This window comes from Gossypium raimondii, chromosome 6 (assembly GCF_025698545.1).
Source record: "Gossypium raimondii isolate GPD5lz chromosome 6, ASM2569854v1, whole genome shotgun sequence".
In the NCBI taxonomy this organism is placed as follows: Eukaryota; Viridiplantae; Streptophyta; class Magnoliopsida; order Malvales; family Malvaceae; genus Gossypium; species Gossypium raimondii.
The window spans coordinates 51,776,516-51,848,604 of NC_068570.1; the positions used below are offsets into that span (position 1 = coordinate 51,776,516).

The window sequence follows — 72,089 nt, forward strand, 5'->3', positions numbered from 1 at the left end:
ATTATTGGAAAGGAAAGGTTACGGTTATATGGAAAGGCACACTATGTGTGTGAGTATTCCCGAGTATCTGATGCAATTCTAGATGGTTCAATGCGTAAGAAAAGGAAATGAAATGGTAAGTATACATATGAAACGGTTCATGATCATATGAAAAAGTTGATGAATTAAATGATGTACAGGTGAAACTTACTTACTATATGATTGAATACATTTGTATCATGGATAAGCAGACTAACTTGTGAGTTTGATGGTGCTTGTATAGGCTTATGCTAAGCTTATAGTCTTGGTTACGATATTGTGCTTATTCTATAAATTGTGCTAATGACATGGTAAGTTTTGTTTGAGTTTATACGAGCTTACTAAGCGCTAGTTACTTACGTAGTTACTTTCCTTTGTTTTATAGATTATCAGAAGCTCGATTGGTATCTAGAAACCATTTCGGGAGTTTTTGTGTATTTTGTCTAAGGTTATAAATGGCATGTATAGGACCTTTTGTAATGGTAGTTCACGAGTGTGTAAATAGTTGATTTAGTATGTTTATTCCTTTGAAGTTTATGTTTGGTTTAATAGACTTGTAATGTTTTGTTAAGTTAGGTCATTTTGACCACTTTTAGTTGATTGAAATGCAAAGTCTTTTGGTATTTTTGTGATGGCTTTGAAATGGTCATTTGTGATATGATTTGGTAGATAATTGAACTAGGTTATATGCTTGAAAAGTAGCTATGTTGCTTTGGTTTGATCCATGATGTTTTGATACAATTGTGGTGTCTTTGAATGAAATATTGGTTAGATGAATTAGGTAAATCAATGTATATATAGAAACATCAAATTTTAAAAAAATGATTTACCTTGAATCATTGCCTTTTTACAGTTGTACTGCACTAGTGACCGAAAGAAATATGCCAATAGAGTGGATTTTAACATGATGTTAAAGTAATGAATCTGTTAGATCAATATGTTATTAATATATAGATGTGTAAAAGTGTTCATTGAAAATACGAAATTACAAACTTTCTATTGATCTAATGTTATTGCCATTAACAAATTTGATATTATTCTGATATAGATTAGTTGACTTGTTACGAAATGATAGAAATATAAACAAAAGTGGATTACATTGTGATATCAAAAGTGTAAATCGATTAATGATTGAGATAATAGATCTGAATGTTTCACCAATAGCATATTGGTGTTATCTACTCAAAACTAATTAGAGAAGGCTTTGCATTCTAGATATAAGAATATAGAGATTAAAGATGAAATAAGTTCCGACAATTAATAAGTACTCTAACATGTTCTCAGAAGATTTGTCAGGGTGGTCGCATGGAAGAAAAATTGAATTTGTTATTGAATTAGTACTTAGATCTACTCCAATATCTATTTCACCGTATGGAGTAGCACTGACAACATTGAAAGGATTGAAGACTAGTTGCAAGAATTATTAAATCGAGAGTTCATTTGATTGAGTGTAAAAAGATGAAACTTTGAGATTCAAGATTATTTCGGAAAGTTGAACAAAGTCATTATAAAAAGATGGACATTTGTTGCCCCGCACTGCCGACATTTTGATTTACTTGAAAAATGAAACTGATCATGCTCAGCATCTAGGAATGGTGTTTCAAACTTTACGAGAAGATCATGGTATGCAAAAATATTCTTCAAGTGTGAAATTTGACTTCTAGAGGTAATATCCTTGAAACATAAAATGTCGATTAAAGGTATTCGGGTTAATCCAAACAAAAAGTCATCAGATGTGATTTGGAAACCTCCAAAGAATGTACAAAAGAGCATAATTTTTTAAACTGGGTAAGTGTTACAAATGGTTAATTAAGACTTCGTGGTGGTCGTATTACCCTTAATGAAACTATTACAGAAAACTGCTAGTTTTATTAGGTTAGGAAATGGTTGACAAAGCTTATTGTGAATACTCATTTTACTCTAAATTATCACGATTCTTTTTTTTTCAATAGACTCGAAAGCAAAACTGATATTTACTCAGAGAATTTTAGAACTATAGATACAAAATCCAAAATTACTGGTTAAACGAGGATTTGTTAAAGGAATAACGAGATTTTTGAGTTTAGTATAGATAATAACAAAAAGCTAGGTTTTTGAAATTTGACTTCTAGAAGTAATATCCTTGAAACATAAAATGTCGATTAAAGGTATTCGGGTTAATCCAAACAAAAAGTCATCAGATGTGATTTGGAAACCTCCAAAGAATGTACAAAAGAGCATAATTTTTTAAACTGGGTAAGTGTTACAAATGGTTAAGTAAGACTTCGTGGTGGTCGTATTACCCTTAATGAAACTATTACAGAAAACTGCTAGTTTTATCAGGTTAGGAAATGGTTGACAAAGCTTATTGTGAATACTCATTTTACTCTAAATTATCACGATTCTTTTTTTTCAATAGACTCAAAGCAAACCGATATTTACTCGAGAATTTTAGAACTATAGATACAAAATCCAAAATTACTGGTTAAACGAGGATTTGTTAAAGGAATAACGAGATTGTTGAGTTTAGTATAGATAATAACAAAAAGCTACGTTTTTGAAATTATTTACGTTTACCAAAAGATCCATACCTAAAACAAGATAAATTGTGTGAAGCTCACATCTGTATCTTTTGTTCATTCGAAAGTAATAAAATATGTTGTAATATGAAAATAGTTGTATTTATGGCCGAGTTTGAAAGAGAGATTTCAGAATAAATAACAAATGTCTGATATATCAGCAATATAAAGTCGAGCATCAGATTCCAACAAGTTAGTTTTAATTTGTGATGATTTAGGAACGAAATAAGAGCGAGTTATTGAAGATTCATAATGGATGTATTGTTGTCACCGGAAAGAAAGACACAATCTAAGTTATAAGTTGACAATTAGATAAAATTAGCACACTTTTATTTACGTCTGAGTTGAATATTCACTCAAAAAGGTTACTAAACATTGGTGTGGCATTTCATTATCCTACTAATGAACAAACAGAACATATGAATTGTATATTAAAAAGTATATTACAACAATTGATCGCCTTCGGACGTACCAATGTCTAGAGTAGAAATCCTACACAAAAGATGCGAAAAACGGTATCCGTAAGATAAATTAATTCTAAGTTTATCTAATTAATACTTTAACCAGATTATAGTATGAAGAATTAAAAGAAGAGTTTTTGGTTTATAATAATAAAATAAATAAAGGAAAATTAAATGAATGAAAAGAAAGAAATCAATTAAAGATATATATATATATATATATATATATCAAATTTGGGCATGGATGATTAGCTCACTTCATCAATCTTAATCAACTGTCATCTCGGACTCTCTTGTTTAATCAACTAGTTAATACCCTAGCAGGATCTTCCGATACGTCCACTGAAATACTGAGTCAGCAAGAGCTACTTATCTTCTGACCTCACAATCCAAATCAATTCAGGGTTAAGGTGTTCATGGATAGGCCATACCAATTTTGGGTTAATTCCCACCTTGATGACTTCCTAGAGTTGTCAGGCCTAGGGTTTAGGTTCTTCCTATCCTAAACAGTTGATGGATTCGTTCTTTATGTTCATTCTTTTATTCAAGTTCATATTTTATTAGATCAATGAGGAACTAATCATCCTGTAGGGGATTAGTGAGTGGAGATAAAGGCTAAAGCCTAAAGAAAAAGAAAAACTAAAATCCAAAACTAAAGAGAAAATTATACAAAGGAAAATGTGTCCATAACATGTGTTATCTAAGCCTATTTATAGACTTAGGATGGTCGTCATCTTTAACCCTAGGTCAGGTGATGTTCCTGAGCTTAAAGTTGGATTGTGCGGACCAAAATGCCCCTAACTCATTTAATTTCTGTGTAGAGGCGATGTCGTGACACACTAAGTCTTGTGTTGCAACATTTAGAGCAGTATGTTCAGCTTTAAGGTATCTTCAGGGGTATGTCGCGACATCCTCAGACTGTGTCGCGACATCGAAAGTAGTCTTGGACTTCTTCAGTTCTGCTCCCTATGTTGTGACATCAAATGCTTCGTGTTGCAACCTAGCAACCAATATTGAGTTATTATGCCTTCTAATGGTCTCTTTGACACTCAAAAAGTGCATTATCTCACCTTTAAGCCTCATTCGGCTCCTAAGGTCAATAAAAGACTTGGATAACACATTTTATTACACTTAACTAAACTTTGATGAAAAGTAATTAAAACATAACTAAAATACTTATGTTCAAGCCCCTAAAGTGCAAAAACTAGTTTAATCTGCTACATCGAATTACGGTAGATCAACAATATTGATCTGGCCCTTCTCATGTGATATTTCCTAACGGTAGGAAGTTACAGCCTGATTTGATATACAATAAAGAATTAATTAGAATTCTGACTCGAGAAGTTAAAGAATTTCGAAGTAAACGGGTATAGTTAGTAACAATATTATGATATTGGCATGGTATTAGTGTTGAAGAAAATGGAAGAATCAATGAGATCATAGTATTCAAACATATTATTATCAAGTAAAAATTTCGAGGACAAAATTTCTTAAGGGAGAGAGTTGTAACAACCCGATTTTTTATGGTACCAAAAATGGTGGTTTCAAAACCCTGTTATCCAATGATCGAGTCAATAAATATTATTATTTAATATTTACTAGTCTGTTATTGTGTTATTGAATTTTGGATAGATAATTTTTTGGAATTAGTGATTAACTTATATACAATGACTAAATAATAAAAACTGGAAAATTTAATCGCTATAGATTTTTATTAGCTAAAATGCTTATATGATAATCGTTCAAGGGCCTAAGTAGCAATTGACCACTATTTAATCTATAATGGACGGTTAATGTCTTAAAATTTGCAAATTATATGTTATTTTAATGTTAAAATTACGAAAACAATCATAAAACATAAAAACAAAAGTAAAGGTGGACATTATCATCTTTTCTTCTTCCTATTTTCACTGTTTCTCCATTAAAGAGAAAGCCAAAGCTTTCAGCTAACTTGTTCTTCAAAATTGGTAAGTCGTTTTTAATCTGTTTCTTGTAATTTTTATGTTTTTGGAATGTCGAAAGTTTGATTTAGCTAACCCGGAGGTTCGATCATAAAACTGTTGAAGTTTTGAAATGTTTCCATTGATAGTTTTTGATGTTTTTGTTATTAAATGGCTTGGTTGTAAGCTTATAATTGATTAAGAACTAATTTGTAAAGTGATTTTTTTTAGTTTTTAGCTTATGGACTAAAATGAAAATATGTTGGAACCGACATGAAATTTATATAAGTACTGATTTTAAAGGGTTATAGAAGGATGGAACTGAAATTAGATTGAAAAAGAAGCTTAAAATTGAAAGATATAACTATTTTGGTTTTAAGGACTGAATTGAATAAAATGTGAAACTTTAGGAAAATTTTGTAAAATCAAAATTGAATTGATATCTTGTCAAAATAAACTGTTAAATGATGTTTAGAATTGATAAATTAAAATGAATTATTATAGATCGGGATTTGGATTAATCGAATAATAATCGGAAATAGGAAAAATTAGAGAAATAGGAGAAAAGCGATGTTTTTGACAGTAAGTTTGTATGGGACTTACTCTAGTAATTCTAAATTTGTTTGTATTATACTAATTTATTTTTAATTAATAATGATAAGTATAAAATGTTTTGGCATCAATTAGACTAAATTGTAAAATAAGAAATATAAATGATAATAGTGAATAGATGTGTAGTATTGGTGATTGATGTTGTGATATGGTCGTATGATTTATTCATGATGAAAACTCACTATGAATGTATTTAAACTTTTATAAAAAAATACAGAAAGTGAGTATACAATTAAAGAGATTAAAAATAGAACGAATATGAAATTGAGGTCCGTGTGAACGTAGTGAAGATTAGGATACAAATGACATGTCATTAGGGTCTAAAAAGCAACAGTTACTCTATACTGGTGTCTAAAAAGTATCAGGTACCTCGTACTGGTGTTGGATACTACTGATGGCTGAGATCCTGCATATGTTGTAGATTCTCCATAGCTCATGTGAGCAGCATCGAGTAAAGGTTAATGTCCCAATTTATAGCTCGTGGGAGCAAGTATATTTCACGGTTCGTGTGAGAAATTTTTATCCTGAGTAACCGAGGTTAATTTTCTATAGTTCTCTGAGCAAAAATAGTAATCAAATGAATATGAATGAATAGGAAGATTAAATGTGATATGAATAAGAACTTAAGTATATACGTTTATAAATCGAGTACGAATTGGATATATTGAATTGTTGTACATGTATATATGAATTGCTTTATAAAGGCTTGATGCATGAGAAAACTAACAATTTGATTATTTCATGGAATGTATATCAAAGTAACAAGATTCCAAAAGATGTCTATACCTAGCTACATTATGTTTTCATTGTTTAAATGTTGATTTATTAGTGTAAGTTAAGTGAATTTTCATTTGGACTTACTAAGCATTCAAAATGCTTATCTTGTTCTTTTCTATCTTTGTATAGGTTATTTCATGGAATGCATCGGTTAGATAAACCTGGTGCTTACACTATCCAGCCTCTGATTCAATAGTCTTTTCATTGCTCCAGAATTAGTTATGTGGCATGTATATAGGGTTGGGTTTGTATTTATGTTGTCTTGAATTATTATAAGTTTGGTCTAGTGATGATACTAATTTTGGATGATTTGGTAAGTTGCACAAATGTGTCTAAATTTGGCATTATTGCAAGCCATGCTTGAGACAAGTGAATGGCTAAGTTCTAATGTTCCATACGTTGATATAACATATTTGGATTTGAGTGTGATTTGGTAGTATAAGTTTGGTAAGTGGAAATGATATTAAAATGGTGTCAAATGGGTAAGTTTAGGTATATAGATTGAATGGTATAGTAATGAACCATTTTGGAATGTTTGCATGGCTTATGTTGATCAAGGTTATCTTGATTTGTGTTGGTGCCTATATGGCATATTGGTTAGAGATTTAAGTGAATAAAATATAGTATGTTTGGATTTGATATTTGGGATGTTTAGGCTTGTTGGATTGGTTGAAAGTTCATAGTGTATAATGTTTTGTTTAAGTACAAAGTTCATGTAGAATGGATGATTCGGTTAAGAGCATGAATGAATGACCTTATTATGCATGTTTTGGATTGTTGTAATTATAGGTTTTATAATTCAATTATGCAAATTTGTGTTTTAAGTGATGTTATTTTGAAAATGTTTCAAAATAGCTAAAATTGGTGCCACAAGGGCGGCCATACGGCCGTATGAGATACACAGGCTAGAGGTACGATCGTGTTCTTATTTGTTTTAAGTGATGTTATTTTGAAAATGTTTCAAAATAGCCAAAATTGATGCCACAAGGGTGGCCATACGGCCGTGTGAGATACACAGGCCAGAGGCACGATCGTGTTCTTATTTGTAAATTTTTTACTTTTTGGTTCACACAATTCCTAATAAAAGGCTTGGCACAGGTTCGTTTGCCCCTTATTTTTCATGAATACCCTTATCTTTTGAAGTTTCTTCATTTTGATCCTTATTTGTGATCAAGTCAACTTGCGAGTTTTCGTAAGATCTATTAAGACTCGAATTTAATTGTATATCGTAATATTTGAATGTTTATGACATGATTGATTATTTGAAGGATTTATTTATCATATAATTGATTTGTAATTTTGGAAATGTTGCAAAATAGTTGTAGTTAAATTATTGGTTGATACTAGAGCATACGTATGCTCGTATAAGGCCCGAGTAAAATTATATTTGGTGATTATGCATTTAATTTATTATGATTGTATGATTCATGTTTAATTTGATTGTTAATTATATATATTTGTGAATTGATTCCATGTTTATTTGAAATAATCGATTTGAATTGAATGTGTTTTGTTCTAGTTTTGACTATAGCACTCCATAGCTTGGGTTCGACGACCAGATTGGGTAAGGGGTCTTACAGTATATATAGGAAAATTGTCTTGAATTGTAATTTCGAGGCTTTAAGTTATATATGTAATGGTTTAATTAGGTGAGCCAAGGGTGATTCTATCCAGGAGAGGAATATTTGGGAGTATGAGAATGGTATGTACGATCAAGTTATTAACAAGCACATCAACAAGGTCATTCTTGAGCACTTGAATCTCCCTAGCTGGACTTAAGACGATCTTGCCTCTTTAATATACCATCTGTGTGGATCCTTGCACAATGTTGGCAAGGGATCAGGTTGTGGTAGTGTCCCTTTATCATCGTTTTTAACTTCGGTGGTGGAAATGACAATCAAGAATTTGGATTTTATGTAGTTCTTTAATCAAATAATTCGGAGCACACCTCAACCCCTACATCTCTTACATCATTTATCTTTAACAAGTGACCGCTCTACCTGGCGTGCGTGCATCGGGAATCAACAGTACAACAGTCTATAATATAGGGGTATCTGCAAGTGTGACAGGTCAGTTGTAATATTTATAGTGTTACAATGGAACACTAGAGCATTCCAATGATTGAACCCAAAGAAGTCAGCGATTTAATGATTCCTACTTGACAAACATGCAATGAAGGAGTCTAACTAGCTACTCACTACTTTCTATATTATGACAATGCATAATTTGAGGTTCAATTAAACTAATTAGTTACCTAAAATAGAAAATGACTAAATTGTAAAATAAATAAAATTAAACAAACAACAATTAAATAACAAGCAACATTCTAATGACTTCCATGTTGTTAATTAATCTTTGGATTAGGAATTTAAACCAGTTAAACTCCTAAATTGGTTCCATTTAACCTCTCGACCTTAACTTTACCAACTTAGACAAATTAGTCTGATTTATCTCCTAATCTCAACAACTAATCTGATACTAACTAATTGGAGTCCGATAAGATCTCCTATTGCTCTCACTTACCTAAATTTTCCCTTTGGGGCATAATTCCTAAGTTTTTAAGTCTATTTGGTGTAGTCCAATTTTTACAATTTAGTCTCTATACCAAAAACTAATTAAACAACACTTCCATCAACCAACCACCTAAGGTTTAACTACTCATTCTCATTTCTATGCCAACAACAAGCAATAGTTCAAGCATAAAAGCATTAGCTTAAACTTAAAAATAAGTGAATAAAAACTTAAGCTTTCTTGCAAAGGCTTGGATAGCACAATGATGGAATCAAGATAGATGAATAAAAATACTAAAGCTATGATTTTTAACAAGTAGAAAGAAAGAAAAGTTGACTGATATTAAAGGAGGAATAAAATGTTATTACAAAAGAGTTTAAGGTGCTAAACATATAAATGAACCAAAGTTACAGTAAAAACTAACTATTTTAACTAAGAATATGCAACGAAAATAAAGAAGATTGCAGGAAAACTAAATCCTATAGTTATGGAGAAGAAAACTACCTGAAAGCTAAACTAAAATATGAAAGAAAACCCTAATTTAAAAAGATCTCTCTAGACTACACACTTGTTCTCAGCCAAAAATGGCTTTTAATATTTGATTACAACCCAAAATTTTGGACCAATCTACCCCTGGAAGTCTAATGTTGGTTAGGGAACATGTTGGAAAACTATTGCCCTTGTAGTTATCTTTTGTCTGCCTCGTCAAGGATCTTGCGATACCCAATGGCCGGTATCACGATAACACAATTGGTGGTCTCCATTATCTTCATTCCAACATTGTCAAGGGTGTTGCAACTTCGGATCTCCATATCATGATATCACCTTGCGAGTTCACCTTGGACTACCACCTTGCGACCTCACATCACGCTACCTCCTTGATCTCACCTCGTGCTACTACTTCGCAGTACCACCTCGTGTTCCCCTGCAAGGCCTAGGCATTCCTCAATTGTGATTTTCATTTACATGTCCTACCAGAGGTAAATCTTATATCATATCATAATCTCCATACATTTCTCCCATTACATCTCTACAATTTCTAGCATTTCCCATGGTTTCTAATGTCGTGTCTTACTCTAGAAATAAGTACTTCATTACCCTTCTTAGCAACCAATCATACAGCTTTGGCATGGAAATCAATAACCATGTTATGTCTAGCCAACCAATCTAGGCCTAGGATGGTATCGAACTCATGGAAGTTCAAAAATAACAAATTCGCTGAAAAGATGTGCCCGCCGAATTTCAGAGGACAATCCTAAATTACTCTAATAATAACAGTACTATAACCCAGGAGGTTGGTGAGGACTACTTTGAAACTCTTGTTATCTACAAACTTAGTGCAAATATACGAATGGGTTGACCTCAGGTCTGTCAATACATGAATGCTAATGCCAAATAAAGTAAAATTACTAGTTATCACATCTGAAGCTTCTGCATCTTCTTTGGCTTACATTACGTAGGATCTAGCTGAAACCTTTGAACTTGGATTCACTGCAGTCCTTCTGAACTCCTTGAGTGGTACCCAATTTCGCAGTTACTCCTTATCTCTTTTCAAGCTAGGCTTTACAGACTATTTTCACTGACTGCTTAGTATTTCCTCCGTTTTTGTTTGGGAAATACTTCACAAAATGATTGGGTAGTTCACATCCATAACATGCGTCTGCCGCTTTCCAGCAAGTTTAAACATGAATTTTCCTACAAGTGTTGAAAGTAAGAGCCTTTGCCTTCTTGGAGCCACTAGAGCTCGCCATGGAAGTGGCTTGTTTAACACTTTGATCTCAATGGAATCCAACGGTTTGAATATCTCTAGAAGGTGCATGAGAACAGCTATTTACATCATTGGGCCTCTTAGATCCAGCCACTGAAAATGAACCAGTTGCCCTATGTTTGTTCTTCTTACGATCTTTAACCTTATTCTTCTCATGGATTGTCATCTCTATCCTTTGGGCCTTGGCCGTCAAAATAGGGAAGTCCCTAATTTCCATCACAGACAACAACACTCTGAGCTTTTCATTTAAACCCCATTCGAACCTAATACAAAAGTCCTCATCTGTCGGTACCAACTCTCGAGCATACTTGTTCAATCTAATGAATTTGTGTTCATACTCCAAGGCTGTCATCCTCCCTTGCTTGAGCTCTAAACACTCTCTTCATTTGCTTGACGAAGGGCTGGTTGATGTACTTATCACGGCACTTATTCAGAAATAATTCCTAATTCACTTACTCCTAGAGGTGTTCATAGGCTGGGTGGTCGGGCCCGCCCAAAATATGGGAGGGTTCGGGTAAAAATATAGGCCCGAAATATGGATTTGGGTAAAAAAATAAGTCCCGTTTAGAAAACGGGCCGAGCCTCGGGCACCACTTTTTTGGCCCAGGCCCAGCCCGAATATAATAAATATATATTTTTTATTTTTTTTATTTTTAAAATATTTTTAAAATAATTTTTTTATTTTTTTACTTTTAAAATAAATTTTTGGTGTTTATTAAAAAATGGGCCGGGCCAGGCCGGGCTCGGGCTTAGGAATTTTTTCTTGGGCCGGGCCTGGACAAAATTTCTGGCTCATATTTCGGGTCGGGCCCGAGCCTAGGATGCGAATCGAAATTTTTTTCTGGGCCCAGGCCGGGCCGAACACCTCTACTTGCTCTTGAGGGGTGATGTTTAACACAGTATGCCACCATTGGTAAGCCTTTTCTTCAAGCAAAGAGAGTACACAATGAAGGCTTTCGGATATGGTACATTGCAATTCTTTAGTTACCCATAGGCAATTCTCAGCTAGAACAAAATCATCATCCTTCCCTTCGTTGAATTCCTTAGCTCCCCTTTTTTAAATCTTCTTTATAGGGTCTCCCCGAGACGGGTTCATAGCTGGAGTAGGAGGTGTAGGAGCCACTGGTTGTGTTGCTTCATTTGGTTTTTAAAGAGTGGGGATGGAGCAATATTTACGAATCGATAAACCAGTGCGCCATTATCTCTAACAGGGCTTTACATGCTTTGCCACTTACTGCTCCCAAACTTGCTGTGGGGCCAGGACCTTTAGAATGTGAAGGAACATTACTCTATATCTCTTCATCGATAACATCTCAAGAATTTGTCGACATCAAAATCAAGATTAGCTACAAAATATAAACTCAACATAACATTTCAATAAGGGACAAGCCAGAAACCTATAACATGTATATTAGGGCCTGCTACTAAAGTTGGTCTTCCAAAAATCGGCTAAACTGAATTTTTGATATCAATAAAACTATAACACCCCAATTTGACATCTGACTAGAAAACGATGATGTTATCGAAAAACATAAATCATTTTGTAATGACAAAAACATTGGTTTTAGGAGTTAAGTCGATCAATACGATTTTAATAAAATAATCTTAAAATGACGTTTAATGAAGTAGTATTTTTAAAACAAAACCAAAAGAAAATTAAGGTATACATTCCAAAATGTCACTCGATGGATTAAAAGAATTAAGGCATAAATCAAGGGAAAGTAAGAGTAATCCTTAATTCACATAACATAAAAGTAGATAAATTGGCGAAGTGCCATCATTAGTTATATACAAACGGTTATATAAAAGAAATTCAAATTCGTTTTACATTATTTAATTACAAAAGACTTAGACCATAGTCCACCCCGATTTGATATACATGTTATGATAAAATGATGAATGGCTTACAAAAGAGTTTGTTGTCTGGCTGAGTCCTTTCAAAAGTCCACTTACTCAACAAATCCTGAAATGGTAGGGAAAATTAAGTAAGTTCATAATGAACTTAGTGAGTTCCAAGGATAAATAATAAACTTTCGAAGAAGGTTTCCAAGAAGTGAAATTAAGCTAGGCTTTTATATCACTTAGTAATACCAACAATTTACACACGGACACATCAATATGGTTGTATACAATTCGTTGGCGGATTTATAACACCAAGTAATTAGGGTTCGTTGGCGGATACTATCCACCACTAAATGCAGTCACCAATAAGTTCAATTTTCATGCGAGCATTAGTTATGTCTAATCACAAACACAAAAAATTTCACACCATAACCAAAGTTAGTTCACATGCGGGTACTTTTCGCTATTAAGCACAAATCACACGGATACCCATTCATCTTAGCATTGTTCACATGCATTAACCTTACGCAACTCTTAATGCTTTGCATGGCTGTTCATGGACCCCTTCCTTGCGTTATCTTTTATCCACATATCGCTCTGAAGAGCCATGGTTTCATATTCATAGTATTTCTCCATTGAGCCAATATTTCATATATCCAACCGAACCTCTACAAATCCTCCTTGTTAATTTGAACACTTACGTGTTCCCTCGCAAGACCGGGGAATTCATTAATCGTGGTTTGCATTTACATGATCTACCAAAAGTAAATATCATATCATATCATATCATAATCTTCATACATTTATCCCATCACATCTCAACAACTTCCACCATTTCCCCGCTTCCATCATTTCGGATACGGAGCTTGTGCACCAAGGAAGAGTATTCATTTACAATCATTCATGCATATATTGTTATTATCATTTTAATTTGTTAACACAGACATGCAAAAATAATTTTAAATAAACTTACTTACCTTGAAGACAACATTATCATGAAATTATTTGGGATTTAATAGGAACACAAGTGAAAGGAACTCCCTAAAGATTACCAGAAAAAGCTTTTCCTATTCTACGAGTTCTTTCCTTTTTTTGGCTAGGGCCTTCTCATGTTTCTTTAGCTAAATAAAATTAAACATTCTATTTAGTATATAAACAACTAAAATTTAATGTAAAAACAAGAATCAGAAACATGCAAACGTAAACCAGAAGGAAGTTTCATTCACTTCGACCTCCAGTAAAAACTTATATAAATTGTTCCTACAACCCTATCATTCTTTGATATTAATCTAAAGAAGGACTCAAGAATTTACCAACAGTTGGCTTGAAAAAGTCAGTTACGAATCAAGATGAAAGTTGGTACCTTCTTCACACAATGAAGAACACATTAGGTTCTTCTAAAAGAATAAGGATGAACAAAGAAACGTAAAATTAAAGTCATTCTCCATTAAGCTTTTATCCTATTTATATAAGAATTAGCCTGTAATTCCACTATATAGGTTACCTAGTCATTTTACATGCACACATGATTCCACTAATCAGACACCATTAACGAGGCTCTATAGGTGTCATGCGAAATGACATGTTTCCTACATAGGACTTGACACATTTCCTATACGTGGCCTACTGATTACGAATTCTAAAACAATAAACCTACGTGCCACAATTGAACTCGCCAATGGCGGATTCACAATAGAAAAGCTCACCAAATATGGAATAGGAATCTGCAAGATGGTGGAACCTTGAAAAACATTCTACAAGAGAAACTTAGCCAAATGAAACAAGTCGATTCTTGAGAATTTGACTAGTTCATAACAAGTCATCGACAACCTCACTTAGTCAACCAACCAAACGTGGGCTAGAAAAACTTGGGTGTGACATGAACCTAAACCCTAATTTTTCCTATTTAACTCCACACCCTTGGATGTTGAGTTCAATATACTTTTTAGATGTGATAGAGATTCCTATACCCTTGAACCTACATAAGAAAACCTAATATAAATAAAATAATGTTCATTCTTTAAGTAACCTTGAGAAACTTGCATCCCATGGCTGTTGAATTTTCCTGCAGTTTAAACTATAAAAATGGGTTATCCATTTATCCATTCCCATACATTGGCCTTAAACCTTCATTCGGGCTGAACATTAACCTATTTTCCTTGACACCTAGTCATAAATCGTATCATCTTATTTAATTATTGTGTAATTCTTTATGATTAATTATTAAAGGAAATGGGTTAGGGTTTAGGTGCTGAAGTGGGGTTAGGGTTTAAAGGATAGGAAAATGGGATATGTGTATTGACCGCTAATGTATATGTGTTGAAATATGCAAAAATATAGATATAAAATGATGTGTGGTTGTACTGTAAGTGTACATGTCAAATTCTAATAAATTTGTGTTACAACAGAACACTGAAAGTATTCTAAGAATCAAACTCAAAAGAGATTGTGCAATTTAAAACATAAACGAAATAACATGCACAAGGAATTCTATTAAGCTACTAAATCAATCAATTATTGTGACACTCCAAAACAAGTGAATTTATAAAAATTACGAATGAGTAAATAAACATTAACACTTTCACATGATAGAGAATAATATTGGCAACAACAATGATCGATTAACTCTCATGTAAGCAATAAAATTACACCTACAGGACTCAATTGAAAATTCCCTCACTTAGAAAATTTTACCTCTCAATCTCATTTAATCGAATAAGGAACTTAAATCAAATTCTCCACTTGGTCTCACACGGTTAAGGCAAACTAAGTCAAGTTTTACTCGATAGATTATCCTTTCAGCGTAAAATCATATACTTACAATAAAATTAACCAATCACCCAAGAAATTTAGAACATATTCATGGAAAAATAAAATACCCAAATCAATTTCCTGCAATTCAATTCAACAATATTAAATCAAAAGGATGAAAGTAAAGAAAAGTTTAAAATTGCTCAATGAAAATGTAGAATTTCATAGTTTTGATCTTCAATAAGCTTTAACTCAATCCATTTGTTGAAAGTCGAATATCAAATTTCTTCAATTAAAATAGAAATTATAAAGAAAATAGAAAGTTTGAGTAAATAAAATATTAACCTAGGAATCTCCTAACTAGTCCTTGTACTATTACTCTAATCTAATGCTAAAAAAATTAGCTTCATAACCTTAAATCCTCTACTTAATCTAGGGTTGAACAAAGAAATCAAGAAAACCAAAAAATTAATTTGAACTGATGTATTCGATTCAACTCAATTCAGGTTTTGTATTGAACGATTTGGTTTTGGGTTGATTTTGTCACCTAAACCGTACAATTTAGTTGGGGTTTGGTTTTCCACGTGGATCCATTTATCTAAATCTAGTCGAAAAATCTATGTTTAAAGGAATTGTCCTAATAGAATAAGAGATTGACCATTTCAATGTTTATATGAACTAATTCATTTGACCCTATTATTATTATTATTATTATTATTATTATTATTATTATTATTATTATTATTATTATTATTACCATCATCATCATCATCATCATCATCATCATCATCATCAAAACTAGATATGCTAATACAAAAAGTTAAAGGTATGAAAATATTTGATAAAAATTTATGAAAGTGTAGTTTTATATTAGAGTAAGTGGATAATTTCTTAAATATTATAAGCATAATTTTACTTTTAAAAATAGTTTATAAAATTTTATTTATACAAGAAATAATTATTCACAAGTTGTTAATTATATATATTCAACAGTTATGAATTTAATGGATTATATGGCATATTGTAATGTCTTAGTTATAATAATTAAAGCTAACAACTACAACTAATTAAACTAATTAAAAGAAATAAATTTATAATATATAAATGAATCTAGAGCAAGTATTATGATTGTTGTGAAAAAATCAAGAATTGCAATATTAGATATTTTTGGGGACCAAAATAAGGTCATATTGATTTTTTTTTACAAAACCCAAATTTGCTAAAAATTGCTGAACCAAACTGCAACTATTGGCTTTGGATACTTTGGTCTTTATTTAATACGATTTTGGTTTCAAAAGTTAAAAATCGAATGGAGAGATTCAGTTCAATTTTTGCTTCAAAACCGAATAGAACAGAACCAAATACACCCCTTAATCACCAAAATGTTGATTTAAGGTTATATTTATAGTTGAAAATGTAATAAACCATAAATTACAAGTTTTTCCCTAATAATAATTCCAAAGAAAGCATGTTTGATCATCAATTCCATAATTTGTCCCTTAATCACGAACTCAATGTCACAACATTGGTAAAGTGAAGTTGCGATACTGTTACTTAAAGGGCTCTAGGTCACGACACCACAAGTCCGATGTCGCGACATTGATCGATTTCCTCAGTCCAACTTTAGGGTCGGTGACACGACATCGGACCTGTGGTTTGTATTTACTTAAATTGCCTCTAGGTTTGTTAGCTATTTAAATTATTAAACTAGGTAGATTTATTTTTGAAGTACTTAAGTTAGCTAAACATCAATCCCAATTTGCATGTTAGATATGTTTATGCATATCCAATATGCAATTGCCATGTATTTTGTTGTTCGATAAGGGTTGTCTTGTTGTATGTTTTGTGTTGTTTTCTTGTGGACAAGTAAAGATATAAATGTGTGGGAGTTTGATATGTCGTATTTCTATATGACAAATTAAGCTCTTTAGGCACTTAAAGAGCTTGTTTGTAAGCAATTGTTTCTATCTTATTATTGTTTTTCCATACTTCGATTTTATTTTCAATTGCAAATTTTAGTTTATTTTATATTTATTCAAATAAAAGTGTCAATTACATGCCTCTATGAACTTAATTTTGGTTAAGAAATTTTTAGTGACTTAATTGAGGAGAATGAGGAAGCAATTGAGCAAGCAGTTGCAATGTTGCAACCTTGGGAGATTGATGTTGCAACCTGGAGATCTCTAACCCCGAGGTTGCGACATCACATATCAATGTCACGACATTATCTTTTTTTCATCAACCAATGAGTCTTTCCTCAAAGTTGTGACGTTCACCCTTCGATGTTGCAACACTGAGCCCTTTGAAGTCAGGGTTGCAACATTGGTCTTATGAAAGTTGAAATATCAGGTCCAAACCTAGAGTGTGGAAATTGAGCAAATTTGAGCAAGTGACCACAACTTGTCAATGTCGTGATCTAGAGCCCCTTGGTGACAATGTGGCAAAATTGGTCCTATAATGTCGTGACTTTCAGTCTGACGTAGCCAAATGCAAGAAGACAACATGAAGACATTTTGGGTCAAATTTATCTTAATTAAGTTAAGTAATAGGGATATTTTTATAATTGATGCATTACAATTTTTTTTGCCTATAAATACTACTTTAATCAATCATTTTAAGGGGATTAGAGTAGAGGCTAAGGCATAAATCATATTTTTACTTTTAATTTTCTTAGTTTTAGGTTTTTATTTTATTTTCTCTTTTCTCTTATTTTAGAATAGAGTTTATTTTTGTTGTTATCATTTCTTTCTTTTGTGAATTGGTCATGTTCATCTGGAAAATTGCAAGCAATTCAAGAATTATTGTGTTAGTGAATTATTCGCGTCTCAAAGGTTTCCTAGGATTGGAACATTTTAAGACTTAGGATGGTTTAGAATCAAAACAACAAATAACTCAAAACGGTTTCAAGCACTAGAAATGGTTAAGCACATGACATTGTTTCCCATTATTCATAAATTCACCTCCTTATTTCTCCTTCTTTCGCCTACCTTATTTCTCCAAAATTTTAGAACATACTATGCAATATCGACACATACAAAACTAGTAAGACTTAATGCATTATGACTTGAAAGATTTTCTTTCCAAGCTTGACTTTGATTTTTAAAGCTCTTTTTTACTTCTTGTACTCTTCCACTCACAATGTTTTTTATCCTCACCTTGCATTTATTCACTCAACATTTTTATTTTTTATTTTTTATTTTGTTTTCTAACTCACTTAGCAAGGTTCTATATGTACTATATCAGATAGTCTCTTATTTTCTTTTCCGCACAAGAAGCCACCATAACATCTTTACCTAACCCTCAATGTCCATGACCCAATGTTTATTACACAGTGTATTTTAAGAATCGGGATAGAAAAGGGTTGAGTTCTTGACTCGTTTAGGTTTAAGGCTTCAATAATAAGGCTAAACAAGAAAACAATACTTGAGGCTCATAATACAAGAACTAGTGGTATAAAGCAGAAGGTAAAGCTTTTGGGCTCTAGTCTTAATAAACAATTCCTAAGGAATTTCCTAAATTATTCACAAAACACAATTTCCATGCATACATCTATTCAAATGAACAATTTACAGTTCAATTTATTTATCTACAAGGATCCGCACACTTCATTCATACTACGACACATTTTATATAATTTCATTTAAGGTTTTTGCCTTTAATCTATTATACAAATTAACTAATCGAACTAATTAGTCTACAATTAAGAACATCAAATTATCTAGTATCAAACAAAATTTACATGCTTGGTAATTCAACATGTTTATCCGATATTTACAACCCATGACCTATTGTTCAATTATCGTCCAAGCACCATGAAAAAACAACAAAATCAAAGAAAAACAAGGAAAATATTTTTAAAAAATTTTTATTTTTTTTGAATTGTGCAAAAATAGAAAATATCAAACAAAACACACAGATAAAATCTATGTACACCCATAAACTTAAGTTACACATTGTCCCCAATGTGTCCCAAGTAAAGATAAAGTTTAAAGAAACTCCCTCAATTTAAGCTTATGTGCAGCAAAATGGTGGAGTAGGCCTCAAACTTCGTTGAAGCTCTCAATGTTGTGTAGCTCTCAGTAGGTAGTCCTACATAGAAAAACAAAGCAGATACTGTAAAAACAAAATATGCAATAAAAAGAAAATAAAAACAACGTAAAAACTAGCAAAAAGAAAACTTTTCAACTTTCGGGTGATCCGTATCCCCTCCATACAAGAACTTCCAAGAGGCCCTCGACACATTGTATTGATGTTTTTTCTTCATGAATAGAATAAGGACTGCCTTGTCATTTGAGCACATTTTTGCTGTCTTATTTTAGATATTCTAGACAGCCACATCATGAGCCACATGCTTCCAAAGCCTAACCAACTCCAAAATTCATTTTGAGGTACTATAACTTCGGGAAACACAAACTCAACTTCATCTATAGTCATGATGTCCTGAATCGCAGTTCTTGTATTGGAAGAAGAATATATGTGATCGTGAAGTATGTCAGTTGACTCATTTAAAACGATAGTCAAAAAGTGTGTCGGCTCTTTCACACTTTCACTTGATTCCCGGTTTAGCTCTTCAACTACATCTAACTCTACTCCTACTCCTATGTTAAACGGAGTGAAGACACCTTCTTCGTTTCTCACAACCTTGTCACAGTTTTCAACTCCGAGCTCTTGTTGAACATTTATGTTCAACTTATCATGCTTAAAAAAGATGGAATAACCTTCATTCTCGAGCTCCAGAATATCATGCTCGACATTTTCCATCAGTGTGTTCATTGTGGCTTGGTGTTAGAGGATTTCTCATATTTTCTCCAGTGTTTTGGACATGGAGGACACATCAACTTAGATTAAAGATACACTCTCCTCTAGCATTCAAACACATGTAACAAGGGATGGGTCTTTCATGCACTCGTCTCTCTCCATATTTCTTTCCTGATGGTAATATGGAGAATTTAAATCTTGCCTAGGATAACTACTTAACCATTCTGGGTTGCAGCTATCTGTACTATCTTCGCACCCATATGACCCATAAGGATACTCATATAAATACTCTTTCCATCTATAATCGCCACTATAAGTCCAATGGTTTGTTAAATATCCATTCGTCGAACTCGATTGATCTTCATAATTGTATTGATCCCCCCGACCACCTTTATCCATTGTTATTAAATATGATTAAGCTAAATCTTCAACAAGGGAAATGGAACTAAAAACATAAAAATAAAACACTATACAACAAAATAAAAAGCACTATCCAATTTCCTTGTCTTTTAACTAATTTTTCTTCAAAATTAACTAACTTGACTACACATTTACACCACCGCAATCCCCAACAATGGTGCCAAAACTTGATTCGCACACGCTTTTGTGCTGAAAAATAAATAATTTTATAAAACAACTTAAAAAACATGTTTTAACTACAAATGGACAGTGTCAATTGTATTATTTATAGTTTCGATGGAACACAAAGTATTCTAAGGGGTCGAACCCAAAGGATTGCCAACTGGGTAAATGTGTTTATCAAGTTAATTATAATTTAAGCAATTACTAATCTAATCGAGTTGGAAATTATTAGTGCAAGTCCAAATAAAATGATTTATAAACCAAAATTATACTATTAACTAAACTAACTAAGCTCAACTTTCTTCCTCATGTTTTAGACAATGTAAATGATTAAACGATGGTCGACTGATTAGTTGAGTGCTAATTATACTAATGAACCTATATCGATTCCTAATGTTGAAATCTCCTATCATTCTCATCCTAGATTAGAAGTGTAATGGCCTAAATTTGAGGTTATCGGAACAGTGGTTTCGGGACCACAAATCCGATGAGAAAAATTTTATTTTTCTTATATTTTTATGGTCTACAATTTCACAAAATGATTTTTTGAAAATTTCGTTCAAAAATTTCGACGTTTGGGCACTCAATTTAGTCAAAAGGACTAAATTGTAAAAAGTGCAAAAGTTGAGTTCTACATGTTAGAGGTGTCCAATTGTTATGAAACTTTAAATTGGAGGTCCTTATATGGTAATTATACCATTGGTAACTTGGTAGACAAAAATGGACATGAGATAAGTGAAATAGAAAATTTTTAAGTTAGGGGCAATTTGGTAATCTAGTAATTAAAATGAATTAAAAGGGAAAAAGATGGAAAAAATCATCATCATCTTCATTAGGACGAAATCAGCAAGGGGGGAAGCCATAGTTAGGGTTTTCAAGCTTCCAAGCTCCATAGTAAGTGATCCCAAGTCCCGCTTTTTAATGTTTTTACGTTTTGGAGTCCCGGTAGCTTAATTTAGCTTATTCTAGCAATAATTTAACCTAGGGTTTATATTTGGAAAAATACCCATAGGTGAAAAGTGTTTATTTTGATGTTTTATGATAGAATATGAAGCTATAAATTATGTTAAACAACTTTTGCTAAGCGATTTTAAGTGAAAACGAGTAAAACGACATAATCGGTAAAAATACCTAATGTTCATAAGTACATGTTAGAGTGGGAATTTGATATTGCCATAGAAGGGAAAAATGTTCAGAATGTTATAAAACATAAGAATAAGAGATGAAGTTTAATTTCCGAGCCTTGGGGCAAAAATGTAATTATGTAAAAGTTTAGGGTAAAATTGTAATTTTGAAAAGTTAGAGTCGAGGGCTGTTTTGATGAATGTGATTATTAAATAAGTTAAATTTACTATTTTAGATCAAGAAGTACTGAAACTCGAGGTTAGACAAAGGGAAGAATAAAGTTGAAGACTAAGTTGGTGAATTTGGCTATAATTGGTACCGAGGTAAGTTTACGGTAAATAAATGCAATATTTCAATATTTATTATCAATGCTGTTATTTTCCAGCAACTATGAATTTATTTTATGAATTTATATGATGATGATCTAAGCATGAAATGATAGAGAATTAAAATTAAAAAGTCCAGTTGATACATAAGGATGGTCTTGGATACGAATGTCATGACATTTGGGTAAAGAGGTCCCATGTAAGACCATGTCCGGGACATGGCATTGGCACCGAGATGAGAGGTCCCATGTAAGACCATGTCCGGACATGGTCCCATGTAAGACCATGTCGGGACATGGCGTTGGCATCGAGATGAGAGGTCCCAGTAAGACCATGTCCAGGACATGGCATGGGCACTGATATGAGAACATCCCATGTAAGACCATGTCCGGGACATGGCTTTGGCATGTTATTATCGAAGAGACCCGAGTATCCTTATTATTCCAATGTAGCTCAACGGGCTTGTAAACGAATCATGTTCATGAAAGTTCAGTTTAAAGCATAAATGGCAAGCTCAGGTAAGTTGTAAGACTTAAGAACTTATTATACTATCAATTGATGTTCAACGATGCAGCAAGAGTTGAGTAAGTTATGCACACAAGTATTCTAAGTAAACAAGTAAGAGAACTAGTATGAGATTAACTAAAGAGTAAATTAGAGATATAGTCACTTGAGTTTTATTATTTGTGTGTAATGTTGTTATTTATTTGCTAGTAAACTTACTAAGCTTTATGCTTACTTCTTTTATTTCTCTTTCTCTTATAGTATTGCAAAGCTACTTCAAGGATCCTAAAGAAGTCGGAGATCGTCCACACTATCAACCACAAGCGCTTTCGGTATTTTATATCGAATCACGTTTGAGTTATGGCATGTATAGGGATTTAGTTATTTTGTATGTTTGTGATTATGATTTTGCTAAAGAATGGTGTGTAAGTATTTGATGATGTATGGTTATTAAAATGGTTAAGTATGAAGGTATTTGTTGTTATAAGAGTCTAGGTGATAAATTATGTATGGAAATCATGAAAGGATGAAATTTTGCAAAGAAACAAAATTCAGGCAGCAACAGTGACGTGACTTTGAAAAATCACCCAAGATAGTATAAAATTAATTAGAGGGTAAATGATATATGGAATTAAATCTTGTTGAGTCTATTTTCATGGAAAAATAACGGTGTAGCGAAAGGAATTTTATATTTTAAGATATGTGAATTTTCGTGAGACAGGGTCAGAACAGTTTTTGGTGTCCCCTGTTTTGAGTTTAGAAAATCATTAAAATTTGTACAAAAATGGTTATGAGTTATAGTTTATATGTATAGATTTCTCATTGAGTCTATTTTTTGTAGAAACAAGTAAGAACTTCATATGAAAATCCTACAGTGAGAAAACTTATTTTTAGTGACTAGAGGTCAGGGCAGTCAGGTGGTGAAACAGGGGAGACTTTAACTAATAAACTGTACTAATTGGCTGAACCAAAAATTCTAAAAATTTTATGGTGAGTAGATATATGAGTATAGTTTCGGGGAAAATTTACAGAATTAAATTTTGAGTTCTGTAGCTCGAGTTATAATTAATTTAGTAACTGCTGCGCGATTGGACAGATTTGCTGTAAATAGTGAAATGAATTTTCAAACCTAGTTTGTATGCTCCGAATTGGTAAGATAAGCTAAGTAATGCCTCGTGCTCGATACCGGCAACGGTCTCGGGTAAGGGGTGTTACATTTTGTTGGTATCAGAGCAGGTTTAGTCAATTCTCGGAAATATGCAGTATGAATAAGAGTCTACCTATACATGTCATACTTATATATTTTGATAGTGTGACGACTCCTGACGATTTTAAAATGTTTTCTTTTATAGTTATGGATCCTGAACGAGCTAGTACAGATGAAGTAGAAAGTAATGCGCCTGCTTCCGCAGAAGGGACGGCGCCACTAGATGTTAATGTTAGTGAAAGGCCTGCATCAGTTAGACAGGGAGGAGGAGCTAGAGAAGCCTTCTTCCAAGCCATGAATGATTGGTTTGCCGAGTTCGTTTGTACGAATCCGGCTGTAAGACCTCCACCCCCTCAAGATTCACAGGTTCCCCATGTAGCTTCCCCAGCTGCAGGTATATTTATCAGGGAGAGACCACCTGTTGATAAGATTAGGAAGCAAGGGGCTGAAGAATTTCGGGCTACCAAAGATGATGATGCAGAAAAAGCAGAATTCTGGCTTGAGAATACCATCAGGGTTTTTGAAGAATTATCTTGTACACCGGAAGAATGTATGAAGTGTGTGGTCTCACTTCTCAGAGATTCAGCTTATCATTGGTGGAAGACTCTCGTGTCTATAGTACCGAGTGAGAGGGTTACTTGGGATTTCTTTCAGGAGGAGTTTCGAAAGAAGTACATCAGCCAGAGATTTATAGATCAGAAAAGGAAGGAGTTTCTTGAGCTAAAACAAGGTAAGATGTCCGTGACTGAATATGAACGCGAATTTGTCAGACTTAGTAAGTATGCTCGGGAATTTGTATCCACTGAAGCTAACATGTGCAAGAGATTTGAAGATTGGCTTAATGATGACATCCGACTATCAGTGGGTGTATTGGAAATCAGAGAGTTTGTTGTTCTGGTAGAAAGAGCTTGTAAAGTAGAAGACTTGTTAAAAGAAAAAGAGAAGAGCAAAGCTGAAGCTGGAGCGCAGGATACAAAGAAGAGGCAAATGAGTAAATCATTTCAGTCTACATCTAAGAGGCCTAGGGAGCTCTCTAGTGGATCACATTTTCCACATATATATTCTGGTCGAAGCAGAAGTAGAAGATTCGAGGGTTTTAGAGCTCAAACCACTACAGTTGCAAGTACAGGCAGTACTCGACCTCCTAGGCCTGAATGTTCTCAATGTGGGAGACGCCACCCGGAGAGTGTAGAGCGGTGAAAATGTTTGTTTTAGATGTGGAGCATCCGATCACTTTATTCGGATTGTCCTAAAACAACTAAAGAGAAGAAATAACGAGTGCGAGATCGGTAATGCTCCTACCGAGGTAGACCGCAGAGAAACCCGAGGAGGGGGGCGAAATGTGGGTGCATCCAGAGATTCAGCGGTTAGATCGGATGTTAGAGCACTGCAAGATCATATGCTATTCGAGCTCGTGAAGAGGCGTCCTCTCCGATGTAATTGCGGGTACATTTCTCTCTATGATACTATCGTTATTGCATTAATTGATCCTGGCTCTACACATTCATATATATGCACAAAATTAGCATTTGTTAAAAATTTGTCTGTTGAACCTACTGAATTTATGGTTAAAGTCTCGAACCCCCTGGGCCAGTTTGTGATGGTGGATAAAGTTTGTAAAAATTGTCCACTGATGATAAAAGGTATTTGTTTCCCGGTTGACTTGATGTTATTGCCTTTTGATGAGTTTGATGTGATATTGGGCATGGATTGGTTAACTCAAAGATGACGCAAAGAGTAAAGCGTAGACGAAATATGTTGTACTGAAGTGCCAGAATGGAGAATTACTTCGGGTTAAATCTGATCAGACAGATGAATTATCTGATGTAATTTCAGTTATGACAGCTCAGAGGTGTGTTAGAAAAGGGTATGATGTTTATTTGGCGTATGTGTTGGATACTAAAGTATCTCGAGTCAAAGATCTGAGCGATTGCGATTGTATGTGAATTTTCCGATGTGTTTCGGAGGAATTACCAGGTTGCCACCGAAGGAGAAGTGGAATTTTCTATAGATTTGATTCCTGAAGCGCCCCAATTTCCATAGCTCCGTATCGTATGGCTCCTCTGAAATTAAAAGAGTTAAAGGCACGATTCACGTGAACTTGTTGATGAGGTTTTGTTCGTCCGAGTCATTCACCTTGGGGTGCTCCAGTTCTGTTTGTGAAAAAGAAAGACGAGTCTTTGAGATTGTGTATTGACTATCGGCAGCTTAATAAGGTAACTATAAAGAATAAGTACCCGTTGCCTCGAATTGATGACTTATTTGATCAACCGAAAGGTGCCACAAGATTTTCAAAGATTGATCTCCGATCGAGTTATTATCGATTCACGGGTAAAAGAGCGGATGTGCCAAAGACGACTTTCGTAACCGGTATGGGCATTATGAGTTTCGGTTTGCCGTTTGGGTTGACTAATGCACTGCAGATTCATGGATTTGATGAACCGGATATTCGACCGTATCTAGATAGGTTTGTAGTAGTTTTTATTGATGACATTTTAGTTTATTCTCGGGATGAAACTGAGCATGCAGAACATTTGAAAATAGTGTTGCAAATTCTGCGTGAAAAGAAACTTTATGCTAAATTCAGTAAATGTGAATTTTGGCTTCGAGAGGTAGGTTTTCTCGGACATATTGTATCTGCAGAAGGCATCAGGGTAGATCCAAGTAAAATCTCAGCTATTGTCAATTGGAGTCCACCAAAAAATGTATCTGAAGTTAGAAGTTTCTTGGGATTAGCTGGATATTATCGGAGATTTGTACAGGGGTTTTCTATGATAGCTTCTCCAATGACTCGTTTATTACAGAAAGATGTTAAATTTGAATGGACAGATAAATGCCAGCAAAGTTTTGACCGATTGAAGAAATTGTTGACGGAAGCACCTGTGTTGGTACAGCCAGAATCGGGTAAGGAATTTATTATTTATAGTGATGCATCATTAAATAGTTTGGGTTGTGTCTTGATGCAAGAAGATAAAGTAATAGCCTATGCTTCAAGACAACTTAAGCCACATGAAAGAAACTACCCGGTACATGATCTCGAGTTAGCTGCTATTGTATTTGCATTGAAAATATGGCGGCATTATTTGTATGGTGAAAAGTGTCATATTTATACTGATCACAAAAGCTTGAAATATTTGATGACACAGAAAGATTTGAATTTGAGACAACGCAGGTGGCTTGAATTGATAAAGGATTATGATTTGGTTATTGATTACCATCCGGGTAAGGCTAACGTGGTAGCTGATGCTTTGAGCCGAAAATCTCTATTTGCTTTACGAGCTATGAATGCCCGGTTGTCACTGACTGATGATGGTTCAATCATAGCTGAAACGAAGGCTAAATCGATGTTTCGTCAACAAATATGTAAGGCTCAGAAAAATGATGAGAAGTTACAAGCTAAACGGGTACAATGTGAGTCGTAATGATTCGAATTTTGATCGAGACTGATGGTTGTTTATTATTCAGAGGCCGAGTATGTGTACCGAAGAATTTCGAGCTTATACAGAAGATTCTACACGAGGCCCATAGCGGTACTATGTTTGTACATCCGGGGAGTAATAAAATGTATAATGATTTGAAAAAGATGTATTGGTGGCCGGGTATGAAACGTGATATCTCTGAGTTTGTATCAAGATGTTTGGTATGTCAACGAGTTAAAGTGAACATCGGTACCCTTGGGTTGCTTCAACCAATCACTATACCGGAATGGAAATGGGAAAGAGTCACTATGGATTTTGTATCTGGGTTACCGATGTCTCCAAAGAAGAAAGATGCCATTTGGGTAATTGTCGATCGATTGACAAAGTCCGCGCACTTTATTCCGGTATGTATGGATTATTCTTTAGATAAATTGGCTGAATTGTACATATCTGAGATTGTTAGACTACATGGAGTGCCTGTCTCCATTATATCAGATAGAGATCCCCGATTTACGTCTCGTTTCTGGAACAAATTACAAGAAGCTTTGGGTACTCAGTTGTATTTCAGTACTGCATTTCATCCTCAGACAGATGGCCAATCTGAGCGTGTAATTCAGGTATTGGAAGATATGTTCCGATGTTGTGTATTAGAATTTCAAGGTAATTGGGAAAGGTATCTACCTTTGATTGAATTTGCTTATAATAACAGTTATCAGTCTAGTATTAAAATGGCTCCGTATGAAGCTTTGTATGGTAGAAAATGTAGAACACCGTTATATTGGATGAGCTCGATGAAAAGAAAATACACGGGGTTGATTTAATCAGAAAGAAAGAAGAAAAGTCAAGTCGATTCGAGATAGTCTAAAGCGACTTCCGATCGATGAAGTCATATGCCGATCTTAACCGAAGGGAGATTGAATTTCAGGTGGGTGATAAAGTATTCTTAAAAGTGTCTCCTTGGAAGAAAGTTCTCCGGTTCGGTCGAAAGGGTAAATTGATTCCAAGATTTATCGGACCATATGAAATCATAGAAAGAATTGGACCGATTGCTTATCGATTGGCTTTACCACCAGAACTCGATAGAATCCATAATGTTTTTCATGTATCTATGCTACGACGATATCAGTCAGATCCTTCACAAGTTATTACTCCGACGGAAGTGGAGATTCAACCTGATATGACTTATAGTGAAGAACCGAACAAGATATTAGCACGAGAAACAAAGGAACTTAGAAACAAAAAGATAAATTTAGTGAAAGTGTTATGGAAAAAGCACGGGATTGAGGAAGCAACATGGGAACCGGAAGAGGCAATGAGGAAACAATACCCAAACCTCTTTACTGGTAAGATTTTCGAGGACGAAAATCCTTAAAAAGGGGGGGAGAGTTGTAATGGCCTAAATTTGAGGTTATCGGAACAGTGATTTCGGGACCACAAATCCGATGAGAAAAATTTTATTTTTCTTATATTTTTATGGTCTACAATTTCACAAAATGATTTTTTGAAAATTTCGTTCGAAAATTTCGACGTTTGGGCACTCAATTTAGTCAAAAGGACTAAATTGTAAAAAGTGCAAAAGTTGAGTTCTACATGTTAGAGATGTCCAATTGTTATGAAACTTTAAATTGGAGGTCCTTATATGGTAATTATACCATTGGTAACTTGGTAGACAAAATGGACATGAGATAAGTGAAATAGAAAATTTTTAAGTTAGGGGCAATTTGGTAATCTAGTAATTAAAATGAATTAAAAGGAAAAAGATGGCAAAAATCATCATCTTCTTCATTAGGACGAAATCAGCAAGGGGAAGCCATAGTTAGGGTTTTCAAGCTTCCAAGCTCCATAGTAAGTGATCCCAAGTCCCGCTTTTAATGTTTTTACGTTTTTGGAGTCCGGTAGCTTAATTTAGCTTATTCTAGCAATAATTTAACCTAGGGTTTATATTTGGAAAAATACCCATAGGTGAAAAGTGTTTATTTTGATGTTTTATGATAGAATATGAAGCTATAAATTATGTTAAACAACTTTTGCTAAGCGATTTTAAGTGAAAACGAGTAAAACGACATAATCGGTAAAAATACCTAATGTTCATAAGTACATGTTAGAGTGGGAATTTGATATTGCCATAGAAGGGAAAAATGTTCAGAATGTTATAAAACATAAGAATAAGAGATGAAGTTTAATTTCCGAGCCTTGGGGCAAAAATGTAATTATGTAAAAGTTTAGGGGCAAAATTGTAATTTTGAAAAGTTAGAGTCGAGGGCTGTTTTGATGAATGTGATTATTAAATAAGTTAAATTTACTATTTTAGATCAAGAAGTACGAAACTCGAGGTTAGACAAAGGGAAGAATAAAGTTGAAGACTAAGTTGGTGAATTTGGCTATAATTGGTACCGAGGTAAGTTTACGGTAAATAAATGCAATATTTCAATATTTATTATCAATGCTGTTATTTTCCAGCAACTATGAATTTATTTGATGATGATCTAAGCATGAAATGATAGAGAATTAAAATTAAAAAGTCTCGTTGATACATAAGGATGGTACTGGATACGAATGTCATGACATTTGGGTAAAGAGGTCCCATGTAAGACCATGTCTGGGACATGGCATTGGCACCGAGATGAGAGGTCCCATGTAAGACCATGTCTGGGACATGGCATTGGCACCGAGATGAGAGGTCCCATGTAAGACCATGTCTGGGACATGGTCCCATGTAAGACCATGTCTGGGACATGGCGTTGGCACCGAGATGAGAGGTCCCCCGTAAGACCATGTCTGGGACATGGCTTTGGCATGTTATTATCAGAAGAGACCCGAGTATCCTTATTATTCCAATGTAGCTCAACGGGCTTGTAAACGAATCATGTTCATGAAGTTCAGTTTAAAGCATAAATGGCAAGCTCAGGTAAGTTGTAAGACTTAAGAACTTATTATACTATCAATTGATGTTCAACGATGCAGCAAGAGTTGAGTAAGTTATGCACACAAGTATTCTAAGTAAACAAGTAAGAGAACTAGTATGAGATTAACTAAAGAGTAAACTAGAGATATAGTCACTTGAGTTTAATTATTTGTGTGTAATGTTGTTATTTATTTGCTAGTAAACTTACTAAGCTTTATGCTTACTTCTTTTATTTCTCTTTCTCTTATAGTATTGCAAAGCTACTTCAAGGATCCTAAAGAAGTCGGAGATCGTCCACACTATCAACCACAACTGCTCGGTATTTTATATCGAATCACGTTTGAGTTATGGCATGTATAGGGATTTAGTTATTTTGTATGTTTGTGATTATGATTTTGCTAAAGAATGGTGCGTAAGTATTTGATGATGTATGGTTATTAAAATGGTTAAGTATGAAGGTATTTGTTGTTATAAGAGTCTAGGTGATAAATTATGTATGGAAATCATGAAAGGATGAAATTTTGCAAAGAAACAAAATTCAGGCAGCAACAGTGACGTGACTTTGAAAAATCACCCAAGATAGTATAAAATTAATTAGAGGGTAAATTATATATGGAATTAAATCTTGTTGAGTCTATTTTCATGGAAAAATAACGGTGTAGCGAAAGGAATTTTATATTTTAAGATATGTGAATTTTCGTGAGACAGGGTCAGAACAGTTTTGGTGTCCCCTGTTTTGAGTTTAGAAAATCATTAAAATTGTAAAAAAATGGTTATGAGTTATAGTTTATATGTATAGATTTCTCATTGAGTCTATTTTCTGTAGAAACAAGTAAGAACTTCATATGAAAATCCTACAGTGAGAAAACTTATTTTTAGTGACTAGAGGTCAGGGCAGTCAGGTGGTGAAACAGGGGAGAATTTAACTAATAAACTGTACTAATTGGCTGAACCAAAAATTCTAAAAATTTTATGATGAGTAGATATATGAGTCTAGTTTCAGGGAAAATTTACGGAATTAAATTTCGAGTTCTGTAGCTCGAGTTATAATTAATTTAGTAACTGCTGCGCGATTGGACAGATTTGCTGTAAATAGTGAAATGAATTTCAAACCTAGTTTGTATGCTCCGAATTGGTAAGATAAGCTAAGTAATGCCTCGTGCTCGATACCGGCAACGGTCTCGGGTAAGGGGTGTTACAAGAAGCTACCACCTAAGATTACTTATGGTCTCACGTAGGCATATAGATTACCTCTTGATCTCACTACTCAACACGATTATATCAAAATATCTAAGGATAAACTCTTCTCTCGGTCTCGTTTATCTAGTTTTTTCGCTAGAGGCATCAATTCTAACATATTAAATATTTTGATATAATCGAACAACCAATCAATCAAGCATAGACATTAACTTAAGTTTACATACAACCAATCAACTAATCATCCAACAATTTTAGCACATACTCAAACTCAAATTCCAAACAAGCATTTTATCAAACATATTGTAAGCATAAAATGAAAGAAAAGGGTTTAAGAATATGCTCATTCAATTGATGAAGTTCCCTTGAACCCCAAGAGTTTGTCCATCCTTGTTTACAAAATCTTTAATAATAAGGAAGAAACAAAACTACAAGATTAAAGTCTAACCTAAAAAGAAAAGAGAAAACCTAAAATAAAAATGAAAAGACAAAGAAAATAAGAGAAAAAGAAAACCATAATAGAATGGCGTGGTAGAGAGAAGAAATCGAACGTTGCTAGATATGGTATGTTTGATGTTAAGTTATTCGAAGCTTCCAATCTCTTTTCGAGGATACGATGTACAAATGACTTGTTATATTCTGAATGATGTGCCAACTAAGGTAGCCTCGAAAACCTCATACGAATTGTGGCATCGCAGGAAGTTGAATCTTAATTATTTTAGGATTTGGGGATGACCGGACCACTATTGGATAAAGATGCGACGAAGTTGGACTAATAGACATAATTGTGTATGTTTGTAGGATATCCAAAAGGAGTAAAGGGTGGTTTGTTTTATAACCCGAAAGAGAAAACTGTTATAGTCTCAACTAATGTTGCTTTCCTTGAAAAAAGTTACATGAATGAATTCAAACATCGGAGTAAAGAGATACTTATGGAGCTTTCGAGAAATATACAAAAACCTATGGAAATGATTTCTAAACCAACTCTTAATAATAGACTTGCAAACAATCAGCAACATAAAGAGCCTTGTCGCAGTGGAAGGGTCTCTCGTAGGCATTCATTCTTCCAATCTAGTAGAAGTGTTTTTAAAACTAAGTCTACCAAACACGAAGATGATGACCCACTCACATATGTTGAAGTGATGCAAAGTGTTGATTTCAAGCTATAGGAAATAACTATAAAAGCTGAGATAGACTCTATGTATTCCAACTCAATGTGAGAACTTATAAACTTACCAGAAAGGATAAAACTCATAGGGTGTAAATTGATCTACAAGAGGGAAAGAAATACAGATGGAAAAGTGGAAACTTATAAGGCCAGACTTTTAACAAAAGGTTATACTCAGAAAGAAGACATCGATTACGAAGAAACCTTCTTTTCAGTTGTCATGCTCAAGTCAATCTAAATATTACTATCTATTATGGTGGCTCTCAATTACGAGATCTGGCAAATGGATGTCAAGAAAACGTTTTTAAATAACTATCTTGAAGAGAGCATCTACATGATGAAACCCACCAGACATATAGCTAAAGAAAACGAGCATAAAGTTTGCAAACTACTTAGATCCATATATGGACTTAAGCAAGCATCTTGCTCATGGAATCAAAGATTCGATCAAGCGATCAAGACTTTTGGATTTGAGCAAAATACAGATGAAACTTGTGTTTACAAGTGTTTAGTGGAAAAGTGGTCTTTCTCGTTCTATATATCGATGACATTCTATTCATTAGAAATGATGTAGGGACATTGTCATCAGTTAAACTGTGGTTAACCCAATAATTTAGCATGAAGAACTTGGGAGAAGCTAATTTTTTCTACGTATTCAAATCCAAAGGGGACGAAAGAATAAAGTGATAGCACTGTCTCAGGCTTCATACATAAACAAGATATTGGAGCGTTATTTAATGACTAATTCAAATAAGGGAAATCAACCCTACGTATTGGGATTTTATCTCTCTTTAGAAGACTGTCCTAAGACAGTAGAAGAAAGAGAGAACATGGGAAAGGTTCCTTGTACTTCAGCAATAGGAACTCTCATGTATGTTATGTTATGCACACACCCAAAAATCTGTTTTGCAATGGGGTTGGTAAGCCGATATCAGGCAATCCAAGACTAATGCACTGGCAAGTAAGTAAGCATATACTCAAGTATTTGCAAAAAACGACGAATTATATGTTTGTGTATTCTAAAGACGATCTCACTTCTATCAGATATACTGGTTCTAACTTCCAAAAGTGTTAGGATTCGAGGAAATCGACGTTGGGCTATGTTTTATCCTAAATGGTGGGCCTATAGTGTGAATAAGTGTCAAGCAAGGTTGCATTACTAACTTCACTATAGAGGGCCAAATATGAGGTATGGGAAAAGCTATGTCACTGTAGTAGTGCGGATATGTCTAAAGCTTAAAGAAACCATATAAATAATAAAACACATTTATACAAAGTATCATAAAGGAGACGTTAGTGTTTGATGGAATAGTGGATGTAGTCAAAGATCGCATATGAGGAAAAACCCAGGGATTTGTTTAGCCAAGAACCTTATAGCTAGAGAGCTATTTGGGAAACATATGGAGGGCATAGGAATGCAAAACATGACTTATCTAATTTACTAGGGCAAGTAAGAGACTATTGGATTTGGTACTATATGTATAGTATTTTCGTCTAAGTACACTTGTAATTTTTTCAAATAGATTGGTTAATAAAATTATTCATAAATTACATTAATACTTTGTATATTTTTCTCACATGGTTTTTGCATACAAAGCAAAATGGAAGAAAATATTGCTCTCGGTTGTGTAAATGTTTAACTAATACTAAGTGGTATTATGTGGTCAGATCATAGTACGAAAAGATAGTTTGTATTAGTAAATGAACCTAAACATGTCCTTAGTCTAATCGAAAATGAGTAAACCGATTAAAAGACTAATATGTCATCTATCAAATCCAATTAATGAGATGCCTTATCTTGAGCATCAAAGCGGATACTCCCAGAAGATAGAGACATAAATGTAACTGACTGAACTAACAAAACATCAAACAAGACCCAAGTAGAATAGATCCTGAATTTGTTTATGGATTTATTCACTTGTGATGTTCATCATATGGCATACCTAAATCCTAAATTGATGGCAGACTAGGTATGCGTGACTTGTACACTTTGATGTAAGTAAAAGCCTGAGTTCAAATAGATAATGAATCGAAAGCTAATGTGTTGGGTATACGCCTTCTGCAGTATGTAGTATCATTCACAATAGTGGAAATCATAGCCCATAATATGGGTTAAATGATATCTTCTCATTGGAATTACATGGTTGATGAAAAGTAAACGTGGCCACGGGTCGTCCATCTTTTTTATGGATGTTTTGATCACTATTTGATAGTGATTGACTTTTCATGAAGGAAGATATAATGGTAACACACTTATGATAAGGTCATTGGACGAGCATTGAGTAGATACTTTCGTAATAGTATGCCGTTTGGGAGAGCTCAGTCACAACAGTATAATGGAATGACTTTGTGAGTAAATGAGTTTATAATTAATAGGAGAAAAGACAGAACTTAATTATAAATCATTTGAGCCTCAACTACATATGTCCAATCAGTCCCTCCACTAGCTTGTTGAAACTAGAAATGAATTGCGTGTTTAAATAGAAATGAGAAACATTCAGGAATGATTACGGTTTTCTCTGAAATGGAGGAATGGAATCATTTGAAAATGAATGTAGGTTTCCAAAAATAGAAATGGAAATGAAAATGAAAATAAAAATGGAAATGATCCATTTGCAATCCTATAGGGGTTACTTAAAAATGATCAGAAGAATGAGTTTATGTTTTTGGACTGTTTTGATGCACGAAAATGAAAGTAAATCATTTGGTCATAGTGAACATGTTGAGTTGTGAAATATTAAACATGTTTTCTCAAATTTTTACCAGGAGCAAAATCGTCAAAATTTTATTAGAGGTTAAATTGTCAAAATTTTGCTAGGGGTAAAATAGGGATGAAATTTTTTTTATATATATAAATATTAAATTGTATTTTGTAAAATAGAAAAACTAAATCGAGTTGGATCACATTACAGAGCACTGGGTCAAAAAGGCCTAGGAAGTACTTATAATTTGACCCGATGTGAGAGAAGCCCAAAAAGTCTATCACGTAACAAGGTGGGACGATAAAAACCTAGTATTATTAACTAGGGTCGTTGCCCCCTACATCTTAGTTGAATTAGGATATTGTTTTTCTAGTAGAAATAAACTTCTACAACTTTATAAGGGTTCTACCTTCTACAACTATAATTCACAGATTTTTGAGAGATTATTATTCTGCCAAAAAATAGAGAGAATTTATTCTCAACTATTACATATATTTTTTCGGAATAACAATTCTACCAGTTTTTATTAAGAAAATAGAATTTTCGTTTTCACCCCAAAAGGAGAGAACTTTTTCTAGTTTTGTGTTTCGATTCAATTGGTTTGAGCCCACACTCGAAGCAGTTCATGGTACGAGAATTACGGAGAAGATCGTTTGGTTGAAAATCGAGAACAAATAACGTCCACTAAGTCAAAAACACAGATACGAATTCAGTTAAGGTTTATTGCTATAAATATCATAAACCAGATCGGTTTTCAAAATTTTAATTTTCTGCTGTGCAAGAAAAATATTTTTAAACTGATATTTTTCCAACATGTTCAAGTGTATTAAATTGTATATTACACTAGAATTGACGCCTCTAGTGGAAGATTTAGATAGATGAGACCGAGAAGAGATTTCTAGTTAGGAGTAGCAAACAATATAATCATCATAGATTTATTAGCTTAGTTATTAATCCATGACTCATTCAACCATCATTTTAATCAATTTGCATTGTTTCTAGTAAAAAGGAAGAAAGTTAGTTTGGTATTTTTATTTGTTAATTTAGATATAGCTCAAATCTTATTTTATTTGAACTTGCACTAATAATTTCTGACTCGATTAGATTAGTAATTTCTTAACTTTTAAAACTTGATAAACACAATTACCAGTTTGGAAATCCCTTGGGTTCGATCCTTGGAATACTCAAAGTGTTCCATTGTAACACTTATAAATTTTACAATTGACCTGTCATAGTAAAGTCACTTTTAAATTATTAAATAGTATTGATTCTCAGTCTCGATGCACACACACCGGGGCACGGTCAATTCTCTGGGAGATGCTTGAATCACCTCATCAACTAGGCTAACTTCACTCAAAGCCATTTGAAATCAAGCGGAAGATCGGTACCCATTATGAATGCTTCATAAAGGATTTTCCCTAAATTGTGCTCAGATCTTCCAGATACAAGACATTTGTCCATTGGAGGCATTGTGTACAATGCTACATGTTCCAGCGTTATTGTCACTTCGCCACATAGGAGATGAAACACATGGTCTTCAGTCTCTATTGTTCAATCAAACCATATAAGAAAAGGAAGGTTAGTAACTCTCCTAATTTGGTTTGTGTGATAGATTAAGGAATGATTCTTTAGTCAGGCAAACCTATATTCATGTTACCACGAAGTCCAACTATAAGAAAATACTCAATTGTTGTTGCATTCTTGGCGATATGCCCTCATTTGCATCTTAATAAGCGGGCAGCCATTACAGTGCAATTAGAGATAATAATTTGGAGGTACCTAGCTATGTTAGGTTTAAGGTAAATGTGGAAGATTTGTTTTGGTTTTCCATGAATAACTAACAAAATTGATTGCCTATTTATATGTTTCTAAAATCGAGGTTGCTACGATTTTTATGTGAAACTTGACACTTACATGTGTCGACTTTAATTTAAATTTCAGCTAGAATTTAATCAATTATATTGTCTTTTTTTTTTTTAAAAAAATTGTTCACAACTCAAACCAACATATGTCGAGTTTAAGATTAAATGTTATCTGTAATTATTTTAAAATTAAATTAATTTGTTATTGTTTACTTCTCAAATATTTTACCAAAAACTCAACACATATAAATGTCAAGATAAAATAATAATTACCATGATTATAGGGTGCACAAAAAATTAAAATGATTGACATGCACCATAAACTCACACACAGGAATATCATAATACCCTCTAAAAATTATATTCTAATAAATAAATTTCTCATAAACACAATTTACTAAATAATAAAATCTATGATATAAAAGTCAGAAAAACCTCCATGAAATGGTCCAGTACTGCTCTATAGAAAAGCTTGAAAAGGGGTTGAATTGTTTGTCTCGTATCATAGCTGTTTAATTTTGACATATAAGAATGTCACATAAAACCACTAAAGCGTCACCCAGTTTCAGTATTTGAGTTTACTCGTATTTTCTATGAAAAGAATTCCAATTGAAACTGTATAAATTTGCTAATTTTATGAATTTCCTCAATATTTTACCTTTTAATGACAAAAGTGTCATTCTCAAACAGCAGCCTATCACTATACTTTTATAAAGCTAAGGTGCTAAGGTACATTTGTTGAATAACTCATAAATAATTTGATTTATGTTAGTTTAACAGGTTAACTAAATGAATATGTATAAAATTTTCAGATTTGTTTATTAAATGATCTATTATATATTCAAATTCGATTTGAAAATTTGGAGCAAATAAAATAATTTTATTTATAACTTTTGAGTTGCAATCTTCAACGAAACTTTGATCCAAGAATTTATAGACTTGATCTAGGATAAATGTGCGCCGCTTCAAGGGTCATTGAAATTTAATCTTAAACACGGGTTTAGAGAGATGCATGTTTTAGAATTTGATTTGGTTTGGGTTCAAAGATTTTCTAGACTTGATTTTGAATAATTGAAGCCCGCTTACAAGGTTTGATCTTGAAAATGAGTGTGAAAAGAGTTTGAATCCAAAGGTTTTTGAGATTTGATCTTAGATTGTTGAGTCAACTTCAAGACTTTTCTAGACTTGATCATAATGAATGAGTTTTATCTCATTTGTATTGATGTAATAGTATTGGTATAACCTTGATCCAAGAGTCTTCGAGACATGGTATTGGGATGATTCTTCTTCAATGGCCATTTGAACTTGACCTTGCAAATAGATTTAACATTCTTTCTATCAACAGAAAAGGATCAAAGCGCAACTTTCTTTAAAACTTATGTGACGTTCTTTAGAATAAATAAATGCTACATAAATTTGAATTTTTTAACGAACACAAATTGAATACAAACAATCTCAAACAAATAGAAAGAGAGATTCATTGGTTAAATTGATTTATAAGCCTAGCAGTAACATTTAGAGGTGTTCATGAGTCGGGGTGAATCAGGCTTAAGCATGATATTAACATATTTTTATATTTGCCTAAGCACAGCTCGACCTGAAATATGAGTTTAAAATTTTACTCAAACCTACCCATATTTGTAAATGGTTAATCCAAATCCAATTTAAGCCTACCCATATTAAAAAAGTATTTATATTATTTTTAATTTAATATTTAATAATTTAAATAATTTTCATGTATTAAAATTTTATAAATAGGCAATATAACTTTTTGTAGTATGTTTACATTATATTATAGTAATATTTAAGCTAAAAGGTCTTTAAAGACCCTAAAATTTTTCAAAAACCAATTAAATTCTTATATTTTTGGCAGTGAATTAAGTCCCTTTACTCAATTGAGAAAAAAAAGTAAGAAGCTTAATTGATTTTATTTTTTTAAAAATTAGGGGTTTAAAGACTAACTTATTTTGTGTTAGAAATCATTTAATATATAAAAATAACATAGTATGATATAATATAAACTTAGTAAACGGGCTAAGCTCTATCCTTAAGTGCTTAAGCATGGACCCAACTCACATTTTAAACGGACTTATTTTTTTATTTAAATCTATTTTTTGGAGTTAATATTTTTTATTTAAGCCTCCCAAATTTTGATCGGCCTTTTCAGTTTGATCAGGATAACTCAATCCATAAATTAGTCTAATAACATTTTCAGGACATTTGATTCATAAAATATAAGACTTTCCTAATAATATTGTGAAAATGTGAAATTACATAGCATATAATCGAATATATTTGATGTAAGAATTTACTTGCTAATGAAATAAAATATACCCTAAAATTCTTTTTATTAAATTATCCTCGTAAAATTTGCATTTTATTTTTCGACGCAGGAATTAAAACTTATTCTATTTTAGTTTACACATTAAATTAATTCCATCTTTTGAAAATATATAAACTAAAATTGTAGGAGATAAGCTAGGCTTCTCTTTTCATAAAAGGAAAGAATAAAAATAATTACTTAAACATTTATCAGTGATGATCTAAGGAAAAATTTAAATAAAAATGATAAAATTGTTATAAAAACAATAGTATTTCAAGCATAATATAATAGACTAAATGGTAATTTTTTAATGAGTCAAATAAATAAATAATAAATATAGTTGAAATGTTACCAATTGACATTGACACATGCTCAAATGCATTTTATTCTCCTATTTACAGGTGAAAAAAGGTTATGGATAGTTGAAGGAAAAAGAAAGTAAAATGAATTCAAGTGATTATAAATTAAGTCGTATCATCAACAGAATGAAAGATAAAAGCCAAGTAAAAGATGATATTAACATCATCTTACACTATCAAATCTTTAAACTATTCAAGGTATAGGAATGTATTTTCAGATAACTTCCAATATTGTAAACCAGACGCTACATTAATGTTTGTACAATTACGCTAACAGTAACCGCCGGTTACTTCGTGTAAGATAAAAGGAGGTTTCAGCTATGATAGCGAAATGTATGTTTAGATTTTAGATGGATTGGTTCCTGAAACTTCAGGGGGCTCGCTCGTCATCCAGTAACAGCTTTCAGCCTCTATGAGACGCACCTCTCCGTAAAAAAGTACAGAAAATAACGTAATCTATAGTAACACATAGGGAGAACCATATAGAAGCTAAGTTTTCTCATCCTAGTCTACTCTGTTCTGCAAATAAATTGACTGCAATTTGTGAGGAAGAGGAGTATGGTCCATCTCATATGCTAAACTTTTCAATTTTATTACCTTGAAAAGTCATATTCCTTTAAATGTACATCCAAAAATATCAAACTTCAAGAGAAATGAATTACATCAAATCTCCTCCATTATATCCAAACAGCTACTCTACCTATTGTAAAAGCAGTTGCTTCATAGAAGTTATTTCAGACCCTATATTATTAGATGAACTTGCTGCACATCGGTTCAGAGATAAAACGAGGCCTTCGGTTGCATTAGTTACAGTGTGGGGCATTGACAATAGTGGCTCATTCATCAATAAAAACTAAAGGAAAACTGAAACACTTCAAACTCAATTCCAGGAACAAGTTCATGATGCAACATTTAGCAGGAGGTTCTTAGAGCTTCAAAATCCATAGATAAGCTAATTTATGGTCCAAAAACCTCAACAAAATATAAAACAAGACCTTCACAAGTAAAACAAACTATATTAAGTTTGCCTTGCTATCTCTAGACATTGAAGCTTCTATGAAAGCAGTTTTTTTAATCGATACCTCTAAGCTTGAGCACCAAGTTCAAGGAGCAGAGTGTGGTTAACTGCATTAGAAGCTGGCCCAACAAATTGAATAGGACCTGATATCAAAATACAACAACGACAAAATTAAAGACAACTGGATTTAAAAAATACCGCATCCAATGACACAGAAAAAGAATGTGACATGTACAAAATTAGACACCAACCAGGACTAATGTAGCAGTTTTTACTGGCCCACTCCTCCCGCAAGGAAGCAAATTTCTTGAATGGTGCACCTGCATAATCATCACAACAAATAAATCATGGCATCATGATCTAGAATAGCATTTAATACACAAAATTTGCAAAACAAAAAATGTGCTGAATCATACCATCCAATTCTACCATTGCCTTCTTGATAACAGGCTTGAATTTACCTGCAAAACATTTCAAAGTTAATGAAGTACTAGAATTACTGACAAGAAATGTAAAGAAAGAAACATATGCATACGAGAAGGTGAAGATAATTTCATTACTATAATGTGGTTGATGTTTTTGTTCTAAATTACATTTTACACATTCAAAGCAGCCATGCAGATGCCACTAAATACATGATGAGGAAGTCAAGTGCACTCAAAGAGTTTCTTCACCAGCATAAAATAACAAAGGAAATAAGAAATGGAAGTTCTATAAGACAAAGTCAATTGATGTGATAGGCTGAAGAGTTAACAATACCATGCCTCCTCTCCACGTCCATCATTGATGTAAGGGCAGTCCCTCCAACAGTCCATTCTTCAACTGGGGCACACAAATTTCCTACCTGTGGACATTACAATATGAAAAAACAAAACAATTAGTGCATTAAATTTAAAAGGGCAATTGAATATCAATATAACCCAAAAGGAAAAGGATAAGAAGGTGCAAGAAGACAGAAAAAGGGATCAAAACAAACTGATGATATCAATCCGGTTTTTCCACTGTGGAGGAGAGCACCAGCACCATAGCCCAAAGCATAGCAGTATGATGCATCAAAGTTAGTAGGCAAACCACACCTACCTTCATATCTGCAAATTATAAATCAGACAAGGAAAGATGTCACCAACATGAAACAAGTAATTGATTCCACAAGAAATACACTTTATTGGTCTAGTCACTCAGCACTAAGGCTTAAACCTACAAAAAAACGACATTTCTTAACATGATTAGTACCCGAAGAAGTGTGACTGTCCTTTAAAATTGGCTTTATAAGAACCTTCCTGCTTCCTCTTTTCCAATTCGGTTTCAACCATTTGAATGAGCATTTTCTCTGTTTCTATTTTGGCAACCTAATAGCATATATAACAGAAATAAACATTGTGAATTCGGAAGCCACAAAAAACTACAGCAACAAAGACAAGCAGAGGAACATCCTTACAAAGTAAATACCTGAACATTTCCATGGGGATCCCTTTCAAGCATCAATTGTTCTTGAATTGCTTGAGGTAAGAACTCAAAAAGCTTCAGAGATTGATCGGTAAGTTTCTTTTTCCATAGGCCATTTTCATCAACAACATCATGTGCCAGAATTTCATTAAGTTCAGCAATAAGCTGCTGGACCTGGAAGTACACAAAAGCATACATCTCAGTCAAGTAGTACACACAGATGTTTGTGAATAGCAAAGCAATAGATTTCCTAACTACAAAACCTTTGTGAGAACAATCTATTCAATCTGACAAAAGAGACCAGCTGATGACCAACAGTACCTCAGGAATGAAGTCAATAAGACCTTCAGGAATGAGAATAACTCCATAGTTATAACCAAGTTCAGCACGTTTGCAAATGACATCAACCATGTAGTCTGTTACGTTTTTAAGGGTCAGCTTCTTGGCAGCAACCTGCAACATGTAATCTGAATACCTTTGAATCTGTACAGAAAGCTTTTATAAAGCATCTACAGAGCCTGTTACTTTGGTGTTGCGCTGATGTTGGATATATGCCGATATTTTTTTCAAGTTTTCATATATTTTTGAAGAATTACCCTCATACCCATATCCAAATATGTATTGGATACATGTACTTAAGAAAAATGAAGAGTTGGAAAGCAACATAGCCCGTATAAACTTTTACCAACCATTTTATCTTCAAGTAATCATTAGAAAACCTAAAACTTAACACACAAATAAAGAGCATACTTGATAATATACAAAAAGAATGTCCTAAAACAATCAAAACATAAACCTTCTTCAAACTTATTGCTTACAAGTACCAAAAACTGTCAGATACATAAGAATGGTTTATAGAATATCTCTTCTCCAATAAGAATGGTCTAGGATGAATGATCTATAAAATACCTCTTCTCCAATAATAGTAATGTTAGGATGAGTCTGCAAAGCACACTCCAAAGTAATGTGTGAAGCTGCACGTCCCATGAGCCGTACAACTACAGAGACGGGTGAATTGAACATTGTTACCAACATAAATAACAACAGTAGAGCAAGGGGCAGAGAGGTCATTTCAATCCTAATCTAATTTGAAAGGTAAACAGACACGTGTTTTAGTGGTATAAATGAACACTGATTAAAAAAGTAGTCAATCAGTCATGAACATAGGTATGAACCCTTTCAAAAGGTTCATGAAATTTGAAAGCTTTAAGCACTTACAATGATAATATTTTCCAGTTGATCGTGCATCTATCATGACATTCCCAATCATTTCAGCATATATCTATAAGAAGATAAGCAAACATGAGTATATATCTAACGCAGTGGCATATACAACAAAAGGGTGTATAAGAAATACTTGCACAAATGTTAAAATAAAGACCTATAAAATGTGAACGCAGAAGCCTTACTTTGCAAGCAGTATCAAACCCAAAACTTGTAGGAACCTCTTTGCATTTCAAATCACCATCGATGGTTTTTGGGCATCCAATCACTCGAGTTTTCAGATTTTTACTCCTAATTGGCAAATTGAAGAAGCAAGTAAAGTAATATGGTATACATACTTTCCATCAACAACAATATATATCGACAATACAAAATTTCTCTAACTGTACCTGAAGTTTTCAGCAAGAAGGCAAGCATTTGTGTTTGAGTCATCCCCACCAATAACAACAAGCCCATCCAGATCAAGCTTTGCTGCTGTTTCTTCAGCTTGCTTGAACTGAAAATCGTACCAACTTTATTCAGCAATTATTAGTTGATAAAAACTCAATAACTAGAATCAAATACAGATGTAACCTTACCTGCTCAGGAGTTTCAATCTTGTCTCTCCCACTACAGATCATATCAAAGCCACCCTGGTTAGAATAAGTAAACACAATTGTTAGGATCTTTGCTTTACGGGTCAGTGCATATGAAACACTGCCATGCTGCTCTTTCACACTGTTTAAATTGTTCTTACCAACAAGAGGAACATTAAGCAGAAGCTACTTTATCATATACTCGCACCAACTTTTCACATGATAATAATGTAGAAATTTCAAAATCATCAAAATTCCCAAAAGCCATAGTTACTACCAAACACTATTAATATTTAAGCACGCGCTGCTAAAATTCAAAAAGGATCTTAAGGCTTCATTTGGTTACTATTTTCTTTTGCTTCCTGACACTAACATTTCTGTAAATACTAGCAAATAATACCTGATTTCTGTAAGGGTAAATATAATCTGCAGTCAATTCTACGTATTTTCCCTTCATGATCCCAGCAGGACCACCCTTAAAACCATACAAAGTGCTACCTGGAGCACGCTCCTGCAAGTAATCTTTCATTCCAAAGGGAAAAAAATTTATTTCCATTAGCACAAGTATCGTAATTCTAAAGTAGCATGCAATGTTATTTAAACGATGTAATTGAGAAAAAAAAGACTAACCGAAAATTCCGCTAATCACATTGTGACCTCCAGGTGCCTGCCCTCCAGACAAAACGACGCCGATCTTTAGCTTCTGATCAGATCCGATATTGTCTACTCCGTTCGGCACCAGCATAGACGAGGGTTGCCCGAACAGATTCGGAAACAGCTTTGCGATCTCATCTGCCAAGAAACAAATCTGCCAGTTCAGTGAACTGAGCTATATACTATTGTTTTACTTGCATGATTATGCAGATAAATTACAAAAAGAAAAAAAGAAACTAGATCGAAAATGAAAAAGATGAATAAAGAAGTGGAGAGAGAAGAACCGGGGTTGCCGGCGGCGGAACTAGCGGGACCATCGACAATTTTGAAGGGGCTTCTGAGAACAGAAGGTACAGGAAGAGCGTGGTCGATACGACTCGTTTGGACCTCGCTGTAAACGGAGGCGAGACGTCCTGCGAACGGAGTCGTTTTAACGGCGGCCACATCGCCGTTAGTTACAAAAGAGGGAGCCATCTCTTTTTTACTTGTAAATTTTTTTTGGTGGTTATACCTAACTCAGTCCTATCAGTTGCGAGCCGACTAGTGAGTAGTGATTCAAGCGTGGCGTGGATCTATCAGATTTGTCCTGAGTCGCTTTTAAGTCAAAAAAGAAGGGTAGTAGTGTCATTTCAGGTTACATATTTGGGCTCTTGGGAGACTCCGCCCCTGAAAAGGTATCTGTTTGCCCATTGAAATCGGTGGTATTTTAGGAATTTACCAGGGAAACGACAAAGAATCAAATACTTTCAGGATCCAGTAACGGATGAAATCATAGCAGAAAGGCGGCAGAGGCACGATAAACATGAGTAATGCAACAAATAATTTAAGTAATATATAATAAATTAAATATGTGAAGATTTAATTAAACCATCCTCAAATTTTCCAATTTTCTGCCTGCATTCAAATATTTAAATCTATTATTTACTATGCAAAGTCAATTTGATTATTCATTAATAAATAATGAATATGCAATGTGAGTAGTAATTAAAATACCTAAAACAAATATCATATTTCCAAATATTGAATATCCGTTGTCTATTATCATCTCTAATCAAAACACGTAAAATATTAAAATTTATGACAGAAAAAATTTATATAATACGAGAGAACCACCCATATGTTTTACACACTTTCGTAATTATTTATATGATTAATATTTTAACGATTCAATTGTTATATTTCATGGTCTATTTATATAGATGATACATGTCAAATTTAATGTATTTGCTTTATGTAAAACAAATTCAATCGTTGAATATATATTAATATATAGAGCATTTTAGATCGATATGATAAAAATATTGGGTCAGTTCAAAAATTTACATACATGATAAATATAATTATATTAATAAATCATTAAAATATTAATCATATAAATAATTTTAGAAATATGTAGAATTATTTTAATTTTTACACCCTGTAAGTTAATTATAGTAAAAAGAATCTTTAAAATATACCATGAAGATATGAATACTAGAACTATGATATGGAGATGGAGTGTAGCCTCGGATAACCTAACTTTTTTGGTTAGGTGGGAAATGGGAAAGCATATTCTCATATTCTTTTTTCAATTTTTTTTTTTTTTGTGTGTGTGTTTTGTTTTGCTTCAAATTTTCTCATATTTCATTATACAAGTGTTTGCTTGTTCATAAATATTCACTGGAATCATCCTAAAATATCTACAAATACGAAATGGAGTCCGGCCCAACAGATTGGGTCTTACCTGTAATTGTTGAGTTCGGTATTGGGTTAGGAGGGTGTGATCTAAAACCAAAAGAAAGTGCAAATTGGAGTCCCCAAACCCCACTGCTATGCCCATCTCCACCTAAAAGGATATGGCTTTTTTTGCTTAAGGTGTCTGCTATCCCCATTTAACCATAAAATATGATTAGCAAAGCAATCTCAGTGCATGCAAGATCCAATGATTTACTAAATCAAACCTAAATGATAGTATTTTTAGTGACAAATTGGAACCAGAAATGTCCCCAAGTGCTCCACCTTTCTGGGCTATTTTACCAAACTAGTCCAAAAAATATATTATATTTATAAAAATAATTCAGGTTTAAAAATAATCACTAAAATAACCTAAAAGGAACAGTAAAATTGAGTTGTGGCATATCAATGGCCGGAACCCACTCTTATTTTGCACCCATGATTACCTAATAATTGTGTCAGACTTAAAAAAATTAATTTTTTGGGTTTTGGCCTGTCAATGGCCGGAAGCCATGTATTTTTTTTAAATGGTATAATACTGATATACGAAGAAGGAGAAAAAAAAAAAAGGAAAAAAAATTTGGGTGCTGGCCTGTCAATGGCCGGCACCCAACAGTAATAAAAAATTTAAATTTTTTTCGTGTCAGAATCAGATATCAATATACGAAAAAAGTTAAAAAAATATTTTTTTTGGGTGCTGGCCTGTCAATGGTCGGCACCCCATACAAATTAAAAAAAAATTTCGTGTCAGAATCAGATATCAGTATAAGAAAAAAGTAAAAAAAAAACATTTTGGGTGCTGGCCTGTCAATGGCCGGCACCCAGTACAAATAAAAAAATTATTTTTTTTCGTGTTAGAATCAGATATCAGTATACCAAAAAAGTAAAAAAAAATTTAAAAAGTAAAAAAAAAATTGGGTGCTGGCCTGTCAATGGCCGGCACCCAGTACAAAAAAAGAAAAAAAAATTACTTTTTTCATATACTGATATCTGATTCTGACATGAAGAAAAAAAGAATTTTTTTTTAATTTGTACTGGGTGCTGGCCATCATCCAAAAATTTTTTTTTTACTTTTTTCGTATACTGATATCTGATTCTGACACGAAAAAAAATATTTTTTAATTTGTACTGGGTGCTCAAAAAATTTTTTTTAACTTTTTTCGTATACTGATATCTGATTCTGACATGAAAAAAATTCAAAAAAATTTATTTATTACTGTAGGGTGTCGGCCATTGACAGGCCAGCACCCAAAATTTTTTTTCCTTTTTCTTTTTTCTCCTTCTTCGTATATCAGTATTATACAATTTTAAAAAAAAATACATGGGTTCCGGCCATTGACAGACCAAAACCCAAAAAATTAATTTTTTTAAGTCTGACATAATTATTAGGCAATCATAGGTGTAAAATACAAGTGTGTTCCGGCCATTGACAGGCCACAACCCAATTTTACTGTTCTTTTTAGGTTATTTTGGTAATTGTTTTTAAACTTGGGTTATTTTTGTAAATATAATATTTTTTTGGACTAATTTGGTAAAATAGCACCTTTCTGTCATTACCAGGTGCTTTCATCTTCTACACTCGACACTTGCAAGATTTTTGTTTTTCGCAAAAAGCCTTCAAACTTTTTTTTTAAAAATTAATTGAGGTTTTGTTTTTTTCTTTACTCATTTGGGTACTTGAACTTTCAAAATGTATCAAAAAAAGCCTTCAAACCTTTTCCAAAAAAGCAATTAAGCCCCTACTTTTTTTTTACTTAATTGGGTACTTGAACTTTCAAAATGTATCAAAAAGACCCTCAAACTTTTTCAAAAAGTACAATTAAGACCCTGCTTTTATTAAAAATTATAAAAAAATTTATAAAAATTTAAATCACTATTATTAAATTTTAATTAAACAATTCAAATATTAAAATTAGAAAAAATATAAAAATCATAAAAATTATAAAACATATAGAAATATAAAAAATTATAAAATTTTATAAAGTCCTAAAAATATATATAAAATGTAAAGAAATATAAATTTCGTGAAAAATTTATAAAAAATTATTGTACAAAAGAAGCATTTTATAATTTTTCTATAACTTTTATTGATTTTACTTCTTCTTTTTATCATCTTTCATCACTTGTCACACTGTGTTGCGCCACGTGATGACTTTAATTGAAAAAATTAGGGTCATTAATTTTTTATGATTTTTATAAAATTTTACAAATTTTTTATTTTTATGATTTTTATAAAAATTTGTAATTTTTAATAAATTGTAATTTTTATATTTTTATTAAAATTTAATAATTTTTTAAAATTTATTTTATTTTATTTTTATAATTTTTTCTAATTATTAATAAGAGCAGGGGATTAATTGCTTGTTTAAAAATTTTGAGGGTCTTTTTGATGCATTTTAAAAGTTCAAGTACCCAATTGAGTGAAAAAAAAACAAGAGCTTAAAAAAATTTTTGAAGAAGTTTGAGGGCCTTATTGATATATTTTGAAAGTTCAAATGCTCAATTAAGTGCAAAAAAGAGAGGACTTAATTAGTTTCTTTTTTAAAAAGTTTAAGGTTTTATACACCTTTAAACCTTTTTCTTCAGTAAGTGTTCCGTATATATAAACTCTCAAATATTTTCTTATTATTTATTAATTTAAATTATGTTAATTAAAAACATTATTAATGATGGTTATGATGTAACTAAAATGTACATGTTGTGAAGAAGCATAAAATGTATGAATGCAAGACGTTTTTTATGAGAAAACATGCATATGCATGCCTATATGTACAAAAGTTGTGAAGAAATTCCTATGCTCGACGATTAGTAGAAACATATATCAACTAAGTGAATTGTTTAAGAGTATAAAAGAATCGATACACATAAAATAAACACAATGGTTGAAAATTAAATTTCTATTCCACTTTTAATTAATTTTCCATGTTTTAATATTTTTGAGCATATTTATATTTTACATAAAATATTTAGAGATATTTAATATTGTTTATAGATTTTCTAACATGTATGCCCATATGATTTATCCCTTGATATTGTTATTTTGTTAGAGCCCTTTTGGTATTTTTCTTAAAATATCATTATCTTTAATAGCATTAATGATGGTTTGAAGGATCACTTTCGCCACCAAGAAATCGGTTCGGTTTAATTTAAGTAAGTTCTTTGTTTTTGTATCATGTCTAAGAGCTAGTTTAATAATGCTTTTCAACCAAGAGATCGGTTCAGTTCAATTTGATTAAGTTTGTTGTTTTTGTATCATGTCTAAGAGCTAGTTTAGCAATGCTTTTTAAAAGTGTTTTTAGGTCAAAAAGCACATTTGAACAAAAGTTCAAATTTGCAAGTAGGTTGGGTTGACCCAATTAAAGGTTGAAGATGAAGAAAATGAAATTTCCCCATTTAATTCGTCGGGTTTTTATATTTATATGATTAATTAGGATTAAATATTATATTTTTTTAATCTACCCACAGGAGTTAAGAACAGGAATATAATATAATAATTTCATTATTAAGTTTAAATACGACTTTTAAATAGGAATTAGCCCTACTCAGTTTTTACTTGTTTTAGGATTCATATTTTTGCAGCATTATTTACATTTTATACATTGGTATAATATGATGTATGATTATTTACCTTAATATTTTTATAATTTGTTTTATGCAATAATGTGACCTGTGAATTTTTTTTATATCAAAATGTGACATACTCGATTTAAATGGTGATAGCTAAAAAATTTGGAAGGAGAGAATTATTTTTCATTTAGGGTGGATGGACATTGATTACGCTATTCGTAAAGATGAACCACCAACACCTGTTGCTATTAGCTCTCAAGCTGAAATTGCTCTTTATGAACGATGGGAGCGATCTAATCGCCTTAGTATGACGTTCACAAAGACAAAAATTTATGATAGTATAAGTAGTTCAATTGGAAAACATAAAATGTCAAAGAGTTATTAAGGTCATTGACAAACAATTTGTTTAACGAACCGATTTTCAGTGGTATCGGAAAATGTGGTTTCAGAATCTCATTTTCATAAATCGAGCCCGTAAATATAAAATAGGAATATTTACATAGTTAATATGAAAATATGCTAAAGAATGGACAAGTAATTTCGTCTATAAAATAGTTAATTAAAGCCCAAAAACTAGATTGTAAACGCTCAATCACTATAGGCTTGAGGATTTAAATATCAATTAACCAAATGTCTCCAATGGTAAATAAACCATTTTTAAATGAGAAATAGTGGATGATGATGACATCTCCGCTCTAAATATGATTAGTGAATAGTTTAATTAAATTAAACCATGATTAGATTAATTAAGTGAAATTAATTAAGCTTTAAACGTAGTATATATGTTAAATGAGTGGATGGAAGTGTCATCTTCCTCCTTTATTTTTCCCTTGACGTCCATTGAAGAAAGAAAACCTAAAGTTTTAACTTCAACATTCGAACACTTATAGATTTATGATTTTTATAATTTTTATAGATTTATGATCATGTAAGCTTGATTTAGTTAGCCCATGTTGTGGCGCCACAAACTTGGTCGAACGGTCCGATCCGAATCTGAAATGCCACATTAGTCACTTACGTGACCACACTACAGACCACCATTCACACTGTAATAACCCGATAGTCAAGGGTGTCGAAAAGTGAGATTCGGGACTCCGTTCCCGTGAAACGAACCCGGAAATATTTTTATTAAATATTTACAAAGTTAGTTAGTAGAGAATTAGATTCTAGTTAAGTAAATTTCGTGAAATTAGGAATTATTTAAGTACAGGGATTAAATCACGTATTAGTTAAAAGTTGAATTATAAATTGAAATAAATTAAAGAGGCTAAAGAAGCAATTATGCTTTTATTTCATTAAAGTGGACGGCATTAATGATGCTTTTATATATATTTATATATGTTAACTTATTATATATATGTTATAATAAATAATATATGTTATAATAATCAAATGAAAATATAATAAAACGAAAGAATAAAGAAAGTGGAAAGAGAATTGCATGCAAAACTAATAGAAAAGGAAGAAAGAAAAGAAAGGAAGACAAGAAAGAAAGGGGCGCACGGCTAAGGGTTCAAGTTCAAATTGGTTAGTGCAATTTAGTTGTTTCCTTGTAATTTTTATATTTTTGGAATCCTGGAATTTAGGGTTACTCGACCTATGTTGTAATTTTTAGTATTGTTCAAGATTTTAGATGTTGACATTGTTGAATAGTTTAAGTATTAGGGATTAAATAGATATATTTTTAAGTTAGAAATGGAAAAGGACTAAATTGTGGAATAAATTGTTGATTTTGAGCAATAGGGACTAAATTATAAAAAATTAAAAATTAAGGGTCAAATTGGAAAAGAGGAAGCTAAAATGGTTTAGAGTGAAATTATTATAAAATATAAAATTAAATGTGAAGGTTAAAATTAGTTTAGGTTTAGGGACTAAATTGAAGAATTAGCAAAATATAGCATGAAAATTGAAATTTAATGTGAAATTGAAATGTGTAATATTGATGTGATTTAATTGTTTTGTTTCGTAGCTAATGTCATACTTGAATACTCGAGTAAAAATGGAAGGATAAAATCAACATCGAATAGCTCGGAATTCACGGTTTGTGTTTCTATAATTCGAACTAAGGGTCTGTTTGATTGATGGACTTGATTTTCCGGAAAATCATTTCCAACTTTTCCAGCGTTTGATTGGCGGAAAATATTTTCCATTTGGAAAATGAACTCCAAAACAAGGGAAAATGGGTTACATTTTAGGGAAAATGTCTTACCCTTTCAATTTCCGTAAGACATTTTCCGTGCTCTCCTCTCTATCGCCTCCTTCATTCCTTCCTTCATTTCCGGTAGAAAAATGCTTCTATTTATCGATTTTCCAGTAACTTGTTTTTTAATTATTCAATACTTGTTTTTTAACACAATTACAAATAATTTATTTGATATTAGTTTTTTCAATTTATAATGATTAATATTGTAGCTTAATAATTGAGTATTATTATAAATAAATCATTGCAATATATGTAAAAATAATTTAAAATATAAAATTTATTAATATATATTAATATATGTAAAAAAACTTTTCCGAAAAATATTTTCAAAAAATCGCAAGCAGTGAGAAAATATTTTACATGATTCAATCAAACACCGTAAAATATTTTCCAAGAAATCATTTTACGGAAAAGTAAAACATTTTCCGAAATCATTTTACGGAAAATATTTTACGGCAATCAAACAGACCCTAAGTTATAAATTATTGTATTTTGAATTGTTGCATATGGTAAGTATTTGAGGTGAGTACTTTTGTACTTGAAATTGAATTGAATTCATAGTCAATTGAAATAGACTGATTTGGTAAATTATGAATTTATTGAATAAATGAAGATTGAATTGAATATATGTGATTATGTGATTATGTGCATATATGAGAATTGAGACATTTGTTGTATTGAAAAGCGAAACGAAACCTTATTGACTGTATCGAACTGAGTCGAATATAGTTGGCATGTCATAGGATAGGAAAAGTTCAGGGATTTCTTCGGCCTCGAGTCGATGAGGCAATGGGTGCCAACTTGCTCCAGTTTAACCGATGAGACACTGGGTGTCAATTTATATAGAGTTGGGCGTAGTTATTACTTTGGATTTATCCGATGAGGCACTGGGTATCAAATTGGTGTGTTGGTTGGATTCGTGTATCCGTTCGAGTCTAAGTCGTGTTAATAGGGGAAATTTTAATAATAATTTATGTGATTGATATTGAAATGACCAAGATGAGAAATGAATATGAGATGAGAAATATTGAATTGGCAAAAATGAGAAATGAATATAAGATGAGAAATGTGATATGAAATGATGAAATGAGATGTGAAACTTGAAACGGGTTCAAGTATTGATCAAAGATATGAATCATGGCATTGCATGAGTTGAAATATTCAAATGCTATATGAAATGTCTTTGATATATATGTACTTGAACATGTGGAATTTAGAGGATGTAATAAAGAATGGGGAAATTTTGTATCATTGATTTGAAACATAAGTGCATAATATTTCTTGTTGCATTCTCACATTTTGTTGCATTCTCACATTTTGATTACTTATATTAAGTTAAATTGTTCGGATTATAGAAATACCACTAAGTTTACTCAGCGTGCGGTTTTATTTTTCGTGCGCAGGCTAGGTACTTTTCGACTTATCACCGACTCAGTATCCAACAACGAATCCCGAGCTCAAGTGTGTTGATATCTTATTTTGTAGTGGCATGTACCTAGGGAGTCCTTGTTGATGATGATGATATTTTGGTTTCTTAGTTAAATGATGGATAAATTGTATATAAATATGTGGTTATAGTTAAGGCAATGTTGGTATGGTAGCTTAGCATAATGCTTGACATGTGCTTAGCTTCAAATTTGGCAACTTTAGGAGTGGAAAGTTAGTTCAATTATAGTAAATGTGATGTGAATGAAAGTCTTGAATGTTTGATGTATTTGAACATATAAAATGTGGTACCAATGAGGGTACATTGGTTAGGCATATTAGGTGATGAATTTGGTATATTTTGGGCATATTTAATCGTGTTTTGAATAGTTTAAACGATTGGTAATTGAGTTGCTTAGTGCCCAAGTAAGTAGGAAATGGTAAAGTTAAGTTTTAAGGTACATTTTTGTGCACACGGCCGTGTGTCACACACAGGCGTGTGACCCAAGTCAATGAGTTATACGGGCTGAGACACGACCGTGTGTCTCAAGTTAGTGAGTTACACGGGCAAAGACACAGGACACGGCCATGTGTCTCAACTTCGAGAGTCACATGGATTGGCCACACGATTGTGTGTCACCTATTTTTAGGAATTTTTGAAAATTACCCAAAATTTTTAGAATTATTTCAAATTAGTCCTACCTATTTTTAAACTATTTTTAGAGTCATGTAGACTCGAAATAGGGGATGTAAGAGTAACTTTTACTTTGAATTGGAATGTATTAGCAAACCTAAATTAAGTGCATTCTACTAACATCATCGAAGATAAAGAAAATAAATAGTCGGAGTATGGACCAATACTCTAATGCTAATAATTGGAATAGTCATATATGCAACTAACTTCTAGCATTCAAGAAGGGATAAATAGTGATAAGAGTGTAGACAGTGGAAGACCAAGTTTAGCATTGCATAGCATGATTCGTTATTAGATTGTATAAGATTCTAGTATGAAAGTATTAGATTGTCGTGACCTGCCCCTGTATATTATAATATTAATGATTAGCTTACATGTTGATTATGATTGATTATTTGTTTTGATTTGTTAGTAATGCTCGTGACCCTAATCCAACGACGGAGAGGGGTTAGAGGTGTTACATACACCACAAGGTTTTCATGCATAGCAAACTATAAAAAATTCATGGACAGTCATACGAACCCTAATAACATGCTTTATCTATCAAAATCATCCAAACAACACCCAAGGGTAAAATCATAATTTTCGTTAAACATACAAAAATATTTATAAACACCAAATTAAACATACATTCAGTTTTTAGAACTCTATTAAAAACAATATTTTTAATCTAATAAATAAAGCTTGGTTAATTTTAAAACAAAGGTTTTAGTAAGGATGTTCAAATTTCAGTTAAAACCAAATTAATCGAATAAAGATGTAATTCGGTTAATAGGTCAGTTAACCGATCTAATTCGGCCAGAGGTCGGTTAATGATTTTTTTGAAAGTTCGGTTATCAGTTAATTCAGTTCGAAATCGAGTAATTAATCGAATTAATCAAACTTAGTAATTAATAATACAAATTATATGTAGTTTTAATTCGGTTAATTCAGTCAAATGAATATTATCAATTTATTTATTTTATATGTTTTACTCTTGTTTTAACCAAAAAAATAAAAAAATATAAATTTCGGTTAATACAATTAACCAATCAAATATTTTAGGTCGATTAAATTTTTTGAAAAATTTTAGTTGGGTTAATAATTAAAGAATTAAAAAGTCATGTTAATTGAGTTAATACTAATTCGATTCAGTTAACCAATCGATTAACCATTTGAACACCCCTAGGTTTTAGGGACTAAATCGTAAAAATAACAAAATATTCAGAATAACCATTTTGTGAAATTGTAAGTAGCACTACAAAATTATACATATAAAACTTAGTCATGCAAAATTTCAAATCATTTCATAGCATTTTGGACATCCAATTACATTGCATAAAAACTAGGACTAGATTGCAAAGAAAACAAAATAAGACATAAACATACAGTGTGCCACGTCGTGACAACATGATCGCCACATCACAACATGATTTGGAGGAGGCCCCACATTAGGATGATGTGAAAAAGGGCATCTTGATGTCGATCCCTCGTTGCAACGTCATTCGAACGTAGTCGTGACATCGTTTGCAATTTTTGTAGAAACAGCCCAGCAGCCTGCATTTGACATTTTGGCTCAGTACTAGACATACAATTTCATGCATTTAAGCCTATTTCTCAATTCTAACATGTCAGATATCATACATACATGATTTAAAACATGCTCAATTACACTAAAATATTCAATAGCAAAATTTGACCCCTCAAGTAAATGGTCATGCTATCATGTTAGTGTTAACTCCAAAATCATTTACTCAACATGCCATATTTGCATATCATGCATTTCCAAAGGTCTTATTTGTTCACTTTATACCATTTTCTCATTTTAGACTTGCCACAACTTTCAAAATACAATTCAAGAATTCACATCACTATTTAGCTAAAAATCATGCTTACCTTTAACTAAAAACTTAAATCAACATCTATGCATCCTTAGAATCATTACTCACAAGCATTAATCAAACACAAACCAAATTTAAAAGTCCTTAACAGCAGTCTATAAATTTTATTTACAGTACCAAATTAGAAAGTCTATTCCCAACAAAACTAATCCTATATTACAATTATTTAGGGAGTTAAAATCGATAACACATACTCAACCAAGTTGCCTTCAATGGATCACTTTGCTTGCCTACTTCTCCCTCCTTGATTAATTTTTTCTTTGCAAAATATTTAACACGAGTGTAAGCTTAACGAAGCTCAGTGAATGCTTAAGAATACCACAATTAAACACCATAATTAAAAACATTATCAAAGATTAAATAACTCAATAATGATACATTGGCATCTTGTGACTATGAAACACGTATAAAAACACTATACATTGGATAAATGGATCTCCAACACACTAATGACTCAAAGATTCTAACATATCCCAAATAAAGAGACACATTAAGCTAACACTCTCTAACACAGCAAACATGTCTCAATGAATGGAGCTTAGCTCAACAATTCTTTATCTCTCCAGCATGTCTCAAATATCAAACACATATGTGAGTACTCAAATTATATGGCATGCCAACTATATCCAATGATTTAAAGATATCACAAGGCCAACATATCACACCTTAGGAAAAATTAAGGTTTGGCCCAATGATGATTTCGAGTATTGAGTTGAAACTTTTGATGTTATGCGGGCTTTAGTTCAAATTAGAAAAAATTTTGATGGGATGAATGGTAAATAGTTGGATTTCAAGTTTTGTTCAATTTCTTTTGAACCGGGAAATCCTTAGTGGGAGACAAAATAATTATAAATAGTAATATGAAAATGATTGAATGGGTTTTGGTGAACGTGAGTGGATGACTATATATGTGGAAGGAATGTCAATTTCTAGGAAAGTTCTTTTGTATCTATTTTCATTTTCTTTCTTCTATCTTTTTCCCTGGTCTGTTGGTATTTTTTTTCTTCTATCTTTTTCCCTGGCCTGCTGGTAAAGAAGATGGATTAAGGAACGATTTGTATGGAGGGAAGAAACTAAATTTTGTGCATAAGTAATTGGGAAAATTTTTTAACTGGTAAGCTCTCCAACCTTTATGTGTTCACGGAATTGAGAAAAAAAAGAAGTTAAAGATTTCAGTTATTCTTTGAAATGTCTCTTCATATCAGTGGAATATAGTTTTCTTATGCATGAATGATTTCATTGTGATTCATTATATGGTTGTGATGTTTGGCTAATAAAGAAGAATGAGGCTCTAGTGTTAAAGGAAAAGCTAAACTAGTATGGCAGTAACAACCTTTGGGTGAGTTTTCGAACTCCGATTCACTATTGTTTGGCTGTATGATGTTGCGATGTTAAGTACATTGTGTTTATGTTATACTGCTATGAGAAGTTGTTCTTGGTTGATCTGGTGCCTTAAGTGTAGTATTTTCGTCAATATACACTTCTAATTTTTCGAACAGTTTGGTTAATAAAACAAATTCATTTATTACATTGCCCTCACATGGTTTTTGCATGCAAAGCATAATGAAAGCAAATGTTACTCATTGATTGTCTAAATGTTTAACTAATACTAAGCATTATTAGGTGGTCAGATCGTAATACAGAAAGATAACTTGTATTAGTAGACAAACCTAAACTTGTCTTTAGTCTAATTAAAAATGAGCAAACCGATTAAAAGACTAATATGTAGTCTATCAAGTCCAATTGGTGAAATGTCTTTTCTTAGGCATTGGAGTAGATGACTCCCTGATCTACCGTGATTCGGTGTAGTAGATTAAACTAGTTTTCACATTTAAAGAGCTTGAATAGAAGCATTTTTTTATGTTTTAATTAAGTTTTTTAGTTTTATTTACATTCAATAAAATGTGCACATTGAGTCTTTTATTAACCTTAAGGGCCGAATGAGGCCTAAGGGAGAGCTAACGTACTTCACTGAACTGCTTTCTAGTGTTCTTTACCGGGATTCGACATGTATCTACTAACTACACTAACTGTATATGATAAATCTAGACGTGAACAAACCATAGCATACATTAGAGATCCCACTGTACTAGAATATGGAATATTTGACATGTAGTCAATCTCATCATCTGATTGTGGAGACAAAGCTGATGAAAGTCTGAAATGGGCTGCTAAAGGAGTACTAACAGGCTTAGCATTCTGCATATTAAACTTGCAAAGAACTTTCTCAATGTATCCTTTCTGAATTAGGTACAATTTACTTGTTTTTCTATCTTTGAGAATCCCCATACCAAGTATCTTCTTTGCTGCTCCCAAATCCTTCATCTCAAATTCTTTAATGAGCTGGGATTTAACCTTTCTTATCTGTCATTTATCTTTCGCTGCTATCAACATGTCATCAGCATAGAGGAGTAGGTACACAAAAGAACCATCACTATTGTTCTTAAAATAAACACAATTGTCAAATATGCTTATTTTCAAATCATGAGTAGTCATAAAAGAATCAAACCTCTTGTATCACTACCTTGCTGACTGTTTCAAGCTATAAAGTGACTTTTTTAACAAGCAAACATAGTCCTCTTTTTTTGAGACTAAAAAACCATCTGATTGCTGCATGTAAATATCCTCCTCAAGTTCTCCATGCAAGAATGTTGATTTTACACCTAACTATTCGAGCTCCAAATCATTCATGGCCACAATAACAAGCAAAGATCGAATTGAACTATGCTTCACAATTGGAGAAAACATGTCTGTGAAGTCTGCGCCTGGAATTTGACTGTAACCTTTTGCAACAAGCCTTGCTTTATATCTGGGTTCTTCAACTCCTGGAGTTCCTTCTTTCCTTTTGAACACCCATTTACAACGAACAACCTTCTTACCTTTAGGAAGCTTTACAAGATCCTATGTTATGTTCTTGTGGGGTGATTCCATCTCTTCTTGCATGGAAAACATCCACTTTTCTGAGTCTTCACAGCTATCTGCCTCAGAATAAGTTGATGGCTCTTGATTTGCACCTATATCTTCAGCCACATTTAAAGCATAAGCAACTAGATCAGCCTCGGTATACCTCTTTAGAGGTTTAATTTCTCTTCTAGTTCTGTTTTTGGCAATAGAATATTATGGTGAAGAAACAACTCTTTTCTAAATTTCTGTACTATCTTGAAGAGTCGACTCTGTTGTAGTTACTGGATCAATTTGAAGCTCCACCTGTTTTTGCTATTATTTATTTGAAGAGTCTTTAAGAGATAAGTTAGGCAGCATAACAGTTTCATAAAAAATAACATCTCTACTAATAAAAACTTCTCTATTTTCAAGACACTATAACTTATATCCTTTTACACCAGCCTTATAACTAAGAAAAACACATTTAAGGGATCTCGGTTCCAATTTTCCATTATCAAAATGAGCATATGCAAGACACCCAAAAATATTTAAATCAGAATAATCAGCAAGATTACCAAACCATACCTCTTATTGAGTCTTTTTCTCAATGGCAATATGTGGAGACTGGTTGATTAAAAAACATGCAGTAAAGGTTGTTTCGGCCCAAAACGACTTTGGCAAATTAACATTTGACAACATACATCAAACATTATCCATGACTATTCTGCAATGCCATTTTGTTGTGGAGTATGATGATATGTCAAGTGTCTCATGTCCACTTCTAATTTACATAATTCATTAAACTCATCAGAACAAAACTCCAAGCCATTATCTGTGCGGAGGTATTTTATCTGCTTTCCTATCTGTTTCTCAACCATAGTTTTCCAAAACTTGAATACGAAAAACACATCGCTTTTCTGCTTCAAGAAGAACGACCAAACTTTTCTAGAAAAATCATCAATAAGTGTTAGCATATAATTATCCCCACCTCTCAAAAGCACTCTGGATGGTCCCCAAATATTAGAATGAATATAATCAAATGTTCCCTTTGTGTTATGGTTTCCTGTGGTGAATCAAACTCTCTTTTGCTTCCCAAAAATGCAGTGCTCACAGAACTTCAATTTGCATATCTCTTGATATCAATAAGTCCTCTTTTGCTCAATTCTACCATGTTGTTCTCACTCATATGCCTTAGACGCATAAGCCAAAGTCTAGTAACATCATCATTTGACAAGGAAGAAGAAGCGACAATTGTATCACCAGTAACAGTAGAACCCTACAGAACATATAACTTGGCAGTTTTTCTCTGCCCTTTCATCACAACGAGGGAACCTTTGGAAATCTTCAGAACCTCACTTTCAGTTGTGTATTTGTATCCTTTTGAATCAAGATTACTTAACGAAATCAAAATGCTCTTTAATTTTAGTACATGTTGTACGCTACTAAGTGTTCTAACAACTCCATTAAACATCTTGATTTTGATTGTGCCAACACCTGCGATTTTACATGAAGCATTATTTCCCATCAAAACAACACCTACAGACACTGTTTCATAAGTTGTAAACTAATCCTGATTGGGAATCATAAGAAAGGTGCAGCCAGAATCAAGAATCCACTCTTTGCTCACTTTAAAATTGCTAGTAGAAACAACTAGGAGTTCACCATCGCTGTAGTCTTCTACAACATCAGCTTCACTAGATTTTTCTGGTTGTTTTCTCTTTTGATTTGCAGTCTCCCTTTTGATCTTATTTTGTAACTTATAACACTCAGATTTAATGTGCCCTTTCTTCTTATAGAAGTTACAAGTTTTACCTTTGTTTGAAGATCTTGATCTACCCTTAGATTTACTGTAAGGATTTCGATCATTTGTCCTCACATGATCATCATCGATATTTCGTTCTTGTCTCCCACGAATAGTGAGACCCTCTCCTTAAAAGTCAGATCCAACCACAAGATGTTTCATCTTGTCATACGAGGTCAAAGAAGTATAGACCTCATCAAATGTGAGAGATTCCCAGCTATACAAAAATCTTCTCTCTAAAGGTCGAAAAAGACAGGGGTAACGAACAAAGTAGAATCAACCCTAAATCTTCTTTATCATACTGAACCTTTATGACCTCTAAATCTGAGATAATTTCTTTAAACGTAGTTAAGTATTCGTGCACAGACACACCTTCCTCCAAACGATGAGCATAAAGATACTACTTTATATATAACTTACTAGTTAGGGTTTTCGACATGCATAGTTACTGCAATTTCGCCCATAATGCGGCGATGACCTTCTCTTTCATCACATCTTGCAAAATTTCGTTAGAAAAATGCAGATGTAATTGCGTTAAAGCTTTTTTATCTTTATACCTCTTTTTTTCCTCCATCAACATCGAAGGCATCTTATCTATCCCTAGCAGGGCATCCTCCAAATCCATCTGTGCAAGAACTGCCTGCATCTTTATCTGCCACAACGCTAATCTGGTGTTGCGATCCAACAACGGAATTTCATACTTCAGTGACGCCATTACCGTGATCAATATAAGTAATGCAGAAAGCCATGATACCAATTTGAACGGCGTCGTTTAAAGGAGAAGGGAAAATTGCCCTTCCAACCCCTCTATGTAATTCGAGCGTTCAATTAAGTCCTCTAGACTTTATTTATTTGCGAATTTACCCCGGATCTTTACTGGCGATCCAATTTAGTCCATTTTCATATTTTCTTTAAAAATCAATATTTTTGATAATGCAATTGTATTCTTTTAATTTTTATTTTATAATTCGCATATACAATTATTATTGTAATAGCCCATTTTGCCCGGCCCATTCAAAATAAGACCAACCCAAAATCATAACATTGCCCAAATACCCTTGGCCCAATACACTAGGCCCTAAACCTAAGCCCATTACACCAAGAAAACAAACAGCAGAAACACTAACAGTCAGCAGCAGATCGACGCCACCATTGTCCCACGTCGCAGCAACTCTCTCCATGCACGAACGCACAGCAACTGCCCACGTCGTGCACGCCTCTTCCAGTACTCACCTACAGCAAAATCAAATCACGAACCACAGCACAACGGATTTTTTTTATTTGTTGTCTTGGGGGGTATAAAAAGGGATTTGTAAAATTGATTTGGGGGGTAGGAAATTTGTATTACAAAAAACCCATCGAAAATACAAAGACAAAAAAGAAAAAATTTTGTATGAAAATTAACAGGAAAATAAACGAAAAAACATTTTTGAAGGTGGGATTTTGTCTTCTTTCTCGGTTCTTTTCTTGTTGTTTTTAATTTACCTTGTTCTTTTCTTTTGCTTCTTTTAAAAAAAACAACAAAGATAAACGAAAAGGAGAAAGAAAGGAGGACTTCTTGTCGTGAGAGTCGTTGGGCGCCCTCGCTTCGTCAAGTCCGAAGTGGCGAGAGGGGGTTGAGTCTGCTGTTGTGTTTTCAAACAAAAGAAAAGTGACGTAGTTTTGTTTTAAAACAAGTTTTAAATGGCTTTTTATGCAATATATTAAAACAGGCCGTTTAATGGCTATGGATCTGGTGTTTTGGCCCTTGATGGGCAATTTATGCGTTGAGTCCTCGCTTTTATGAAGTTTGTTTAATTATTTTTTATATATTTGAAATTTTAACCACACGTTTTATTTCTTTTCAATTTGGTCCATGTCTTTGCATGATGTTTGGGATGTTTGGGTAAATTTCTTTTCGGTCCTCCACCGTTGATTGCGTGTTCTAAATGGTCCATTCAGATTTTATTTATTTTAAATTTACCCCAATTTTTAATTAAAGTGTAAATTAGTCCTTTTGTCATTTTTTTTCACTATTATTATATTATTATTTATTGTAATTATTATGCTTTCGTATATATATGCATATGTGTTTTATAATATATTTTATGTATATATTTTAAATGTTTTTAAATCATATACATATTTTTATTATTACATTTTTTTATTGTCATAGTTTTTATATATACGTACATACATTATCACTTTATAATATTTATACATTTTCCATATTTTTAATTCTATATATATATATATATTTCTTTTATAATGTACATATTTATACACTATTCAAAATTATTATAAAAATATTGTTCACATGTTTTTTATATATATATATTTTCATATTTTCATAATTTACTAATATATTATATTTATACATTTTTATGTTTATTATTTTAAAATGTATGTGCATATTTCATATTTTCATGGTTTTGTATACATATATATATATATGCATTAACATTTTATCATACTTTTAAAGAAAATATATTTTATTTTCCTTAGCATTAAAATCCTCATATTTTATAAATTTTAAAATATTTGGCATTCATGGTTCTCGAGAAAGATCGTGTCCTAACTTACTAGATTGTGATCATTTTTCGATGAATTTAGAAAGCCAAGTATTTATTTTGCAATAGATTTACAATTTCCAAATAAAAGCTTATTCTCGGGAGTCCAAAAATGTCGGGTCCTAACTTACTGGTCATGACATTTTATAGTCTCGAAATAAGAATTTTTAAAATCAAAAGATAAACTTGATTTTGAAGATTTAAAAATATTGTGTCCTAACTCACTAGGTGTGATGTTTTATTTCTTTGAAATTAGGATGTCTTATTTTTAAGTCGTTAGAGTTAAAAGTTTGCTTTTTAAAATCTTTTTAAATTTTCGACACTAAGATATTAAATAATCAAATTTGGTACCGATTTTTGGGCGTTACGAGGGTGCTAACCCTTCCTCGTGCGTAACTGACTCCCGAACCTGTTTTCTCAAATTTTGCAGACCAGAATTGTTTTTTTGGTGAGCCGATCACACCTTAATAAAGGATCGGTGGCGACTCCAATTTTTGTTTTTTTTAAAGTCGATAACTTATTTTTGTTTCAAAAAAATGGTTTCGACAGCTTGGCGACTCCGCTGGGGACTTCGAGAGTCGAGCCATAAATTGATTAGCTTTTGTCTTTTTGTCGGAAAGGTTTCAAATTTATTTTAAATCACGATTTCCTCTTTTGCATTCATTGATTTTTATCATGATATGTTTGTTTAATTGGTCTAAGTTTGTTAGTGTGTTTGCATTTTGCATTGCATGGATGTTTTTACCCTTCTAAGTGGGAGTGAAAAGCTAGTCCTTCGTGAGGTTTTTACCTCCGTGTAGGATAGTGGATCGCTTTCGGGATACATTCATACCTATGTCTTCGTGAGATTTTCATCTCCGTGTAGCCATAGGGAAATGTATCCCCCTGAACTGAACTCGGTCTGTATGAGCCTATAATGGGTGAGGATCGAGGAATCTGCTGGTTCGGGTACCTTTGCCCTAGAAACCAAACTACATATAGTGAACCTTAGGAACTTGCCTTAGATAGAACTTTGCCAAATTCCTAGAGGTCACCCGAGTAGGTACTCTATTTATTTTCTTGTTCGTTTTTGTTTTGTACTAACCCATTTTGTTTTGTTTTAATTATGATTGCATTGCATTTGCATCTTAGAAAAGAGATGTTGATTCAAGTTTGATTACTAACTTAGAAAGCTTGTCATGGAATACGGATTTCTTGATAAAATGGAAGATAATACAGTTGCCTGAATATATCCCGAGAAACACGAGAAGGGTGATGGAAGAGTTCATGACTTTACTTCGTGGCCCGAGGATTCAAGCTGATTATTCGAGAGCTACCGACATTCCAACTTCCTTAAAGAAGCTGATAAGTCTTACGAGGATGGGTAGACGATGGATTGCAACCAAGATCAAGCAAAAAGGAGTAGTAGTGCTGTTCATTGGAAATTTACGAGATTTATCTTAAACATCCGGATGAAGAAAGAAGTCGATGCTTCTTGGAGTATGAAGGCGATGCCGTACATGCATCCGTTTTATGTAAAGAAGTTTGTCTTCTAGTGAAGTTTTCTAAATGAAATTGAATAAGAATCAACGTCTCTTTATGCATTCATTTCATGCATTCACATTACATGACATCATATGCATTAAAATCCATTGAAAAAGCCTAATTGAGTAAAATTATTTCAGTTAATTTGGAAAACCAACACCCTCACAGCATCCAAACAAAGACTAGAGAAATGGACCAAAGTTTGGAGAAATTGGAGCAAATGCAAGTGCAGATGCAGGAACAATTGACCAAATTTCAGCAAGATGTGAGGAATCAGTTGTTAGAATTCCAAAGAAATATAATGTGCCAGTTAACCCAGTTATTGGCTAAAGGGTTAGAAAGAGGAAAGACCCCAGCGGTCCACTTTAGGGATAATAATGAGGACCCTACATATCCTTCAGGCTTTACCCCAACAAATACCCAAGCACAACTGAATATATATCCACAAAGGGCAATTGTTAACATCCGACCTCAATATCAGACCAGCACCTCGACTCTGGTGAATTTTCAGACTAGCTCAGGTTCCAACTCGATGGGCAATTTAACTAATCATGTTGTCATTGAGGATCAAACAGAAAGAGAACAGGCGAGGGTGGAGTTCCCAAAACAATTCGAAGATCGTTACAAACGGAAGGGGCGAGAGTGGAACTCTCAAATCAATACTTTAAAGGCCCCAAGGAAGAAGGGAAATTGTAATAGCCCGATTTTAGGCTTAGTCGGAACAGTAGTTTCGGGACCACAAATCCGACGAAAAAAAAATATAATGGCTTGAATTTTTAGAGGTGTCGGAACGGTGATTCGAGATCACTAAATTCGACAAATGGGTAGAAAATATTATTAATTTAGTAAGTATAAGTTAAATATGAAGTTAGGAAAATTTTTGAAATAGTGAATAGTGCACTAGAAATAAATATTAAAATAATTAGAATCGAAATGAGGTATCAAGACCTCGGGATTTTAAACTGAGCCATAAATATTTTTATAAATATTTATGGAGTGTTAAAAGTTAGTATTAAAGTTTCAGTTAAGAAATTTTAAAGTTCCGATAATTAATTGAACAAAAGGACTAAATTGTAACAAATGCAAAATTTTGGGAAATGATTAAATAGCTTAAATGATAAAAGGAAGAGGGCTTAAAAGACAAATAGACCCAAGGTCTATTTGGGCTGGACAACAGAGGCATGAAATCAGCAAGAAAGTAAGGAGAATTAAGGGCAAAATTGGAAAATTGCAAAATTTGCTTAATAAAGTTAGGACCCAAGTGGAATTATCTAGATTTCTCTTCATTTTCTGAATTCTCATCAGCTAAAACACCATGGAAGGGCTTCTTCAAGCTGGTTCTTCATATTTTTATTACAAGTAAGTTCAATTCTTGACTATTTCTTGAAATTTTGTATTTTTATGACTTTTACAACTAGGCCCACTTGTTAAATTCATTAGTTTTGATTTTATGAAAGAAGTTGAAAGTTGATATGAATATGTGCTGGAAGTATATGATGATTTAGCATGAAATTAGAGCTTTAAATTGTTCATATGCTGATTTTATTGAAAGAATTGAATAGAAAGTGAATGTTTGGGACCTAATAGTAAAAGAGTTTGAAGATAGAGTTATATGTGGAAATTCTGAATTTCAATAGTTGTGTAACAACTTATAATGTCTAGTAAAGTACTAATTGAGAAAATTAGATTAATTGAGGGTTAATTGAGAAAGGACCGAATTGTATAAACTGTGAAATTTGGGGCAAAATGGAAATCAACATTTTGCACTAAAGCAGTTTTGGACAGCAGCAGTAGTGTAACTTTGAAAAATCACCAAAAATTGTATAGATTGAATTAGAGGATGAATAAAATATGAAACTAAATCTTATTGAGTCTAGTTTCTTATAAAAGAAATGATGTAAGTAATGGAATTGTAAATCATGAGATATAATAGATTTTGTGAGACAAGGTCAGAATGAATTCGGGTTCCCCTGTTCTGACTTTGGAAAATCATTAAAAATTGTAAAAAAATGATTATGAGTTATATTTTATATGGTTAGAATCCTTAATGAGTCTATTTTTAGAAGAAACAAGCTAAAACATCATCCGAATTCTGTACAATGAGATAATTAATTTTTAGTGAAGAGTGGTCGGAACTGTCAGACAGCGAAACAGGGGAAACTTTAAAGAATAAACTGTACTATTTGGCTGAACCAAAAGTTATGAAAATTTTATGGTATGAAGATATGTGAGTCTAGTTTCAGGGAAAATTATCGGATCTTAATTTGGAGCTCTGTAGCTCTGGATAAAAATAATTTAGTGACTCTGACTCGGATAAACAGCTTTGAATATACATGTTAGTGAATATTGAAATTATGGTTAATGTTGTTTAAGTGTGTTATACACATTAAGGATGTGGAATGGAGAGGAGGAGGAGGAAAATTGGGAAATATATGAATGATTCGTGTATAAATGGTCATATGTTTGATTATAACTCATAAACGATGAAATATGAATGATGCTTATTTTTGTGCATTATTGGTCATGGTTTAAGCTCATGTGTGAAAATAAAGTTTCATAATATGTGTGTATGGTATATTCAGTATATGATTTGGCATGAAATAATACCATGAATGGTTTATGAATTAACACATGTTGGTAAGCCTGATATATGAATAAATGATCAAATTGAGCGGAACGCCGGATTTGAGTACTTCTGATCAAGTGACAAAGTGATAAGTGGTAGCTTTAGCTACACTTATCTGATCAAGTGACAAGTGGAAAGTGATAAGTAATAGCTTCGGCTATACTTATCTGATCAAGTGACAAAGTGATAAGTGATAGCTTCGGCTATACTTATCTGATCAAGTGACAAAGTGATAAGTGGTAGCTTTAGCTACACTTATCTGATCAAGTGACAAGTGAAAAGTGATAAGTGATAGCTTCGGCTATACTTATCTGATCAAGAGACAAAGTGATAAGTAATAGCTTTAGCTACACTTATATGATCAAGAAACAAAGTGATAAGTGGCTACACTTATCTGATCAAGAAACAAAGTGATAAGTGGCTACACTTATCTGATCAAGAAACAAAGTGATAGGTGGCTACACTTATCTGATCAGGGACAAGTGATAAGTGATCATACGTAAGACCATAGTTATACTATGGCAAAGTGAAAGTGAAGTACTCAATTTTCCGTGACCGTTCCCTAATTTGATTAAGGATGGTAAGTGACAAATGGGCCGAAAGAATTAAAGTAAATGGATAAGTGGTAGTGTATTTATATCGGACGATGTTGTTATTCAAACTAAAGTGATATTTTCATTGCTAAATTGAGAATTTCATAAATGTGTTATTGAATGGTATAATCAATAAACATTGAGTTAAATGGTAAATACGTATTAGTTTTGAATTTGATGTCATTGAATTGTACGTGAATTAAATGGAAATTGCTAGTGATATGATTTAAATTATGAGCATGAGAAATTGCGAATTGAATGAAATGGAAATGAAGCATTAAATTGCATGAGTATGTATCGGGTCTCGCAGGCCCTAATTATTATGATTATAATATTTTGAGGATATATTGTGAAAAGTTATAGAAACATGTTAATTATTTTGAAAGTTTTAATTTTGATGAAATTTTATAACTCGGTTAAATACGTTTACAAGTGTATGTGTTTTGGTAATGCCTCGTACCCTATTCCGGTGTTGGATACGGTTAAGGGGTGTTACAGAAATAATGGGGATAATGTAGGCAGATATAACAAGGGTCACTCAAAACCAGTCACTGTGGGCCGGCCAAAGACAGAAATCACCAGCCGTCAGATCCCTTTAAAGTGAGAATCTTACACGAAGATAAATAGGGAAGGACCTCAGTTCACGCCTATACCGATATCATATAGCGAGCTATACCAAAGCCTATTTAATGCACATGTGGTGTCTCCCTTCTATTTGAAACCAATGTTGCCCCCATTTCCTAAATGGTATAATGCAAATGCTCAGTGTGAATACCATGCAGGAATTGTGGGGCATTCGATAGAAAATTGCACCGCTTTCAAGAAATTGGTTGAAAGGCTCATCAATATAGACATTGTCAGATTTGAATATTCATCGAGTACAGAAAATTCGCTACCCAATCACATTTGATAATGGGGTTAATGTGATGTGTGAAGAAGTGTTGAGAGGCGTTCACATCAATACCATATTTGAAGACAATTGAAAAGGGACCTTGTTAGATATCCACCCTTATAAACTTGGGAGTGTCCTAAATAATCGGATTGTAGAAGAAATCTCTATAGTATTTAGAGCTTTCTTAGAGTAATGTTCAAAACACACTTGTTGCTTTTAGCCTAGAGGCAATAAGAATTCCTTTGTGAATTAGGCTCATGTCTAAATGTCGTTATTTTAATGAAATGTATCCTTGCGATCATTTTGAACCAAGATTCTTCGATGTCATGCGAATAGTTATTCTTTCATTCTTTTGGATTTTCTTCCACATCATTCATTCATTCATAATCATATTGTACAGATAAATTTATATATTCTTTTGTATATTCTTTGGTATTTATTATGGGCCCCCAGATATCAATGACTTGAATGACACTGCCACAAATTTAGAATCTCTTTTTGAGTAAGACATGTGTTTAGAAGGATCTCATGACTTTGAAGATGACATAGATCGTAGTCTACCTCCAGACTTGTTGAGGATGGTAGAGCAAGAAGAGAAACAAATTTTACCTCTTGAAGAGACAATGGAGATTGTAACCTTGAGGGAACATGCATAACCGGAGAGACAAAGTAAGACCTTGTTGAGTTACCTTAAGGGTTCAAAGATGTTATCGCATGGTCATACCAGGATGTGCCCGAGTTAAGTACTGATATTGTAATTTGAGCAACAGCACAACGTTAACAATTTTCAGTATGTTCAAGATTCACATCATGAACGATGCAGTTAAAATTCTTTGCCGGAGCAATACCTTCTTCTCTGGCTTATCCCGTTGAAGTCAAGTTGTCATTTTTCCGTATTTTTGTTAGACTTCATCCTAATTGAAGAGGAAGATCTAACATTTTCTCGCCATAGCTAAATTTCGTCCCAAAAGGCTCTATGAGAGAAACCTGATGCCAAAGAGGATCTTTCGCATACAAAATGAAAGTGAAAGATCTTATGGGGAATACCTTACCTGTAATAATATTGATTCTGATTGAAAGGGATGATCAGGACTTACCTAATACTATGAGTGCAGATTCAATGTAAAAAAAACAAAAACAAAAAAAACAAAAAACAAAAACAAAAAGAACCTCTACCGGGGCAATGTCTTTCCCTTTAGCTTATCACGATTTTTTCCCTTAAAGTTGAAATTCTTTTTCTCCGGGTATTGGCTGAGCTGAAGTAAGATGAAGATCCAATCTCAATACGATCAGTTGAACTTAATTGAAGGAAAAATGCTAAAAGTTATTCGTCACGGTCAGATGTACCAAAAACGGATAATGCGAACTTACAACAAAAATGTTCGTCCTAGAGAATTCCACGAAGGAGACCTGGTATTGAAAAAGATCATTCCTCTACAAAAAGATTTAGAGAAAAATGAGTGCCAGATTGGGAATGTCCTTATGTTATAAAGAAGACATTTTCCGGAGGAGCACTGATCTTAAGTGAGATGCATAGTAAAAACTTGTCTAATCCTGTAAACTCAGATTTAGTCAAGAAATACTTCATTTAAAGAAAGAGAGGACCAAGGTAAAACCTCGCAAAGAGCACTTTGAGTCGCAAAAAAAAAAAGAAAAAAAAGATGAGAAATGAAAAAGTGAAAAAATGAAAAATGGAAAAGTAAAATAGAGAGGCTAAGGTGAAAACCCGCAAAGGGCGCCTTAGACCAAAGGGGATTTGAGTTGAAAACCCGAAAAGGGGGGCTTAAATATTGATCAGAATGGGCATGAGGTAATCAGAGCAGCTCAAATGTTGATTAGAATGGGGCATGCTGTGATCTTGATATGCCTTAGTCAGCAGGTAAGGGTACGCGACATCTTGGGGCATCGACAGAGTAATGTAGATCTCCAAAACACATGTCAAACTCAAAATGGTCTTCAAGAAGTTTGTATAGAGAAGTTCAAGTTGCGACATCTGGGGCACCTTGTCTCCATACTATTTATTTTGAATTTGCTGTTCTTGGAATACTTCATTATTTTCCAAGATACGCATTCCCAATTAATTTTTTTGTTATCCTTCTTTACTATTTTTGATAATTTATTCCTTTTGAGCTATGCTCAAAACTAACTTTATTCTTATCCATTGTTATGACCTTTTTGCAGTCATGTTGCATTGGAATAATGATTAATGGACTAATAAAACTTTCACAAGGGAAGTTTTGCATATTAATCTAGAAGTTTCTAAACAATATAGTAGCCTGAAACAGGACTGTTGTTTAGAACGCACCATGTTTAAAGGTTGGAAATCTGAGAAGGAAAAGTCTAAATTAGGACTTTCTTTTTGATTTTGTTGTCAAAAACATTGATTGAACAAAATGACAGGATGATAGGTTGGTGGCAAGGCTTAGATGAACAAGCAAGCAACAATCATCAAGCAATAAAAAGGGGTTTCTTTGGAGAGGAGAATCTTTCATTCGTGCATAGGCATTTGGTATGACACCCTGAGATTGGTATGAAAGACCAAAGTGCTTCACATTTTGCATCCTTGAATTGCGATAGATGAGGATTGAGAAAAGGCCAGATTTTTCTACCCTTGGGTTACAGCGGGAAAAAGATGGTACCAATGTTGCATCCCAGTAGATTGAACTTTGAAGTTCACAATGGGGGCAATCTGATTGAGTGTTTTTTTTAAGATGCTAGCCGAGCAAGAGGACGTTGTAGTGCGTCAGTGATACGGCTTTAATAAATTTTGAGTAATGACTACCTAAGCGGGATCATTCTCGAAAAAAATGACATTCTGCATTCATTCAAACGTCATTCATACATGTCTAGTTAGGAGAATTTAATTCATTCTGATCAATATATCCTAATTACTAGGCATAATTAGGTTCATAAGTTGAATTATACAGGTCATGTTCCTCAGAGGACAAACCGGTGAAACTTCAGCCTTGCCTTCTTGAGTTTACAGCAGAGCAGACTGAATATAGTAGATCTTGCCTTCTTGTACTGACAACGAAGCAGATCGAAGATACCAGCCTTGTCTCCCTGGGTAGCAGTGGAGTAGGTCGAAAATGGCGGATCTTGCTTTCCTGTACTGACAGAGAAGCAGATTGAAGATTTCAGATCTTG

The 72,089-nt window shown here is 33.0% G+C and overlaps 1 protein-coding gene and 1 long non-coding RNA gene across 2 annotated transcripts; one reads left to right on the plus strand and one right to left on the minus strand.

The window, feature by feature from the left end:
* Positions 1–28,962: 28,962 nt before the first annotated feature.
* Positions 28,963–30,517, plus strand: LOC128041930 (uncharacterized). The gene is made up of 3 exons (XR_008197066.1): positions 28,963–29,004; positions 29,471–29,557; positions 30,315–30,517. It is a non-coding gene; the product is annotated as an uncharacterized LOC128041930 (long non-coding RNA).
* Positions 30,518–40,522: 10,005 nt separating this feature from the next.
* On the minus strand, positions 40,523–45,168 carry LOC105773247 (pyrophosphate--fructose 6-phosphate 1-phosphotransferase subunit beta). The gene is made up of 16 exons (XM_012594972.2): positions 44,877–45,168; positions 44,569–44,730; positions 44,339–44,460; positions 43,942–43,995; positions 43,753–43,859; positions 43,549–43,654; positions 43,358–43,421; positions 43,049–43,137; positions 42,461–42,592; positions 42,143–42,313; positions 41,927–42,042; positions 41,670–41,781; positions 41,453–41,537; positions 41,110–41,154; positions 40,945–41,013; positions 40,523–40,836 (listed from the first exon to the last, which is right to left on the minus strand). The coding sequence occupies exons 1-16, from the start codon at positions 45,064–45,066 to the stop codon at positions 40,760–40,762; spliced, it is 1,701 nt and encodes a 566-aa protein (XP_012450426.1). The 5' UTR covers positions 45,067–45,168; the 3' UTR covers positions 40,523–40,759.
* Between the last annotated feature and the right edge of the window lie 26,921 nt (positions 45,169–72,089).

Bases quoted from the DNA above. Each gene is read 5' to 3' on its own strand.
- LOC105773247 (XM_012594972.2), bottom strand. From the start codon at position 45,066: ATGGCTCCCTCTTTTGTAACTAACGGCGATGTGGCCGCCGTTAAAACG. The intron at 44,461-44,568 runs GTTAGTCTTTTT...TTGGAATGAAAG, and splicing joins TGTGATTAGCGGAATTTTCG to ATTACTTGCAGGAGCGTGCT. The intron at 41,014-41,109 runs GTATGATTCAGC...ATGATTATGCAG, and splicing joins GGCAATGGTAGAATTGGATG to GTGCACCATTCAAGAAATTT.